Consider the following 60,948-nt stretch of genomic DNA (forward strand, 5'->3'; position numbering starts at 1 on the left):
GAGGTTAGCTACCTAGGGTAAATAACCCTAACATTTTTGCTACTTTGAATTTAACCAACAACATTTCTAGCATAGAATTAACGAAAGTTTTATTATTTCAACATGCGCGGGATTGATTCCTCGAAGACGAATTCTTGGTTTGTTTCTGATGTGGTTATTTTTTTTCCTTTTGGGTCTACAAGTCTAGAAATAAATACTGATAATGTTTATTTTGTAAGCGATATTTTATGTTCTACCAAGCCACCATAGAACCACGTGGCGAATAAGTTTCTTCTTAAAAAAGCAGGCCAATTATCATTATACACCTTTGTAAATTTAATGCATGTTCTAAAAAAATACACACTATTACAATATTTGCCATCAAAATAATAATTAAAAAAAAAGCCAATATCCCTGCAAACATTCTCTTAAGAATATTTTATTTAATCACATTTTTACTCGTACAAAAACATCGTATGAAAACCTGACGTGTCTCGAGAGACTGCCTGAAACATTTACGTCTGTCCATCCACAGTGGTGCAGCTGGAGGGATTAAGCTCCATTCCCTCCTTTATAGGACTTTTAACCAACAATGGAGCATGAATCATATATTATTATACAGACTTTCCAAGGAATCATGTGTCAGTAATTATATATAAAAAGCACTATTAACTATTTTCTCAATTGTGTTAAACTCGTATTGCTCTGGACAATTTAGTCAGATTCAGAATATAACGGACACAAGACAACAAAGCTCCATCGAACCACAATCACCGAAGTGAGCACAATTTAGCAGTTACGCAGTTCTCTCTCAATTACACTTCAGTCTCCCCTCTGCGGCGGCTCAAAGGCGATGCGATGCAAACAAATCAGCTCAATAAATAGAATGCCGCAACAATGCAATGTCAACACAAGATGCTATATAATAATGTTATTCCAACATTACCATAGCGACATATAACAGGGGTGTCCAATGTGTCGCAATCTTATTTACACCGAATGAGCAGCATAAAAATATACGACAGATAATAATATAGGATTTTTTTATTGTATAATTCAAAATATTCGATCATTAAATTTGTTATTCAACAAACATAAATAAATCAACATATTATTATCATCTTTATCTGTAATAAGTGATTGAAAAAATACAAAATAATAATATTCTGTATCGTTAATAATATAAACGCTAACTTACAACTTCGATGAAAATATTCCAAATACATATTTAATGTATACCTAATAGCCTATGTAAAAATATATTATTTATACCACCCACACGGACCCACATTAATCAATGTCTTGATTGTTATGATCGATTCGATATAACAAAAATGTCAGCGAAACAAAGCACATCAAAGCCTTACAAGACATTCGCAGTCGCGTGTAAATAGCCCTTAAGATCAGAACCCCAAAATCCAATCAGCTATTGAATTAACCCTGTCCGTGTGACAAGAATACAGATTTACTCTATCCTCACGTCAAATGTTTATCTTTCATCTGGGCGTTAGTATTAGTGTGAGTACAGCGTGTAATGGCAGGACTCGAATCGGAACGGCGGATCTGCTGAGGCCGCGTAATCAGGGATTAACGCCCACCCTTATTCCAATGCGGCGACAAATAATGTACCATACTACCACCTGGTATCGTTCGCCCCATATAGCTTATCTGAATAATTAATAAAATTATTTTTTAAGAGTTTGTCTAAAATGTAATTTTTTCACGATATTTAATCATGTCTTCAAATTAAGTGAACGCTAAACGTCGGGTTTTCAGAGTTAACAAAAATTTTTGATATGATATTCAAAAATGTTTAACAAAAATTTTCAATAAAATACATTAATGCTACCGTATTCTTTATACGAGAGATATTATGCTACTGTATTTTGCATCTAATATTGTAGCGTCTGTTTGAAACAAAACATGCATATTTTCCGGGGTTCGACTAAAGAGAGCGACCTACAGGCAATATTTTGTTCCACTACCGCGATATCGGTTTATTCAAATGCTCCATGTCCGACCCAAGCTCAAAGAATCATCCTGAATAACAATATATAATACATATTGAAATTCTTCCACCCCCTCTCCTATCTTTGGTTTATTATTCTATGAATAAGTTGATAGGATATACACGAGAAATTTAAGATATTGATCTACTTATAAAAAAATAAGATACTTTTTTTTCTAATCGAATATCGTAACATCGAATATAAATTATATTAAATTTTCTCCATTGTGTAATTACATAAGAATTTCCTTCAAGTAATGACTTGTTCAAAGAATCGACTTAGCAATTCAGCACGAAGTCGCTGCTAGCATTCTCGAGATCACTTCACTTGGCACGATTTGTGTGATTTAAATGAAAGAATATTAGAATAAGTTGTACCGTTATAAGTTAATTAAACACTTCATAATTCTCTTCGATTCTCATTTGTTATGATTTTCTTTAAGTATTCTATTTTTTCATTTCAAGCTTATTTCACTTCGAATTATCGCATTTAAAGTCGCTCATTTCAAAAAAAAATAATTTTAATCAATAGGAAAAAACATACGAAACAAATTAATAATACTCTCGAGCTGGTCTGATAATCAAGACTGATTGTGATCAAAGAAAAAATTAAATTACATAAAAGTCTTAAGCTCAGATTATTATTATTTAGTTAACTAAATACAGTAATGGATTTGTTAATCTATAAATCATAGAATTTGATTTAAGTTCAACTATAGTCTTTTGGAAACAAAATTTATATTTGCGATGATTGAGTCACTGTCATGCTGGCCTAACAAAAGCCATCCCGATTATAACACAGATGAGATCAAAGCCGACCGCCGCTGCTACTACTTCAAAGCAAAATTTTATTGGAAGCATTTACATTTTTATTGGCACGCTAGGACCACAGTCTGCCGGTTTCGTCCTGAAACGTAAGTGATTTTGAATTTTCTCATGTGTATTTTACTATCTGTTTTTATGTGTGTTCGATATCGATACTGATTACCGCTATAAAATATAACGATCATATTTTGTTTCAGAACAAAAATAAATTTTTTTAGTTATCAATTTTATTTTTTATTTTTGTTATATATACTTTTTAGTGATATTGTGTAATTAATACACATACTTTTTGTATGCATTTGTATGTAAAAGTTATAATAATAAATTTATTGAGATTATATAATGAAATATCTTTATGGAAAACTACGTAAAAGAAACTTTGTTTGTGCTGTCTGTGAGGCATATTTGGGTGGTTCGTGATTGATTTCACGATAATTTCCATACGCGTGCTCTATTCGTATTAACAACGTAGACTTTGACCAACGCAAGATGAGCTCTAACTTCAGTCAAACAGAGTCAGTTCAAGAAAGTCAAATAAAGTTCTTATGGGTCGTAGTAAATTAGTCGGCGCATCTAGGACCACCTACACAATAGTACGTCGAGGCGACCTCGCGGCGCCTGCCGAGTCACGCACATGTAGTTTTTCAAAACCTTAAAGTATAAGTATTACTGTGTTTCCATTACTATTTTATTTTATTTTCCATACCACAATTTTTTCCACGAATGGGACACTGCAATAATTTTATTTGTGAATTTTATTTTATTATCTTAATAAAAAAATAAAACCAATCGAAAAATATAAAGTGATTCAATGGAAATTTGTGTTTAGGCTTATCGTGACCTTATACAATGCAATCAAACGTTAATATGAAAGATAGGTGTAATTCATGGTGCAATGACATGACAGAATACCATAGCAATTGCACCGACATGAATTGGAAAACCCGCTGAATTGAACGAATGTTCACGGCATGAACAATGGCACAATGGGTTCAATTTAAATGTTATAATAAAAATTAAACATATACTCGTATATCAATTCAAAATATTATAACTTTGGGAAAAGAAACGCATGGAATAGGGAAAGATTGAAATTAATATTATGGTTTTTTTTTTAAATCTTACTTTATTTAAAATATATGTATAAATCTTATGTAATGTTACAAATTTTAAAAACCCAATAACTCATAAAGCTTCTTTTAATGTAGGTTCTTTAAGGTAGGTATCTTTTAAGGTAGGTTCTCTAGTCTGTTATTCGTTGAGTGTGACTCGTTTATTGTTTATTTATTATTTGTTTTTAATTTTTTTAAACAAACTCCATTAATAAATGCATATTTGCAAATTTACCTAATAAACACAAACAAAAGATTACTAAATATGAGTAATTTAACCGTATTTGAAATGTACATGTGTTATTTTGTTTTAGAATCTAAAATTTAGATGAAGGGTTGTTTAATAAATGTCTATTAATTCTATAAATATTATTTTTTGGAAAAAAATATATTTTTGGACCTAAAAAACAAACAAACGAACATGGAAGTAGAAAAAATTAATAATATCCGCTTAGTTCCCGCTTAGTTTGTAAATTAACAAATTACATTTGATTTTTTACAACACATACCTGTAAATACATACCTGTATTTTTGTTTTTTTTTATTGTTTGCTCACAAACGAAAAAAACACCGACTCAATTACATGGACAAATAATACAACATATTTAGACAAAAAAAATAGTCAAGTAAATACGCGTTATCAAAGATAACTCAAAAAGTAGTTATCAGACTTCTATTAAATTTAAATGGGCATCAAAAGCTTTTGATTAAAATAACAAAATCGATATACCTAGTGAAAAGTTATGCGGTATAATACAACGTAGGTCGACGAAAAAATAGTCAAGCAAATACGCATTATTAGATACTAGTTGTGCCCGCGACTTCATCCGCGTGGAATAGTAGAACTTTATATGTTCAACGTGATTCTTTAAATTGGGATAAATAACTCTTTTTATTTGTAAACCGATTGACATGAAACAAATACTAAATGTTAAGCTAAGCTTGCCACATACATATAGGTATTAGTTAAACCACATCTAAATCGGATAAGCCATTTCTTAGATTAGCGTGCACAAACACTCAGACAAACAGACAAAAATTGTCTCCTTGTCTGTGTGTCTTATCTGCGTTGATAAAGGTCTCAATAATATTTTTTTCTCATATATCTTAAATGTACAGACAGCGACCCGTTACATTTTTATTATATGTATTGATAACTCAAAAAATAGTAGTTAGATCTCAATTAAATTTAAATGGAATCACATGATACGTACTACCTTTCGATTAAAAAAATAATCATTGAAATCGGAAAACCCAGTAATAAGTTCTGAGGTAACATACATAAAAAAATAAGGTCGAATTGAGAACCTTCTCTTTTTTTGGAAGTCGGTTAAAAATAAGTTTTTTCCTTTGTAAATTACGTAGATAATTTTAACAGTTAGAAATTTTATGCATATATTTAATTGTATTTTTGTACATAAATGTTATAGTTATTTAGTAGTTTTTTTTTCTTCTGCCTAAATGAATACATCTTGCACTATTTGCTATACATATGAGACAATCGCACATGACCATGGGTTGACTAGATGAAATCTCTTTCAGAGATAAGTCCTCCTTTGGCATAAACCTAATTATTATGTTTCTGTATGTATTTTAAAGTACGACGAAGTACATATATATATGTACTTCGTCCTATATATATACAACTAGCTGACCCGGCAATCGTTGTCTTGCCGCTAAACGCTATTAAAAATAGGGGTTGATGGTAGAGGGTTGAAAATTTAGGGTTGTATGTATTTTTTAATGTTGTATCATAAAAAAATTGAAATTAAAAATTTTGTCTAAAAAATAAAAATTTAGGGGTGGACTACCCCTAACATTTAGGTGGATGAAAAATAGATATTGGCCGATTCTCATAGATACCGGATAAGCACAAAAAATTTCATCAAAATCGGTTAAGCCGTTTCGGAGGAGTATGGCAACGAAAACTGTGACGCGAGAATTTTATATATTAGATATATACAATTAGTTGTTTTTCACAAAGTATTTTCTTGATAAGCCAAGTTAATATTGTACAGTACAATCATAATAGCTCTCACGCTTAACGGGGGTTTTCACTTGCGTCTGAGTAGGTTAGAGCGGGAGTGATTGAGTGAGCGGGACTAACAGATTTTGTATTATGGTTTATATTTTCTATAAAAATAACTTTTATGTTTTATTTTTTTATTTATATTCCTTTAGTTATTCAGCTATGATATTACTAACCAAAACTAGCCCAGTAACTGATTACACGCATGATCACAAGCAGAGTCATCTATACAAATAAATAAAATTGGTGTGTCTGTTTGTAATATTAAAATAACCACCTTATACTAAATGCATATGGATGTACCACATATACATATGGTACATACGGTACATATGATACATATACCACATATCACACCACACAATAATATTTTTTACAATTTTTGTCTGTCTTTCTGTCTGTCTGTCTATTTGTTCCGGCTAATATCTGAAACGGCTGGACCGATTTTGACGGGACTTTCGCTGGCAGATAGCTGATATAGCAATGAGTAACTTAGGCTAGTTTTATTTTATAAATTTATTTATTTTATAACTCGGCGAGCTGAACAATAACTTTTTTGCTAAATTCAATCAATAAAAAAATAATTCGCTAATGCCTACCTTTTGTATCTGTGGCATATTAATATAACTGGGGTAGGTATTAACGTAAGAAGCAATTATTAACACACTAAAACTCTATCAAATATTTTAATAAAGTTTCAATAGTATTCAAGAAAATATATTATTGTTTTTAGAACTAAACAAATAGAGATTAGAAACAAAGATTTTCTGTGGATGGAATGGTGTTTCGACACAAGACACAATTTCATTACTTGTGAAATAAACAGTGTTTCCAACTCAACCAAGTTGTGAATCTCTTAAAAAAAAACATCCACTGGAAAGCAACCATGACAGTTCGAAGCTTCGACGGAAGCACTGTACCTATTCCACTGCAGCTCAGAGTGCTTACAAAGGGATATTATATCCCCGAAACTTTGTACCGCTGTACTGGAAGGCATCATAACATCAATGGTGAACATCTCACATACCTCCGATTTGCCGATGACATAGTAGGTAATCCTGGCCGAGACCTTGGAAGAACTCAGCAACATGCTAGGTGACCTCCATAGTGCCTCACTACGGGTGGGTCAAGGTTGACGAGCGACGAAAAAAGCTATGCTTAGTTTTTCTTTACTTGACACCAAAAAGAGCACAAGCCAAGCCAACACATCCTACTGACGACCTGAAGACATCGGGCAGCCGCTAAATTCAGAGGGCGCAGGACGAAGTGGCTGGCTGGAGAGAAAAGATTGTTGAAGGCCGATGGATGGATATTTTAATTTCAGAAAGAGATAAAAAAGAGTACTATACGAATTAAAATATCTAACATTATTTTATTTTTTGACTGTCTTGAGTAGTTTGAAAAAGTAGTAAAAAAGTTTTAAAACTTTCCTTGGTAAATAAAAGGTAAAGTTTAAGTAGAAGGTAAGGTTTAAATAAAAGGTCTATAGCTAGCCACTGTTACAGTTTGTTGTTGTATATTGTTAATAAATAGAACATATTTATAATCATAATTATAAACAGTAACAATATTTTATTAAACATTATACATATTTGCAATTCACAACTTAAGAACTAAATATTTACAGATAGTTTTGGTACAAATTATGTCCGCGGGGAATTGTGCCAAGAATGCTGGCAGCATTTCCCCGTTGAATCGCTATGCCGATTCTCTGTGCAAAAAATGCACCAGCCCTCTTGTCACCAGTGGAGGCAATAAGGCGAGGAGTTATCTCATTATGAACTATTTAATAATAAAGTAAAGAGGGTAGTAACTTGATCAGAAATGAAATAAAGTAATATTAATGTAGAATTTTAGAAAATTGATATCTCCATAAATTCCATATTTAATAAGAACTACAAATCTTTGAGTTAGTCATAATCTTATAAGAATTGAACACAAATTTATTCTCATACGAATTATTTAAAAAATAACCACTACTTTGTCGAAATATCAATAACCTTAGTAAGGTGTCAGAAAAGACAGATATTGTCGTCAATTTGTTTGGCTACTTGCAAGTCGACACTGCTTAGGATTCGGGCCGCGACCGAACCCAACTTATGAACCAACTACCAATAAGGACAACTAAGTTAAGATGTCAGCCGATTAGTGCTAACTCACGCTACCCTATCTTTATCAGCTTAATATATTTTCTTTATTTTACACTTTTTATAAAACCTAATTTAAATATTTGTCAACGGTAAGTAAGCAAATAACAATAACAAAGCTGAAGCGTTTTACATTTTTACTTAAACGAGACTAAGGGCGACATATATTTTGAAATTTCTATTGCTTATGTTACATATGTGCTGTGTGGTTACGGCAGTAAAGAATATAGCTACCCCCTGTCTTCCTGTGGGTGTCGTATGAAGCAAATAAGGGATAAAACAGTTCCACTATCACCTTAGAACTTATGAAGCCGATGGCGGGATAACATCCAACGGCTTTGAAATACATAGGCTGAAGACGGGCAGCAGGGTCTTCTGTGCGACAAAGCCAGCCCTGCGGTCGCCAACTCGCCTGCCCAGCGTGGTGACTATGGGCAACACACATCAGTTCACACAGTTCACGCCATTTTTTGGTGCGAACTTGAGGAGGCCTATGTCCAGCAGTGGACTGCGATAGGCTCAAGTGTGAGGTTATAGTCGTCATGGTAACGGGGATACTCTGATATATATTTGGTATTATTTAAAAGCTACATACCCAAAAGCCAATTCTATTATACATTTTTTTTATTGTATCGTAAAATATTAAATCAATCTATGAATTCTACAATTCGTGTGTTGTCTTCTTTACCGAACTACCGAAATATTTTTTTAAGCATTAATAACGTATAGAGGCATTAAGTATTCCACAGTTTACTTTAGGAACGGAGGGCGTAAGGCGAGGCGAGACGACAGCGGGGTAGTAAGCCTTATTTGAGCCGCGCGCGTGACGGGAAACTGGAAACGCGTCTTGTATGTCGCCGCCCGAATTCTCATCAAATGATTCCGCGACAATGTCGCTGCAAATCCCAACGCGGGATCAACAGCATTAAAGCCAAATTGAAGCTAAGAAAACTGGTACATATCTGACATAAATTACATATAAGAGACGAGACTTTTGACGAGCTAAATGTTCCAAGCACTCAATCAAAAAAATTATAGACTTTTTTTTATCAAAGGAGCAAATTTTTTCAATTAATATTATTAATTAAATTCGAACATATAAAAGAAACATAGATCAAGATTAATAACAGTTAATTTATACGGTTTTACAGAAAACCTTCGTTCGAATGATTAAATTAAGAAGTAATTTGTACGGACTGAGAGAAGCTTTTATTAAAGTAATACAAATAGTTGCACAAAGCCAAATAGATAGAAAAAAGTGAAAAGTAAACGAAACACCTGTAAAGTAATACTCTAATACGCTTGGCATTACCCCAATGAATAAAAAGTGACGGGATAACACAATGAGATTCTTCGGAAGCGCCGTCGTCTTCGCGAATCATTAATTTTAATTCGTACCCTGTGACGGCGGCTCTAATGAATTATTGGAAATCGCTGGAGTGTCTCCCTTCTCCGAAGTGTTCGCTCACTTTTTCTTTGAGACTTAACATAATTTTAAAAAAATGTTCTACAACTTCCCTGCATACTAATTACTTGTTGTGTATTCTTCGGTTACAGCGAATTCGCCGTCTAAACTTAGCCGACTTAAGACGAGATTGGCAACTTTTATTCAACATCGATTACTTAACGCCTATTGTCTGCGTAGAGTTTATAACTTTTTCTTCATAAAACTACGATCTTCCTCTGGAAATAATCAAAGGCAACCTTAAAATAGTCCGAAGTACTACTTACGGTATAAATGACTTGAACATGGCTGCTTGTTATGGACTAAATCTTTAGAAACTTAATGGAGTCTCATTTTTATTTCAAGTCAAGTAACAGAAAATGGGCTTGAATAATGAATAGGAAATAATTATCCCTATTTTCGGGTTCAAAAATATTCTGAATATTGCTATGAACATTCTATTTACCAAGTTAAAAACAAAAAAAAAATTGTAATCAAACACGCTTAATTTTTGTGATGTGAAAGTGATCTTTAGAATTGTTGGAAATTGAATCTCGATGAAACATCAATGCATCACGACGATGAAACAAACATATAAATGTATTGAGAAAATTAAACAATACATTATACAGTATTTTAAATTCGCGGTGAAAAAAATGTCTCGTAGGCTACTTTTTAAGTGACTTCAAAAAAGAAGAAGGCTATCAATGCGACTGTATTTTTATATACCTATGTTAGTTAGTTCAGATTTTTTACAGGGTAGACCGATTTTGATGATTTTTATTTTAATCCACTAAAATGTGAAAGTGCTTGTCATGTGGTCCCATTTAAATTTGATTTTGAGATTTGATTACTTTTTGCGTTATCTTTAATAACGCGTATTTATTTAACTACTTTTTGTCTATCTACGTTGTATTACTTGTCTATGTAATCGGTGTCGGTTTTTTTTCGTTTGGGAACAATGACAAGTATCAGAAGTTTCACTTTTGCCGTGTGCCAATCACACACACACTTTTGAAGTTATACTTCATTTAGCGCGTTAGTGAAAAATAATGAGAGTAAATTTATACGATGCGCGCGCACACCGTCACTAAGTCGTCAAGTAGTCAATGAAGAAAAAGTTAGCAACGTAAGTTAGATAGCCAATGAAGTATAGCTTCTTACGTGCATACATAAGTACACACACCTTTTTGTAAAAATTAATATACATACTTTTAGGGAATTAATTGACAAATCGAATAAAAGTATAATTTGTGTTCTCATAACTATTTTAGTTTTCACTAAAGTCTCCCTAAATTTTCTAACCAATTAATTTTAAAATAAGTTTAATAGATATAAATCGATAAGATGTGCAAACTCAAAGAAGCATATTCTATCACATTTACGTGTGAACGTCGCTGATGCGTGTTCGTAAGCTTGAGACAAGAAAACTTGTATTTTTAAAAACTTTTGCCTTCGTGTAAGCCGGCGGCACGAAAGTTACAATTGTATTCCCCCTTTACCTCTTTCAATATGTGACCTGTTTATTTATCGGAGACGCAACTGTTCAGACAATACATATGTCGCTCGATCTAATCTAACCTCTACTTAGAGTTCTACTGAAACAACACAAATAGGAAAAAGCCGTCTATTCAAGTACGAAACATTATACAAAAAGTATATTTTATAATATGAGGCTCTCCATAAATTACGTCACACCTTACCCTTTAAGGTTAGAGTCCACGAAATGTGTGACATTGTGTGACCAAGGTGTTGGGAAGGGTCCAAAATTTTGTGACATCACATTTCAAAATATAACATATCTAATTGTTAGTATCAAAATAATTTAATTTTTCATACCTATTTTGTAGAAACCTACCGATTTTGTAGAAAAACAATTAAAAGGAAATAAAAATAATATCGAAACTGGTATTTTAATTTAATACATAATAATTTATATGGTTAAAATTGCAAAATATGCTATGTCACACTAGTTAGGCTTTCATAAATTTATTTATTTATTTATTTATATAGGAAGCCAACGTAGTATATAGTGGTTTCTATCATTCGTACATAGTTAAACAAAATATCCTACACTATACACCACACTTAAAGGCTAACTCAGCATGCAATACACTTTAAACAGTTGTTTCGAAACTTATACTAACAATAAATATCTATCTTACGACAAATTAACTCATCAATAAAAGTATAAAACAAACTATAAAAAATAATGTAATACAATGTAAAATAAATGTGACCGATCTGAATCCGAATCTGTGACAAGGACGGAGAAGGGTCAAAGATATAGTAAAATTCGTGTGACTAACAAATGAAAAATAAATAAACTAAATTTCTACAGCTTAATTTTATTTCTTCATTGTTGAAATATATAGGACCCCTTTCTAATTATTAACCCGTTCAATTTTTGCATTGGTCTAACACACGTAACTCAGCAAAAACAGCCATAAAATCTTTACAGGAGTTCAACAAATAATATTGTAAAGAACAAAATTAAAAAAAAACAAACACTTTAACAGTTTATAGCTCGTATTTCACATTTGAAACCTAATAAGAGTTTTAATTTTATCAAAACGCTTTTGCAAGTAAAGGAAGTAGGGTATTTTTAAAGTAGATATTCACATCTAGAGCTACATACGTACAGGGCAGGGCAGCTTCTCAGTATTCAGAGCGCAGTCGTCATTAGCCGAGCCAGACGTTAGATTCCCTAGAAGCACTACGATTGTATCCACCCTATTCCAGCTGCATTACGATTAAATTGCATAGGACACAATTGATAGTCGTATTGTCACATAATATACATACATTCATAACTCTTAATATTCCCACTCAAGTTTACACAAGTGCACATATTACAAATCTAAAAAAGAGAAAGTTTGTCAACTTGCTTAAATGATAAAACTGAATATATCCCCACAAACCAAAACCTCTGATGCGTTTAAGTTTCAAGATTGCTGTACAGAATTCCGGAATTTAAATACAGAAACCATTTTGTGTTCAAATGAGTTTTCCTAATAGCCAATTAGTTGTTAGCGCCCGGCCGCCCTCGTTCGCTTTCATTAGGCTATATAGTTTCCTAAATATCTGGACCCCTCAAAGATATATCTTTTCTTTCTTTCCACTTTATTCTAGGTGCTCGTACAAATTGCGTTAACAAACGAGTTGTAAAATTTTATAGGTAGATGTTTTGTGGTTCTGAAACATAAACTTATACTTTTGTGTTACAGGAACCTGATATTTTTCGAAGTAAGTAGGCTCTATACATACGTATAAACATTAACTAAACCAACAACAATTAATAACCAAATTTTCCTTTCAATGTCATGCTTATCTATTTTTTTTTATGTTATCACTAATTATTGAGTTAATTTATTAAGAATCTATCTAATCCTGTACACAACACATCCATAACTGTATAAGTGTAATTAGTTAATTACTATTTATAACATTTATTTTAATTCGTATAACTAATGCACAAAATATTATTTACAATTTAATCAACAAACGGAAACTCTCACTAAAAAGTAAATAAGAAAGTCAATCAAAACGAACAGAATTAAAATATTTATCCCGAAGCGGAAAATGGGGAGCAACTCTTTGGAATGTGCAATTCCTTTCTTATTTCATAACGCAATCTTCCCGGCTTCTTATCTTACAACGAACATATCTCGCCCCCGCTCTCGAGGAAAATCATCCAATATAAAATCGGTTTAATTTGCGCTTTTCGCACTCAATGGGATGGAATAATATCAGGCAATTTGGTTACCGCGGGCATAAATATGGCGGGCCGCGCTGTAATTGTAACGCGAGCAATTCGCGCCTCGTAACGACCGAGGAGAGAAAACTTCTCCCGTTTGTAAGCAGGATGGCCGGGCCGAGGGCAAACGTTGTCCTCTCATTGCTTCATTGCTTCATTGCCTCTTTGCAAAGTCACGAGCTTTATCGACGCTGCAATGATTCTTTAAGTAATTCACCATCCGTCACAAAACTTACTTTGGAGGGACTATTTCGTATTCAGCTTTTTTGCACTCGACCGCAAAATATAATTTCTTGGCGTAAGTTAAATCAATATGAAACTGATAATATTAGTGTGTAATAATAATATTGCTTTCAAGTAGTGTTATGTTCCTGAGGTGAGTAAGTTGAACCGAGCTCCGGGAATGCGCTTGTGATGCTACTGCTGTTGCAGGCGTACTTCTAAGCTAGTAATCGCTTACCATCTGGTGAGCCGTAAGCGCCTTGTTTGCGACCTAGTTGTATAAAAAAAAGAAAACCTGTAAGGTCGTTACATAAATAATTTAACAAACAAACTAGTAGCAGTTTTTGTTCTGAGAAATTTTAAATGCCATGATTTATTTAAATGTGTAATTTAATTTATTTTTGTTAAAACTTGTTTAATATATTGATGTTTTTTATGGAATTAAATAAAGCTTTATTATTATTATTATTATTTAAATAATTAGTTAATAAGATTTTTTCATAACAGCTCAGCATTTATTAAGAACATAATATAGTTGTGCAGCGCGAATGAAACAATTACATGGTACCGGCCAAAACCCGATTTCAGGTCAAACTAGTTTGTCTTAGGACAAACCGCACGCAAGGATTTACTAATACATCATTTGAAGAAGTTTACAGAACAGGTTAATTAGTAATGAACTCTGGAAGCAATATTATACTTATGACTTTTAATGTTAAAACAGTTATTTTACATAGCATTTTGAACATAAAATTTGTAAATCTTTAATTATTAATAAAGCTGGTTAGAAAAAAGTTTTACAGACACAGAACATATATTCAAGATAAGTGGCCAATAATTAACAATCAGTTTGTAATAATGTAATATAAAGAAAATACTAATGTTTTTGAAGAAAACCCTCGACACTCGCACTAGACTCGCGATTGTCTGGCTTATTTCAGTTTCTGCTATTGTCACATTGTCAAATCCAGAATCTCAAGCGACAATTATGAAAATATTTTTTTTAAAACAATAACTTTTTTCAAAGCTTAATAGTATAATCAATACCTTATTCTATATATTATTGATTTTTTATATATAAAAGACATAACTTGATTGTCGTCATTCTATTTCAGAATTACAAACAAAAAGTATCAAATTATTATTTATTTAGCTCACGATGTCGTCTAGTTAGTTATGACCCATTTTTTTCCTAATTAATAACAAATATCACCAACTTTACAACGAACAATACCCGTATAAAAGTCTCATACAAATATAATACAACAGTTATAAGAATTTTTAATTCTTCTAAAAGTTAGTAATTATATTTTTAAACGAGCAAGTGCACGTGACGTTCGTTCGCTTGGACTTTAAACATTGTGATAAAGTTTTTATGCTTAGGGAATTCCCATTTATTTTCAACAAATGTAAGAATACGACAATTAGTCTTGAACCTTCATTATAACAGTTGAGTACTATAGGCCAAATATAGTCTAGCATAATAAGTAACATAACAAAACAATTCTTAAAATGTGGTTGTTTTATAGATTAGTTCATTTATTCTTTATATATTTTGTCTGTCTGTCTGTCTGTTTGTTTCGGCTAATCTCTGAAACGACTGGACCGACAGGACTCTGGCAGATAGCTGATGTAATAAGGACTAACTTAGGCTACTTTTATTTCAGAAATTTATTTATTTTATAACTCTGCGAACTGAACAATAACTTTTTTGTTAAACTCCACGCGGACGAAGTCGCGGGCACAGCTAGTCTGTAATAAATAAACAACGAAGAATATACATATACTAAGAGCAAATACGAGAATCAAAGCAATAATTTTCTTACACACATACCTACCTACATATTGTTATTAAATTTAATTGTTAGAACAATATTTTAAAACGGAATATAATCCAATTCATTATTTTTTATCTGTTAAGGGTTAATGTTGATATTTATCGACAAAAATAAACATAATGACACACATAACATACATATAAAAATATATTCTTTGCTTATGATAATACGCAAACAACTTGCTTCACAAGTTGGAGATAACACAACTCTACATTCAGAACGACTTAGTTAATAAAATACTACAACGTTGAATTTTCAGATTAGTTTTCAGTAAAATTCCAACGTGGCTACTCCTTAACTAGTTTGAGCCTTGTAGCCCTGCACGAACCACCGTTGTTGAATAGCTTCTTTAGACTCGCACAAAAGTAATTACGCGCAACTCTTCTCCACTCCTTTGCTCAACGTAATAGAATAACGAAATGTCATTTTCTTTTACCCTGACCCTTCTGCGGTTCATGCGGGGAATGTTAAATTCCTGAAATTAGAATGAATAAACCGTGTTGTAATTAAAACTGGGTGCCGCGCGAGCGCTGTCCGCCCATCTTTCTTGCCTGGCCTACGAATTAAACACCGAATTGCTTTGGTAATTCGAAATATATATTCCTGGAAGATCTCGGTTTAATGTAAATCACTTTTAGTGTCCCGATACTCTGTACTTAACTGTCTAATCTTATAAAAATGGTTTCATTCCTTAAAAGCTATTTAAACGTTTTACATTTTCTTTGATATAAACTAAATCAAAAGAATAAAGTTAAAAAGCCATTAAATAGCGCAGGGTTGTTTTGCTAAGCGAGAGACCACACATTGCATAACTCTTTAATTGGTTGTTAAACGCATGGAAGCCGGGTCGCGTCCGAGCTAAGCTCTGCTGGCGACAATCGGTGCAACAGTTAACTAACAGCCGGCCACTTCCTGAGCAAGCCTCCCAAACTCGAGCAAATACTCCACAATTGCGACGTAGGGATGTTTTCAGGAAATAATCAACAAGTACGTACAATGGTCACTCTTCGGTTTATTTCATCTGTCCCATATGTATTTAAATTTTGCAAGTACTGAAGACAATTGTCTTTTTTTATGCGTTTATTAAGAGCACAAATATAAAGCATAATAATAATTAAGAATAAAAACGCAAAATACTAGGTACATCTCAAATGTGATAAAACGTAAAAGTTGAATACATATGAATGAAAAAGTTATTTATGATAATGTTTGCTAGCAAACGAAAGAAACCGACTTCAATTACATCGACACGTAATACAAAGTAAGTAGACAAAAAAAATTAACAAACGCACTAGTTTCCACTACGATTTTCGAAGATTTCCCTTGATTTTTCTGGGATGCCATTATCAGATCCTAGTTTTCTTATCATGGTACCACCCTTGGAATATCGCCTTTCTAACAAAAAAATAATCTGCAAAATCGGTTTATAAATGACCAAGCTATCCGCGAACACGTGTGTGTGTGTGTGTGTGTGTGTGTGTGAGTGTGTTTTTGTGTGTGTGTGTGTGAGTGTGTGTTTTTGTGTGTGTGTGTGTGTGTGTGTTTGTGTGTGTGTATGTATGTGTGTGTGTGTGTGTGTGTGTAATATATATATATAAGTATTGAGAAACCTCCTTTTTCGAAAACGATTAAAAATAGTTCAATATAAAGCGGTTTATCTTAAACACTCTTAATTGGTTAATAAAGCACGTAGGCTGTGTATGCGAGCTTAGCTCTACCTGCGACAGTTAATGCAACAGTTAACTACCGGCCACTTCCGGAACTAGTGTCCAAAACTTGGGTAAATGGCGCAATATTGCTTTAGTGATGTTTTACTGCAGTATCGATAAACAATAACAATGATTACTAACGTAGGTTTTTATTACATTAACTAGCTGCTCGGACAGACTTCGTTCTGTCAAAAGTTAATAGTAAAAAATATTGTTTTTTTGTTATTTTTTATTTTAAATCTTCCGTGGGCCTTAAGGAAGATACAAAAAACTAAATTAGCCCAATTGGTCGAGCTATTCTTGAGTTATGCGCTTACTAACATTCATTTTTATTTATATAGAATATCATATTAAGCGTACATAACAATTTGTTGATGACTGTTTTTATTTTTCTGTATCTGATGATTCTACAATATTTTATGATGTTTATATGGTACTTTCTGACCGTGGCTTCGTCTGCGTGGATAACATAATTTTATCTGTTCCGTTTTCTTCCATTAATTTCTAGGTTATGTCGCACAGTTATAATGTAGCCATCTCTCCTCTATTCAGGCGTAGTTATACATACATCGACTGTCCAAACATAACAAATAATAACATATAAGAAAACTCACGTAATGCAAAATAAGTTACAAATTGAGTTGCCGAGAAACGGCTGCCGTGTGAACTACCGTCTAAACTACATTTCCCAACTTACTAACATGGGCAATCGAAAAATAGAAAGTTCGGTCTAGGATCGAGTCTAACTGTGTAACTGGCATTCTTTAAGAACTTTAGGTAAGAGCTGCGCCAGAAATTTATTTGCTTCATATGGTAACCCCAGTATATTTACTGCATACACTTCGCTGGTAAACTTATTTGCGACTGATTTAAATTTTTCACATTGTAATACATTTTAATTTTTGTATCATTCGTATAAATTTATATTTTATAATTTTTTTGACTTAATAATATAAAGTTATTATTTATATAATAACAAGTACCTGGGTGACTAAGCTTAGCTCGTTATTTTCAGTAAATCGTGTTTTTCGGAAATCATATTTAAATACTAGTTACATATTTATAAAATATGAATAAGATTTTTTTTTCCCGACAATAATAAAAAATATAAACTAACATAAAAAAATCAAAAATAAAAAAAAAATAATTTAAAAATATTAAAGACAAAATTTTTTGTGGTGTCATGGGACACCAGGTAGGAACGAAGTTCCTTCGGATAGTATAGAAGCAACACAATTTGAAAAAAAATCTTGAATTTTTTATATATTTTCTAGTTCTTGATTTTTTTTTTTTTTTTTTTAATATTGTTGATTGGTTTTTAATTAAGTACATAATAGTATTTAGGAAATTTAGTATTTTACAAAATAACAAATGCAGTAAAATAAAATAAATCAAAAAATAATAATAAGTAATAATAATAATTCAAACTATTAAGTGAAATAAAAAAACTTGTCTTTATTTATTTTTTTCGACAATGTAAAATTACATAATATAAAAAAAAGGTTACCAGTAATATTTTAGTTTTACAAACGTCACATTATACAATCGTGTGACTGATATTGCGTCACTTCCGTTATATATTTTTCTTACGGTCGCCCAGCCAAATGTCAAGCCTGCCGTAAGGAACTTCGTTCCAAAAATATGAATTAATGTTAAAAAAAAGAACTGGCTATTTAAATAAAAAATAATGAGTGCAATTTAAAGAAAAAGAAAAAAATATAATCGATCTGGATATTTTAGGATTTGAACCATAATCTTTTCCGTCGATCGCGACCAACTGATTTCCCACCGAGCTAATACAACTTTATTGACGACTGCGAAATTTACTTTCGTATGCTAATGATATCGTAGCCATTTTTTTATTGTCTAAAAACTAGGATAAAACATTTACTAAAAATGAATTCTAGCTAGATTTATTTATCTCCCCCGAAATTCCCCGCATACTAAATTCCATGAAAATCGTTGAATTAGCGCTTTTTTTATTGCCTGAAAACTATACAATGTACTTATTTCTAACGGCATGTGCACTAAGTACAGCTTGTATCGCAGATGCCAGGCATGCAATTACCAGACGAATAGTTCTTTAGACACAGCTCGAGCCAATATAAACTATTTTATATACAATTACTAAACAAAATAAATTAAAGTAAAATAGCAAAAATATAATCTTTGTTGCTTGGTATGGTATCTAAGTTGCACAGATATCCGGTAGATGGCGCTGTATTTTTATTTCTAGATTATAAATAGCGCATTTGAATATAGAATTTACATATATTTTAATAATTATAATTACTAAGCCACAGCAACACATGGCTGGGTCAGCTAGTTATATTATATGCTACACTCGTAAAATAGCATATACAAAATTGCTGACACAACAATCAGTTTGAATAATATAAGTCATATATTGTTTAGATAATTATATTATTAAAATATTGTTTATATATAATATTATAAATAAATAACTTAAATTTTAGTACTGTCATCCAGTAGGGTAGAACTGTGTTGCTCTCAACAAAGTTTTTAAAATAATCCACTTAGTAGGTATAAATCAGTTTGACTCACATACGTTAAAAGTTTACCACTCTAAATTTGTACGAAGACTATTATAATTTGCTGCTATTATAATTTGTAATTCGCTTGTAGTTTCCAGATTTAAATAATAATATTAGTTTTACTTATTCATAGTATAATGAAATATAATTAATATTTAGCATAAAATCTTTTTTTATCTTTCTTAAAAAATACTAGAGATTTTCTTAATTGAATATGTTATAAGCCTGTGTTCTGTACCACACTATTTAAGTTACACTTTCAGGTGTTGAACAATGAGAGTTAATTGCCTCCAACACTTCTTGTGACTTAAAATTCTCAACAGGTTGTTAGTTTGCGCTCGTGTCTTTTAAAGCCTACTCAGAAGTGGCTCTTAAAGGAGTAAAAAAAGGATAACCTTCCAGTAAACTTCCAACGCAAAGCAGTAAAATATCTCATTTATATTTTTATCCGTTTGCAAAACGATAAAAGAAGTTATTATACTAATACATATTAAATGCAATAACACGTGAGAAAAAGACGCGTAAATAAGAATGTGGAGAACGAAAGTCGTATAAAATTGCTAATCCGAGCGAAGTCGTTTCGTGAACTGCTAAAGATTATCCGCTGGACTGTAGGTCTTAACCGACGGTAAAGCAACGTAAACACGGAAATTCCATCCAGACGGTCTAAACGCCCGAGGTCATTCAAGTTTCATTACCAATAGCTCCAACCTCATAACTTATTCAGTTAGGGGCAGGTTACGCGTTTTCGCGTTTTAACATTCAATTTGCTACCTGAAGAAGCGTTAGCTTACTGTAAACGTCGCGACTACGAATACTCTAAAGATTTTCAATTAATATTAAAGGGTTTGTTTACACTCGACGACAATTAATTATTTACAAAGTTACTAAGAATTTAAGATTTACTAAAAATTATACAATTAAATCCATCGTTGAAGTATTAGGTTCTTGAACAATAACAATAAGGAAGAGACTGTCGCACTTCGTGACCCTATTCGAAACACATGCACATCGTAAGCTAGATTCATGCACTGTCAGCACTCCTCGGCGCTATATTAAATTATGTGTATGTTTAACACCTTCAAATAACACGGTAGTGACACCTATACGAACGCGTAACTTACTTGACGAGCTCTTCCCATTTCCCACCCACAGCACTTAGGTAATAAAACCAAGAAAGTAGTTTTAAGTAAACCCCGCGACAGCCATTGTGGCCCCTTATTACCCGCTACAAAACCCTCCTTATTACACGAGACAAACAAGTTATTCGTTTCAAATTGAAAACTTTCTACCCCACTAGCCATACTGGGGCTGTGGCCCATAAATTCCCGCCAATTTTGTTTTATTTCGCCATGCAGGCACGGTAATAAAAGTAAGCTGGACGTGAGACAAATCCTCTAGCTAGGATTACGCGGCCATCGCAATGGATCACTATAGCCTGTGATATGGAGTCTATATAACGGTATCTGACTAACTGAATTCGTAAGTAATATACAGAGGAACCGTAATTGTGGAGTTATGAATTTCTTAAAACAGATGTCACAGATCTACAGATCTGTCCAGAATACATTTTTTTTTCAGAGAGACGGCGTTACATACTTCTGTAGTAGAACATATGAAAAAAAAACACATCTCTTTTAGACATAAAAAAGCAATCTACTAAAACAAGTTTGTATACATAAGAAAGCATAAAACTTCAATAGCTACTATTTCATCATCTTTCTAGCGAGAAGGCCGCATGTGTGATCTTAGCTGCACACTCATTCTTCTAGTGTTTTCTATACGAAACGTGTTGTGTAAGCACAAGTGTAAGCTTCGTTCAAGTAAACAATGCTTTTCATTTATTCCACACACTGTCTTTGTTTTAGTGTTTGCCAATCAAGCATCGAGGTTATTTAAAAATGTTTAATGCGATTTCCTAAAAATATATTTTCAAAATGTCTTTGGTTACAAATTTTGCTTACTCACCTCTTATTCACAAGTAAAAAGAACCATAATGAAGTGTTTTTTCTCTAAGAAGTGCGAGATGAAAGCGAGTTCTTTTTACGACGCATAGAATAAAATCGCTACGCGTGAGTGAGGTATCTCTTTGCGTGCATTACTTGAAATTTCACAAAAACAAACTTTATTTTTGTCAAATAGAGTATATAATAGAAGAAGACATTTTAAGACCGAAACAATGCCAGGTTTACGGGCGGGATTGCAAACATTTGCTGTGTCCGACGGTTATGATCCGTCGTTTGAACATCACGCCAAATTTGGCACACTCATAAAAATAAGAAGGAAACAGACTGTTACAAAACACACCACTGAGTGTACGTTAAATAATATGTGAAACAAACTACACTGCCTTTTTTTCTTTATGGTTATAAATATTTATATTACTGCCAGATTTATTTATATTACTGCAAGATTTATTTTTAAACTAGTGGTTATCTTAATCAAAAAGTATTTCGGATAAAACATAAGTAAATAAACGCCTTAAACATAACGGGCCATAAGATTCACTCCTATGTCGAGGATCCGGAAGCACGCATAATACAGAAGCAGAAACTTTTTAACAACAACAAACCTCTGTATGGCCTATACAAATGTTTGTATCAGAGATTATACCTGCGAACGCGCAGCGCAACAGTCGGTGGTGTGACCATTGCTCAACTCCCATTGCTCACCTTGTCAAGCAACAAACCCATTATTCCACTTCTATATTTTTGTTAAAAAACTCAAACATAAACATAATCACATCATCACAATGTCAATTCACCAGTTAAAACGTACACTAAACAATTGATTCAACGTTTATCAACCCCCAAATCACGGCCAATAAAAGATAATAAAGGTCATAAAAGACGTAATTAAATCGTGTCGTCACCTTTTATACGCCTCTATCACAACAGCAAATGGATAGGTAAGTCCAAAACAATAAACCACGAAACGTAATGTGCGACAAGAAAGAGCGTAGAAGCCAATTAATTTTTGCTGAGACTACGGTTTATGTTTTCCCGGATAAATAAGGAGATTTAGCAACGGCGCCCGGGGCCGCGTCGTAAAATGGCTAGCTCGTAACCGGGTCTGACCGAAATACTTACTAACGTTTCACGATGTTAAAAACTCGAAAACAAATTTTGGCACGATCAGGATAATTAAAAAACTTTGTTTATATTCTAGATTATTCTCAACGATTAATAAAGTAAATTAATATTCGCTTCTTTAAAACATGCGACAATAGATAAGTACAAAAGTAATCAGGCTAAATATTATTTTTTTATAACATCAGGACATAAGCTATTTTATAATAATTAGTTAAGTTTAATTTAATTTTCCGATTTAACTGGTAAACTCATTTTATAATAAAATTCTTAAAAATAAAAACTTCATTTCGTTGTTATTAACAATGGCTGTGAAGTAAACTTTCTTAACATTAAAATAAATTTTTATTTTACGTTAAGCATCAAGTACAAAGTTGCATAATACTGCAGAGTAAGTGTAAGAGTCAATGAATTGCATTTTATTTTCGCAGTGAAGGCGAAGCGACCGGGCGATGACTAAATAATGACCGGGATAACGCAGTTTTATTGCCGCCTCCGTGTTGCGAATATATAAATGAACCCTCAAGGGAGTGTTAAAGACGCCGCCAAAGATCTCCTGTCGAAACAAGTCGGGCTCAGAGAAACGGCGCCATAAAGCTTCTCATCGGACGAGACGTTATTTTTTAGGTTTTCAACAAACTGAATAGCAAATATTTATTAATTTGTAACAAAAATTCTACTTATTACATTATATGTTAGCGATCAAAGTTTATAATAAATTCTGAGCCCTCCCCAAAATTTTACTATATTTAAATCAAACAATTAGCTAAAAATCTGATAGAGTTATATAAAAGTAACATAATAAAGTTAAAAAAAAATCTGTTTCACGTGTTTTATAATGCTACAAATTTGAAACTAGTGAAATGGATACTTTATACAATTTGTTATTAAAGTGACATCCTTCCATTCAATTGCATTTAACTAAATATGCTATTTAGGTTTGCAACTTACTTGCCCTAACTCTTTAATAAAACTAATTATTCAATAATTATTATTTATAAATTTCCTTATTTTTTATCTGTTATTTATAGCCAATTTCTTATAGTCTTTATTAATTATCTTCTCAACATTTTTTTTCAAGTTTGTCGATTTTAAAGTTAAGTACTAATGAGCTATACTTACTACTGCTTAATTTTTTTGACGTATTATTTCAGCTATGGTACGCCTTCATGTACCTCTTTCTATATGGGCCTAAACGGAAGGACGTCAGATTAAACACACGTTATATAAATAAGAAAGAGCTAAGAATCACTGAAATTGATGAATTCTAAAGTTATATAATATATATACTTAATACATCCAAATTTTTTATTATTTTTTTAGTCGCTATGTTGAAAATGTTAACATCAGTAATGTTTTTGTATTGTAAATGCTAACAAATTTTACATTCTTGTATATCTCTGAAAATGATATATTCCAAGATTACATGTACACTTGTATGTACGTTTGTGATTGTGTATGTTTATTACTGACCGTGAATAAAGTTATTTACTAATACGAGTATTACTGAACCAATTTTAGTAAATGAGCCATCTTACATTGTTTTACCTCTGTCCACCACGAAATAGGATCGTTTTAGGCCTAAATTCCCCATGGGCAAGATAATGTGAAATTATTAATACTGGCAGTGATGGCATTGCTTTATACAACGATTCCGCTATGACATTATTTAGAGGTAATTTTAATATTATGATAAAAATTGACATTTATTTTGATAAATGAAAATAATACATTCTTACAGTTTTTAATCGCTTCTTTATCCTTCTTTAATATAAGTTGAATAAAAAATATACCTTTTTCTGCCTCCAAAAAAAAAAATTTTTTTCTGACTATCTTAGGTTACATTTTAAGGAATAAATAATTAACTTTTTACTGGGGGTCATAATAAAATAACTAATACTCAAACTCTCGATAAAAGTAACTAACGCCATCTAGTAGTGAGCGCTGTAACTAATCCGTAGATGGCGCCAACGATTTTTAAAAGTACTCATGTTAATTTTAAAAACTACAGATATTTAATTTGTATTAATAAGTACTATAGTTGAATTTGTATAAATAGTAGTATCCTCTAGTAGGATTTTCTCCTGTGTCGGGTGTCCAGAAACACAAAACACTAGAACAAACGCTCACACGGATAACCATGTGTGTGACATATCGACGGGATCGAAACCGCGACCCCAAGCGCAACGGCCAGCGCTGCGCAAACGGGTCATCATCTATACATTAAATTAAGAAATTATTTTTAGTTTTTTCCATACATACTAGTTCTTAGGTGGCATAATAATTAAAATATACAGAACTGTTTATCTCTGACACATATTTACACTCTTGTATGTACAGTTTAAATAAATAATAAAGTAAAATGTTTACAAATTGACTTTAAAAATACTCCCAATTCCTAAACAAACACAACAAAAATCTTTTAGTTAATGATAACATAAGTGATTATAACAGAAATTTTCTCAATATGCCTAAATTGCCTTCACTTGTTCTCGCTTCTGAAATTACAATGTTCCTTTTCGTGTTTATATTATTAAAATTTTAATTGTATCTCTGCGTTCCACTCCACAACCGTAAAGAGACCGACGCGTTCCTTTGATACACTATTAATGCAATTGTTCGAAAACAACGCGAGGCAATAAAATTTAGCCTTCAGGTAGAATATTCCGCTCCACTTCGCTCCCTCAGCTATAATTTTTCGCATTGCGGATTTTAACAAACGTGTTTCGTTACTTCGTTTTATTTCTTTAACAACAAATGAACGGGTTCTAAGCAGGCATTAATTTAAAGTTTAATACACATTTTACGTTACAATATTGTACGGCACTTTTACGTGTTTTTGGGCAAGGTCCTGCTTAAACAAGTCTAGGAAAATGTCCTACAAAAATGTAAAACTTTATTCAAATGCTTTCGACAGGTGAAACGTGAGATTTCAGCAGCTGAGCCTAAAATACAAATGGCAAAAGCTCTCGAGCGTCATCGCTTGCAATCGAAGAACAAATTCTTTTATTGCATTTAGGAGGAAAAAAAATACTTCGTAAAATTTAACAGAAATTGGAAAACTTTGAAGAACACCACTTGAAGTTTTGAATTAAAATTGGAAAAATTGAAAATACTCTCATAGATAAATAAAATTCACTACATCAATTTTAGAGATAAAATATTTATTTTATATAAACTGTTTAGGTATAATTAAATTATTTATAATTAAAAATACATATTTATATAAAATAATATATAATTAAGTAAGTTAAGCACTAATAATAGTTATTTACAAAACTTCAATAATAACTTTATAACAATATAATCCATAAAATAATGACTGAAATTATTCTAATAACATAAAATGGAATACCTATTTCATATTTTATCACATTCCTCGAAATATCGTAAAGTTCCTACAGTGACACTTTAGACATGTTTCAAGTCTTATTCTACTTAGAATTTGTTAAAATAATTATTTATTTTAATATTTTAGTAATTAAATATTTTCTTTGGATTTATGTTAACGTTGATACTAAGGGGCTATTTTCCTCCTGTATCACGTTTAACCGTCAACTCCGCTCTCCCAAAGCTACTAATAAACAAATATATTTGTGAAATATTACAGCCTACGCATTTTTGGTAGTAACAAAGCCGTTATCTTTTAAGAGCTTGATTTAAAAAGTGAAAATCGATTATCTTCATTCACATCTGTCAAAATACCTCACGTTAACGGTTAAAAAAAATGATTTAACCATTCATTAAGTGTGGATATAACATCGAAATATTTTTCAATAAATTAGTCTCTGCTTTCGCTTAATTGTAAGTATTGCTTGACCCAAATAAAACAGGGTTTATGACGTCATTCGCAGTACCACGTCGTCCGCCTAAATATCTTTTCTCCCGAACGCCGAACTTCACCTGGGACACCTCTGAGTGAATTGTCTGAAATGAAAATAAAATTATTTTGAATAAAGTTTATTAAAGTTAACCGTTCAATGAGAAAAAACAGTTAGAGGGGGAAAAACAATCATACCATTAAATATAAATATGTAAAATTGATTTTACATACATAATTTATAATATAAATAAAACAACATTTAAAGAATTTAAATATATAATACTCAAAAAACTTGAAGATATATCTTTTGTCGTCTTTAATAAATACGTAAATATAGATATATAAATTAAATCCTAAAATAATATATTAAAGAGAAAGCGCAAATTTCGTTTTATGGCATTTGATATATGTGTGTTGATAATGTATCTAACATTATTTCCAGATTTAGGTAATATATTTTCTAAATAAACAATTATTATGCATTTAATTAAAATTTTCATTTGTGAACTTTAACTATTATATAAAACTATTAGACTAGATAGTCATTTTACAAGTCCGAAGCCAGGGCGTTTATTATTATTTTTTACATACTGAATATAATTTCTTACAAAACGAAAATTTTACATATTTGTATAAATTCAATACTCTTAGTATTTAATAAATATATTGTATTTATTTGCGAAAACCGTACAGTATAAAGGACCCTAAAAAGGTTGTGTTTCTATTTTTTTTTAAGTTGGTCTGAAGACATTATTTATATTAATTTTAATTTATCCGATCATACACATAAACGGCTGGACACAAACTTATCGCTAACCTAGTAGCAAATTTCGACCAATTTTAATAAGTCTTTTGCTTATTTCTGTTACTGGGAAAAAAATTTATAACTATAAGAATGGAGATTGTGTTAAACTTCTTCTTTGCCTGTTTAACAAAAACATAGACATTATAGAGGTTATTGGGACTGGCCATTACAAAACTATTTCCATATTTGTATAAAACATCGGTTTATACGAGCCCTTTTGTATCTTCAGACCTAGACTTAGTAAGAGAATTGAGAAAGATGTAAAGTATTTAAAATTGTTTTAGTATACCCATAATGCTGAGGACAACAAATGAACACGAAGTAGCAAAAAGATACCATAGTAACCCAGAAGTCAAAAAATGCAATATTTAATACCCAAAGATATTAACAAATTTGGAAGCGTGCCTAAAAGTACTGACCTAGAAAGGAACTCATGGATGAGACTTGACGTAAACGAAACCATCTAATATACCTGGAGGAAAGATTTGTATGTTATTTTACTTAATGAGAAAATTCAGACCTTTGCGATAAAGATATCTACAGGCGTGATAAGGTTTCAAAGATACAATCTTAACGATATTGTAACATGATTCTTACATTTGTCGTCGTTTCTCTCAGTTCCCGTCGACTCTTGGCTGTCCATTGACGTCATCGATATCCTCTTTTTGCGTTGTTGCAGAAGTAATTCTGAAATAATTGTTAACAATGTTACTTAAGCATGATTTTTGTATTACATTACGATTTACGATAAAATATAACATATTAAGAACATATAACGACATTGACACATCAAATCGTTACTCATAATGAACTTTATCTTATCCCACGATGTATTTCGATTCATTGGTTTTTTATTAGCAAAGCCAATAAACTGATAAAATTAGCTAGTAAATGGATAAGATACTTTCAAAACACTCCGTCACTAAACACTCAATAATACGAAAAGTTCAGAAACTTTAATGCAATGTTGGACAACTCAAAACAACCTTCTCGTAAAACATTTCATTATGAATTTAAGGAATATAAAGTAATTATTTTTCTAGTCTTAGATATTTTTATTTCCATAAAAGATGCAATCTATCTGTGTCACGGTTCAGATACTACTATCGCTATCCATCCATTGTTATGTTATTTATAAACTCTCCTTGTAAATTGGAAAATTATATTATTTCAAATTATCGAGGGCCTCACACCTAAGTAGGAATAACTGATAAAACAAGCGATAAGCCGATACGACACTCAAGAAAACAGGGAAAGATAGATTTCTTTTGTTTTTGTAATTTTATCGCAAAACAGAAATGAAAGAAAAAGAACTTAGACGCTATTTTTAAACAATAAATACCGATAACTAGCAAATAAAACCACGTTTATTCTTCCTGATATACTATCAGATAACACTGATATACTTTTAGGAAACTTAAAATAGTTTTCTTTAATCTACCCTCGTGCTGCTGTCTAATGCTAAAGGAATTTTTCAAATCGTTTATGATAAATCCTAAGATAAGCGCGTTGAAATTTAAAAACTCATTAGCAGTATTATATTTGTATAAAGATGTCAAGACAATACTTACAAAATTTCGACTACAATGGATTTAGTTATGGTGACAAGACGGATGGAAATTCGATTGTTATTAAACGGTATTACAATAGAGCTAGCCAAAGGCCGACCACTAAAACGGTACTAAGTTAATGTATACTTGTAGTGGATTATCCAGTCACCAGACCTAACAGAAACTAATGAAACTTTAGCCTGCAATGCTTTCGCTCCAGCTGAGTTGGAACTGTTTGTACTGTATTATTGTAATTGCTAAATTATTACAGAAATACTGAATGCTATCTCTTTTAAAATTAATTACGTCCTGTTAATTTATTGGTTCATGGGTGTCTAATAGAACGTTGTTAATATGATCAAAAACCTATTATGATGAAACAAACTCTTATTTACATATTCATCAACATGATTTCATGTTATAACAACCGAAACATAATTACGATGTTTAATTTATATTTAAGATAATAACAGAACAATGACGGGTTTTGTTATGAATCGGGAATATTAACCACAATACGTGAATCATACATCAACGGTAATATATTACTACGTACATATTTTGCTTTAGACAAAAGGCCATTGTATACTCGGAAATAGCAATTGTCGCTTAGAATCGTATGCAGTAACAAAGAAATGCAAAATGCTTGCACCGGTTTACGTTTATCGATAGAATCTGTTTGAAAAGCGCCATTCTGTGACAAGAACAAATATATATATATATATACACATATATATATATATATATATATATATATATATATATATATATATATATATATACACACGTAATCGTGTATATTTTCTTTACGCTATTTATAAAACCGTTAAACTTTTTATAAACTATTTATAATCTGTAATTTTTTTAATTTTTTACACAATACACACACGATCGTCTGTTGCTAAAGTAAGCAACTTAATGCTCGTGTTATAGGTAACAGCCGACTGGTAAAGCTACATATTTAATAGGCACAATGTATAAATTAAACGAAATAATTGATCTATATATTAGTATATATTAACTTTCACTAATATTTAATAACTCAATGACTAAAGATAAATAAGAATGAATGAATTATGATCGTATTCCGGCCACAACGCGACCACCACCATATAGGCATGATATAATTTTACGCGTCCATATTTGTACACAATAAAACAAATAGCTTTATTTAATTCGCAACTGCGTTGAATAAAAAACGAAAGCGAGAGTGATTGATGGGAGTAAAAAAATCAACTTCCTGGCGTTCCCACAGCAGACGCGATGCACATGCAAGTCAACCCAATAAAAAAGCAGTCATCGACCCTGCGTGCGTCATTCGTGACAAAGAGTCGCGCATTTCTTCTGTCACGTATAGACGCCGGGAGCAGATGACGGTCAATTAAAAAGTTAGATCGTATTAATGCTATGCGGGAGCTACTCACGACAAGACCGCCAGATGGACTTAACAAGTTCCTTTATGAGAAACTAGCTCGAATCAATAACATTCATTCACATAGATAATGACGGACGTGTTGTAAAGACAAACATGTTTGTACTCTATTAATTTGTAAATCGAAGTCTACTTATGTAATACGAGGCATATATAACATTCCATTGTTTGTTTACGATCATATCGAACCTGCGGCAACTCCGTTGGTCCGTGAAATGAACTTTAATTGCTTATAATTATTGAACAAATGAATCATGCGTTGCGGTTTGCGAATTCAAACAGGAAATGCTATCCAGACAAACGTGGACTCTGATTTCAAAAGTGACATAATTCCAAATGAAACATGACACTTGCCGCACGTTCTATTCGTTTCCTCGCTAAGATAATTAATTAATGTAACCAATGTATCTATCGCTATTAGGATAAGTACTTTCCTTTAGAATTATTGTAAATTACTTTGAAATTATTTAACATATTGTCTTTGAATATAAAATTATTTAAAACTGTATATATTTTATGTACATTTGTTTAAAGTTAATGCAAAGATAACTTAATTATTTAGTCATTAATTATAACTATTTCTGATTAGTAAATACGGATATCTCAAATTATTTTAATGGTAAGATCAAAAAAGTATAAAATAAACATTCACGCTGGTCGTTTTAATTACGTTTCGTTTATACAACTTAATTCATTCAACTAATTGACATATTAATTATCCTTCTTATTGCACACTCTTATAACACAATACATTAAAGTAGCTACAATAAGAAGTAAGCAACATACATAACGAGATAAAGATAATTTTAATGAAAGGAAATTAAGTATTAAAAACTTTACATATCATTAAATCAAATCCAATATTTAAGTCTTAAGCTTGTCAATCTAAAATCGTAGGACTCCTTCTAATTTTACACTTTGTTTCCTCTAATCAAACAAAATTTAGAAATAATTTAAATAAAAGAAAATAATTTAGAGAGAGTTTTACCTTTCTTCTGCATAGCTTGTTCCCATAGTAAAGATGTGATTTCTTCAACCCACACGTTCCTAATCGCAGGATCCCTTGTCTCAAGTTTATATGACTTAAGGTTTCTCTTTTTGTACCATATGCTGAATTTGTATTGATCATGTTCCTTCGCAGTTATACCGAGATCGTCAACCGGGATGTGATCTTTATATATAAAGAACTCAACCGTCAATTGCTGGAAAAATAATAATTACGATTAATATAACGTTCACCATATTTTACAAATAAAGTCTGACACTTTAATGGTCTGTTTTGTATATTACGTGTATTTTTTTCCACCTTTCAATTTAGAACAGAATTAATGCTTTAGAAATATAAATATTAAACAATTACTAGCACATAAAATCATCAAACCTTCCCTGTTATAATAATGTTTGTAACCAAAACTTTTTACATTTTACATTTAATTATGACAATTACTTTGGCTTTAATCGATACTTGCTAACAGAATTATGTATTCGCACATTATGATATCAGAGGCTTACGTAAAAATAATTGGTAATTTGCGATAATTCGAACGTGAATTTATTCTACATAATGAATAAATTTTAATTTTAAAACTTTAAAATGGCGTCCTAAATGAGACCATTAAAACTTATTTAAATTAATCATAATACTGAACAAACAATAAAGTTTTTGGCAATTAATCTCAGGTTTCACACGCTCGATTAAAAAAATTGTTTTGCATGAGGCGAAGACGTAAAAACATCAATTTAATAAATATTAAATCTGAACTGACTTCTACAACATTTTTGAATATCATATCAAAAATTGACCGCTCCAGCGGGGTTCGAACCCGCGTCTCCGACTTACCGTGTCGGCGCTCTAGCCAATTAAGCTATGGAACGATGCACCCGCTCGAGCGAAATTTTCGACATGACTTCTACAACTTTATATCAATCAATATATCATTTTATTAATTATTATTAAAGTGGGATTCAAAGGCACTTCGTCAAAAATCATCATTTTGCAAAGTATAAATATCAGTTTATTATTTATTTCTAGTTATTAATTTAACAACAGTGTATTATTATTTATTTATTTATAGTTTATATGAATCTACCACAGATTAAAATACTAGATTCTGCGGAGAAGAATCCACAAAAAACTTAAACACATCTATATAAAAAAAATGGCAGTTATAAAGAACAAAAATATTAGAACTTTTAGTATTAAAATTTAAAATTTATAATGTATGAATTTAAACTATCAACATCTTACTTTTCGGACCTTTTACTAAATTTATTCAATTTCACCTATAAGATATACACAACAATAATATTGCACAATACATAAGCTATGTACTAACTATAGCTGGTAAGTATAGATACAGATATACTACTATAAGCATGTCGGTGACGCGTACTGTTATGCCTAGGTTTAATTCGCGGATAGTGCTGACGCCGTTATTTTAATTACTTTAAATATTTCATTTTCCATACGGTCGAGTCAGTTGCCGTTTACCATCCAGCGCGTCACTATATATATTTTTTATACAGAAAAGGAAAGTGAGGTGTTTCTAGGGACAGTTACTGTAAGTGTTTGGACTATTAAATAAACTTTATCAATATTTAACCAGTTGTGTGTCTATTCTAAAAGACTACCGGGAGGTGCCGCGTAACAATTGGTGTCAGAAGCGGGATGTCGTAAGTGGTTTTCTGTGTAAAACCCTGACATCCGAACCCTGGCACCCAGGTACGTCATTAGACATTACACAAGGTCACAGGCCCCACGTTGCCGTGCCTACATCAGATATACGTCTCAGGCCCCACGAGCCGAGGCAGGTCCACCAAACACACGGAACTTCTAGCAGATCTACAGCCCCACGCTGCTGAGACTGTGTCCCAGCAGAAGAACCCTCACCAGGCAACCACACCATCATCTAAATTTTTACATACACGTCGCTATATTGCAACGTGACGCGTTAGCTGCAATACGACTCGCAGAGCCACCACGTGTCCGAGTTCCGGCCCCGCAACGTCATCAACACGTGTCACGCTTCCCAGCAGATATGATCGCGCTTGCTGTTTCATTGTGAGTTTTCTATTTTACTAAAAGCCTAAAAGTGAATAAGTGCTAGTGATCAGTGATTCTTTCCCAGAAGATTAATATATCTTAACCTTTTTTTTTTTTAATAAACCTTAAATTCAGTAACAAGCTTAGTATATTTATAGAGTCACGTATATACAACTTCTACAAAAATCTATTTACATTTTTACTAAAATTACTGTTATTTTTAATTGAATGCCTCCTAAAAAGGAAAAGACTGTAATTGAAGAAGCTCGCTCTGATTCCGACAGCAATTATTCAGATCCATCTTTAAAGTTCTCAAAACCGAAAATGGCTGAGAAGATAACTCTATCTGTTCTTACCAAATTTATAAAACCTTATAATGGTGATCGCGAATCTTTGCCAGCTTTTCTCACAAACTGCGAAAATGCTATTTCTCTCGCAACCGCTGACCAACAGAATGTGCTTTGTAAATACATTATATCCCAGCTTGAAGGCAAGGCACAAATGGCTTGCTGTCTTAAAACATTTAATAAATGGTCCGAAATAAAATCATTTTTAAAAGTCACGTTTGGTGAGAAAAAGCATTCCACGCATCTTTTAATTGATCTACAGAATTGTAAGCAAAATTCAACAGAAGATGTCACGCAATATTCATTAAGAATTGAGTCTTGTATAACACGATTACTATCTGATATACATTACAGCTGCGAAAACTCAAATGAGTTAATAGGAAGGTTAGCTGCTATAGAGGATTTGGCATTGAATACCTTTTTATTAGGGATTAATTCAAATTTATCGCAAATTGTACGCTGTCGCAATCCCAAGACGCTATCTGAGGCTATCACACTTGCTATTGAGGAGGAAAAGCTTTTAAACCTAACCAAAATTTCTCAACAACCTTCTAAATATTGTTCAATTTGCCACAGATCAGGTCATACCACCTCTGTATGTTTTAAAAACCAAAAACCTAATTTTACTAAATCTAACAATTTTCAAAAAACATTTCATCTACAAAATCCTCCAATTTTAAGTCGACCTTATAAACTTAATTCTAATTATAATAATAAATATTGTGTTTATTGTAAAAACAGGGGTCATGTTATAAACGAATGTCGCAAACGCGAATATAACAATAGCCGCCGCATACTGCAACCCGATTCTTCTCAGATTGCACAATGCGACGAAACGGGTTCACGTGCACCGAATAACGATTCACTCGTGCACCATTGTGATAATATTGATCGATGTAATAATTGTTTTAACGAAAACGATTTAAACAAAATCCGATTTCGGCCTCGTGCCAGTCGAAATCGTCGGCTATAAACGGCATAAACTCCATTTTCGATTCTCTATCATCTCAGCCTCCCCGCGAGGTAGGCCTGAGTCATATCATTTCGAATACTATTCCTATTCTTATAAATTAAATGCATCTCAGTCCTAGCCGCTGAGTCTCATTGAATCTCATAAATTAAATGCATCTCAGTCCCAGCCGCTGAGTCTCACTGAATCTCATAAATTAAATGCATCTCAGTCCTAGCCGCTGAGTCTCATTGAATCTCATAAATTAAATGCATCTCAGTCCCAGCCGCTGAGTCTCACTGAATCTCATAAATTAAATGCATCTCAGTCCTAGCCGCTGAGTCTCACTGAATCTCATAAATTAAATGCATCTCAGTCCTAGCCGCTGAGTCTCACTGAATCTCATAAATTAAATGCATCTCAGTCCTAGCCGCTGAGTCTCACTGAATCTCATAAATTAAATGCTTCTCAGTCCTAGCCGCTGAGTCTCACTGAATCTCATAAATTAAATGCATCTCAGTCCTAGCCGCTGAGTCTCACTGAATCTCATAAATTAAATGCATCTCAGTCCCAGCCGCTGAGTCTCACTGAATCTTATAATAATAAGTCTCTTAAATCTCATAAAAAAATCTCAATCATTCTATACCAATGCACGCAATCACGCATTCTAACATAAATAAAGCCAGCACAATCGTAAAGTCAAGCTTAAATACTTTTAATTCTACTATTCGAAGACTAAACTAAAACGAAATTAAATTAAATTCCCATATAACTATACTAAATGATATTCTTTCTCAAGTTACAAAGCAAAATGATAACTTATACTACGTAACGCGAATAAATAGTCTTATCAATCTAATTGAAAGCTCCCTGATAACAATTTCTAATTCCTTAGACGTAATCCTTAATTCCATTTTATTTTCAAAAGCAAATATTTTACACCCTTCAGTTTTGAGCCCTTTTTACTTGTATAATGAATTAAAGATTCATAGTAATTTTATTGATAAGCGTACAGTTTTTCCTGTAGCTCTATCACTTGAAAACATTAACACAATAATCGATGTATCAAAGCTAACATGTTTCTATTATAACAAAAAGATTATTTTTATATTAGAAATACCATTAATATACCCAGAGAAATACATTGTTTACAAAAATATTCCTTTACCGATTCCACATGATAAAAATGCTAACACGTTTTCTTTAATGCAACCGACTAAAGCTTATATTGCAGTAACAGATGATAAGCTCAGTTACGTCTTGTTAGATAACTTAAACAATTGTAAGTTGATAAACGATGAGTATTCTATATGCCCTATGCTCAGCATTTATTCGAGTATAAATAATCCTTGTTGTGAAAGTAAATTGTTAACAGAAGTAGTCCTATCAATGTCACCTGAATGTAATCATAAACTTTTGTTTAGTAATGTCGATATTTGGCAAACGCTTAGTAATAATAAGTGGATCTTTGTTCAATCTAAACCATGCAAATTAACTGTTAAATGTAATGAAACTCTCAAATCGTAATGTATCCAATTTCTAAATAAATGTTTTTTATACTAATTCTAAATATTAAACTAATGTCTTAAGATTATCAATGTACTATCTCTTACACTATTCATTATACTAACTATTATACTAACTATTATACTCATTCTTATAATAAATAATAATCTTAACTCTAAGATAAACACACTTAGATACTTATAAAAGTTTGTTATGATTTTTTATTTATGAATTTTGGCAATTTTTGACAATTTTATAAATTTTATGATTTTTGTGAATTTTATTAAATTTATATTTTCTTTGAGAATTGTTTGTGTTTAGAATAGACTAACATTAGTCATATAAGTTAAATTGTTACTAACACATATGGATGAATTTTCTAAATCAAACTTATTATTATAATTATCTTATTATTATAATTTTATGATAAAATGTCAAATTCTTAATTATTGATGATAATATTAACATTGTTAAATTTTAGCTAAGCAGCTCTCTTATTGTTTAATGATAAATTTTATTTTTTTTAATTCCAATTAATATTTTGGTAAAAATTGTAAAACGCTCATTTTCCTTTCCGACCTTTTCGGTTTTAGTCGCGTCTCAATTCCGCTTCATCTTTAAAGATAAAGCTCCATCAAAAGGGGGGAGATGTTATGCCTAGGTTTAATTCGCGGATAGTGCTGACGCCGTTATTTTAATTACTTTAAATATTTCATTTTCCATACGGTCGAGTCAGTTGCCGTTTACCATCCAGCGCGTCACTATATATATTTTTTATACAGAAAAGGAAAGTGAGGTGTTTCTAGGGACAGTTACTGTAAGTGTTTGGACTATTAAATAAACTTTATCAATATTTAACCAGTTGTGTGTCTATTCTAAAAGACTACCGGGAGGTGCCGCGTAATAGTACGCACGAGATTTCACCCATCCAAAAAGCCTCTAACGCGCACAGCACACGGCCGCTGCGCATACGCTAGTCACGAGCTTGTCGGTGGCGCGAACCTATAAGATTTTCCCCTATCAAAAACCGCCCAACGCGACTAAAAAAGTTTTCACTTCAAAAAATACCTAAACGTATTGTTAAACTTCAGAAAGACTGTACCAATAACACCCTTTTTTTAAAGTCATCTAACATTTTTTTAAAGAATTTTTAAGAAAAATTTTAGAACATAAAACGATTATTTGAACTTTTCGTGTTTGACAATTTGAAAGACAGGAACTACGTATATTGGATCAACTAGTTAATACTCGAGTTAGAAACTGTATAGCACCTTAAATAACAATATTGTTTTAAACAATAAGGTGATATTGATAGAATGAGTAAAGATTAAACAATATGTTTTTATATAGATAACGATTGGTTGAACGGGTTACGTATTTCCTGTGTCGTCGATCGTCTGAAATCAACCACGCGTGGTCAATTAGCCGTTCCGCGGTATTGGCAAGGACAAACATTACTCTTTTACACACAAAAAACTACATACACAACTAAAACTAGATAAAATGGGTCTTTTAAACCACAGATGATTAAAACCATAGTAATTAATTATTAATTTATTTGTAAACATAGTATAAAAGGAAAGTATAAAGTATTATGATATATTAAAAAAGGAGAGGATTTATTTTTTAGCCGAACGAAATATCGGTATAAAAAAGGGAATATTTCATATGGAATAAGTAGATCGGACTTATTGTTGGACTACATAGTACATAGACATTACATACGGAATTTAGAAAAGCTACGTAATTTCTCCGTCTACGAAATCAGCTTCCGACGCCAGTGAGGCGCGTCCGCGTAATAAACTATTTTTGTAATATCTGCCCAGTGTCTTATTATACGCTACGTTACATGGAAGAGCTTTCATAATATAAAAAATGTTACTTACAAATAACTCACTGAAATTTTTTGATTTATCTCATAAAAACCCGTACTACTCTTAAAATATAGATATTATAAAATTAATCTGATCGTAATTACTTATTCAATGTAATTTGACTTACAGTAACAATTTCATGAATCACTATTAGAAGTAAATATTTCTATATAATCCAGGTATCGTACAATCAGTGTACCTACATCCTTGTACGATAAAATAAATACACAGTCTTATCAAAATATTTACGAAATAGCTTATCGAGAAAATAATATAAAATTTCAACAAAACAAATTAACGTTTTTTATTTTATTTCGCTTTATAAGCATTATCTTACTAGCGTCGGATTTACTGTACAGCCTAGTCTTTTGTAAACAGCTTAGTAAACAAGCGAGCTTTTCGCTGAAAATGTATAATAATTTTGATCTTACTTTCAATTAATCCTAAAAGCTTATTCTATGCGCGACACGACAGTACTGATATTACCTAGGAGATAACATAGGTCCCAGGGGGTAACGTAACGTAATAAACGTAACCCTAACAAAGACTCATGGGTCCAGACTGAAACAAGCACATGAGAACTAACTGAATGTATATTATTATACCTTAATGTCGTCGTATTACACCAACATGCTATTAATATACAATAAAATTAACTTTTTTTTTGACTAACTTAACAGTATCATACAAAAAAAAATACTTCATTTAGAATTACTTAAAAAAAAAATTAAAACCACAGAGCAACAGAAAATGTAAAATGATATAAATTAGATATGTTTGTATACAGTAGCGTTGTTTTATTCATCCTGTTATCTACTGTCAGTACCGCTGTGGGCGACGTTACAGTGACCACAATTTTATGTTAATTTTTTATTGCAATTTGATAAAAATGATTCATTATGGAGTGATTCATAACAATAATCTTTTGTTTTTGTAATAAAAATATTAATAATATCAACAATTTCATATAAACTTTATTTCAAAAGTAATACGATTGTTATTTAAAAAAATAATTTAAGTCAACATATATTTATTATGTCTGGGAATTCCCATTTAGAAAAACTACTAAAATTTATACAAAACTACTTTACTACTATTAATAAGGTTACTTTTACTAGTAATAAGTACGAAATAAACAAACAATAGAACTCTGATCTACTTTTCTGACCTATCAACAAAATCAATTAAATCAATCGCTATTAATTATTTACTAAATTCCCAAAACAGGTCGCAGAAGACTTGGCTTTATCATATTATCGTTCAAATTGACAGTTGTCGGTTCAGTCTACTAAAGACGTCAAAGACATTATCATGCTTCGAGCATAAATCACATTATCGTTTCCTACAACAATTTATAAACTCGTTTAATTGTTTAAAAACTTTTAACTAATTTATTTTAGAGATTTGATCATTTTAAAAGCTTTATTTTTAATTAATTCCTAACTTTCCAATTAAATTCAACTTAGATAACGCCGATATTAAAAATATTATATTTTATCATAGATTAACAAAACGTTTAGATTATTTCAAATACGATTAACACAGTGTAAATAAACTTCATTGATAAAGATTACTATATAATTATTAATTAAGGTTTATTAGAAATATAATCACATGTTTTTAATTAATAATTAAGGTCAGGGTTAATGCGTATATCAAATATAACCAAGTTTGAAACATTTTGATTTAAATAAATTTTATAGAATCGTTTCTTGGTTGACAAAATAAAAACACCGATATTATATAAAATTACTTCTTATGTTTAACTGATTCGCAATTTTATTTGCGGTTGAATATATCTCTATCTAATGTCACATCAATTAACCTTTTGTTTGCCATTTCGGACACCACAAAATTAATGTGTTTGAACCGACCCATTAAATCACATTTCGATTAGTTGATCTTTTTACAATAAGTTCTATTATATTATATACCAAACCATTTTTAAGAATATACAGCACAAAAGGTTCTAAAGTTAAAGTATGTACGAATTTATCTATTTGCCAATAAATTTTAACCTTATTAATCTGACATAAACACACCAAAAAATACAAACAAAGTGAGATTATAACGTAGCCTATAAATACGCTCACAAAGCTATCATACTCAAAATAATGACTATTAACGATGCATGTCACCAAATAAGGCTTTATCTTTATTACTAAGTTGAAATTTATTTAACGTAATTTTGGTATCACTGAGAATATTATAAAATAGTGTTATTGTAATTAGCGCACATGTAATTGTATTTGCAATTTGAAAATGACATGTAATATATGTTATTAAAATTAGCGCCACATATCGAAGCAGGACTGACCTTTCGATAAACCGCTGTGATGAGGACCAACTTATCAAATAGGAATATCCTCATCAACTGCCGGCGCCGGCGCGCGTTGTCCATAGCGTAGAACTCATTTTGACGCAATAAACGACCCTGATTGAGAAGGTTCAGATGGGGCTGCAAAGGAACGTTGAACTTAATAAAGCTGATTATTATTTTATAAGTATTACTATAAATATTTTTAATAAATATACAAGTATATATTTCATTTGCGTATTTTGTGAAATTAACAAATAATGTGCAGTCGAAGCAGCATAAATATGAGAGCTTCAGTATAAATATGAGACTCTATAGTCTCACGATCACGATTCAGCCAGAAACAAATATTTGTACAAATACAAATATCCATCTGGAGCGGGAATCGAACCTGTTAACCACCGGTGTTTAGGCGCCTTGACGGCACACACATCGCTACACCAGAGTGGTTATTTACAAGTTAGTTTCTGCTATAAGTTTGGCATTAACATTAAAAATTTCAAGTAGATGAACCATTTTTGTTTGAATAATAAAATACTGACTACATAGAAATTCTTAGCATGTATATGTTTTGAAAAACTGTCAAGATGTTTGAGTTTCATTCATTTGATCGACGTGTAATTATTAGTATAATGTAGTAGTACATTTTGTAATGACTTATTATTTTATTAATGTATATATTATTTATTAATATATATATATTATTTATTAATATATATATATTATTTATTAATATATATATATATATATATACAGACTTTTGCAAGGCTTTCGACAAGGTTCTACATTGCGTATTGCTAAAATAGTTGTTATTGTACGGTTTCTCAGGCTCGTTGTTAAACTGGTTAACATCTTATTTAACAAATTGATATTTTTATGTTGTGCTCATGAGTTTAAATCAGATAAATTCATTATAACTTTTGGTTTACCAAAGGGTATACTTAGGGTCTAATCCTGTTCAGTCTGTTTTTAAATAACGTAAGTCGACGCTTTAAAAGTACCTCTGCTCTTTGCTATATATATAGAATCTGAATATCGGAAACGGCTCCAACGATTTTCATGAAATATATCATAGTATGCACAATTTCGGGGACAATAAATCTATATAGCTAAGATTCATTTTTAAAAAATGTCGTTTTATCCCTGTTTTTAGGCAATGAAAAAATGGCTACAATATCATTAGAACACGAAGATAAATTTCGCGATGTCTACTGAGTTTTAATAGCTTAGGTAGGAAATCGGTCGGTCGGGACCAACTGAGAAGACCCTGGTTCAAACCCTCATGTCTAGATCGATTTTTTCCCTTTTTTTCTAATGGCACTCGTGATTTTTTATTTAAATTACCAGTCCATATATTTTTATTATTATGTCGGTAAGATCGAAAAATATTATTCATATTTTATCAATATATAGTTCGTATTTAAATATAATTTTCAAAAAAAAAAAAACAATTTACTAAAAATACCGAGATAAGCTCTGACCGAGGTACTGTATAAGTTAATTAATGCTCGAATATTTCGATCTACACGTTATGGGGGAGCGCTTAGTAAATAAAATTAAAAAGCAAGTTTACAGCAGCTTTCTAACAGAACATATATATGTATATATTGTTTTTTATATGTATATATTTTATGTGACAGCTTAACAACTTTAATTTTGTCGTAAAAATCTGTTTACGATTTTATATAAATATTTTTACGAACAAAAGTTGTAACAGAAAATAAGAAATAATATTAATAAACAAAATAATTAATATTTTTGTAAAAAAGGTAACATTGTACCAGAAAATAAATAGTTAAACGAAGTTAAAAATGAATTGCTCTAATTGACCGTGTCTAAAAAAACCATCACTTAGTTTTACTTACCGGACAATCAGTTATATTTTCTAACGCCATTATTCCATCAACGGCTGTTAAGACACACTCAATCATAGTTTTTGCTAGTTTTAAACTTTCCAAAGGCGTTTCGTCAGCATCAGATGACTCTCCATTACTTCCACCCGTTTCATCACTGTCCACACTTAACTTAGAAATTCTTGAGTCTGACTCGCACCTTTCGTTTTCATAATTTGTATATGTCTTCACGAGATCGTCCAGAAACAACTTATACCTCGGTATCCTTTGAACTGGTTCTAATAAATAACTAGAAAGGTCTAACCTATCGCCTAATTCTAATTGTCGTTCCTGCAAAACAAATAAAACAATAAACATAACTTTAGTTACGTAAGTCCCGCCGGCGTTATCAGGATTCTACGTTCTACATATTCAGGAATTTGTGTTAACTCATGTAGTACAAATATGTTGTAATGTTAAAAGATAAAGAATTTAAAAGAATTTTTCAATTGCATAACAAATTTGGATTCATTTAAATTAAAAAATTATGCCTTATTTACGTACAAACAAAAGTAAGGGTATCGATATTGATTTGTACTAAACATAAATTGCCTTTCACCGGCTTTAGTGGAAATTGGGGTCGAATGATATGTGATCGCGATCGAGTGAGATAATTGGAGCAGAATTTTATCCGAATAACTAGACTGAGAAGTTTGTTAGAATGGAAATGGCGCAAAACAACATATTAACTTTCACTTGATTACTTATATTTTTTATGAATCTAATTTAAAATGATTAAAACTTACGAAAAACAATACACGCTTTGGACTCGAGTGACCGTTCAATAGAAATTGCCATTCCATATACCGTAACTACAGAAATGCGAAAATAATAGCGATCACGCTTCATCGTGATATAAGCATAATTACGGGATATTGGTAATATCGGTAATATCATCGACCTTTATTTTCGCTTAACTTTCTTAACTAAGCTTTGTCACATTTTGGTCCACTATGATTTCAATAACCAAATTATACTAGATAATCTTAGTATATTTTACAATAAGCGTGTAAAGATAATATACTAGAAAATGTGTGTTTTCCCAAGACGAATGTACAATTAAATAATACTGATATAAAAGTGGAACACTTACCTGGAAGAACATTTTATTTTCATATACCAGTCTCGTTGCTCTCTTATTATTTCTAGAGTACATGACGTACATATTAAACCTTTGTTCCTAGGAAAAAAGGATAACGTTAAAAATATATACATAAAACACTATACAAAAAATAATCAATTTATGATACGAAACGTTTATATGATATAAAGAATTTAGTGACGTAGGTATACTAAATATTTCTTTACTTTCTCAAACAGTGTGACATTATTTTATATAACTTTGTAAAATCGTGAATCACAAACCAGCTTCTGAAGATCTCCTACTTCACTTTAAAAACTATCTTCGTAACAAAAATACGATGTAAGAAAGGTATCTTTTCAATTGGACGGTAAACAAAGCATGGAATCACGCACCACACCAGACCGTGACACCGTTTTAAGCGATTGTTTTAATTGATTATCCGCTTACTGGAATTTCTCGTTATAAATATAAAATCGCCGTTTCGAAAACCGTAACAAAATTTATGTTTAAGTTAAAAATACTTACATATCTCCGAAAACACTGGCCAAGTTTTCTGAGATCATTTTCGCAGTCTCTTAATGCCGGTAGGAACTCTTCGCCGTGGAAGCGACATATTCGTTCGATATTGGCAAATATGTCCGATTTCATGCCTTTCAGCGTAGGTGGTATGTCTTCCCTCATCAGTTCTGGAATGTAATCTTCTACAACATGTCTCAATCGTTCCACGTAAACGTTTTCTGTATGCAGTAACTCGTTAACGCGTTCCGTCAAACGTCTGTAAATAAAAACCAAAAATAGTTTACCGACTGATATATCGTGTCGTATTACTAATAATATAAAGATGAAAGATTTGATTGCTTGTTTGTTTGTTTGCATTGAATAGGCTCTTAAACTACTGAACCGATTTGAAAAATTCTTTCACTGTTGGAAAGCTACAATGTCCGCGGGTAACATAGGCTATATTACATTTTCAAAAAAAAAATATGGAAAAAAAGTAATAAAAATATTTTTAAACTCTTGTTAAATACCCGTGCGAAGCTGGGGCGGAATGCTAGTATAATATAACCTCGAAGAATTTTCTCATATCCAAATAAAGCAATGTTTAAAATACTTCTTAGGGCGTACAAAAGAGTATTTACTAATGAATGAACTAAGCATCTAAATATACAAACTATTCGTAAACACGAAGCAACCTTGAAGTGTAAGACGCCTGCAAGTCTATTTAAAATAAACCCAACGACCTCAGTAAAAATAGTTGCGCGGAAGCTTTGACAGTCACATTATTATCACGTCATAAATTTGTTATTGAATTTCCACATTTGATTTAAAATGTTAAAAAACATGAATAGCATTCGACATTTTGTAATATCCTGGCAGCTATCGTTCTCGGGCTTTCGAAATATGGATAATAGTAATTCCCCTATAACTCGTGAGCCATTTCCTTTTGATGAAAACAACTGTACACGTTTAATAACGATTTTCGAACAGCTTTCAATTAAACGGAAATTCGCTGACATATTAAAGTGCTTAGCAATATTTAGTGAATTTTAGATAGTGATTGTGTCACGTACATGATAACTACCTACTTGTATTGTGTTTAGTGATATATGGATCTAGGTACGTCTCGTTATTTAATATTTCAATGAGTAATTGAATGAAATATATTTACATAAACTCGATAATATTTTAGTCACCTATGATTCATATGCTTAGCTTCTATCTTCATTATCTTCAATAATTTTTATAGATTTAGATGAGCGATAATTTTGATGGATTATTGATATTTGAAATATTTAATCGATTGTAGGAAGCTTATGACTCTATCCACCAAACGCATACATGACACTTAAAATGCTTAAACACTTGCCAAAACAGTATTACAAATCGTGAAGCATGACATCAAGACAATGACACAAGCAGTCAAAATATAAACACGTATCCACAATGCTTTCTTCTTTTGTTTGAATTTGTTTTACGATTCATTTACTAGTACATTAGGGTTTTATAACAATAAATTTATAATTTTCTAGAGATATATGGATACTGTTCAGTTTCTATTAAACTAATTACAAAAAATAAATTAAAATTGAATATACATATATACAAAGACTTTATCAGTCACAAACAAACACACTCCATCTTTATCTCTATATTTATATTCAACTAGTTCAGTCGTCTGTTCCTAAGCCACCTAATGCTTATGTTATAGGTAACAGCCGGCTAATATAATTAATTTTTTTTTTAGATAAATATATATAAATAATAGTTATATATAAATAATTACATATCACACACCCAGACTGAAGGCGGGAATCGAGCTCACAGCCCGCGGAGCAGAAAGCAGTCACTGAAAATTGCGTCAATGGGCTAGTCAAAATCTCTCACAATCTCTAGAAAATCATGATTTATTATTGCCAAATAATTTATATAGTCTATATTTTATTTCTTAAAATAGGTATGTTATGTATGATTAATTGACATTCTAACACATAATTATATATCAATTAAACAACGTTTTATTTTTTACGTTTCCTTTAAAAAAACATCATAATACGCTCAAGTTTTTTTTAACAAATTACATTTGCAGTAAATATTCAGTTCATTATAAATATAGAAATTACGTTTTAAGATACAAAGAAATATTACATTACCAATTCTAATAGTAGATATATGCAATTAAGGTAATAAACAGAATAATGAAATGGACAACGTACACTTCTAAATAAATAAACATATAATGTACTTGTAAAAAATAGAATAAAAGTTATTTAAATCTTTAAAATGCATAATATTTACTCTAATTGCTTTGTACGCTAGCGTTACTGCGTAAAAAGTGGACAGACATAGAATACCTTTTTTAATATTACAATGTAGTAATGTACTAGTACAAATATTGTATCCATAAGTACCAAGTTGCAAGTGCACAGCAATCGACTGCAAATAAACCAATTATAAAACACGTGACTGGATTTACAACTTAATTCTATTCTCGTCTACTTTAGCTGTTGGCTTTACCGTGTCGTCCTTTGTACTCGCAATTTAATAATTTTGCTATCTAATATAATTAATACACATTGTCACAATATTAATACTTACATTTTTTTAAAGGCTATATAAGTGTATTGAGTATGGTGTACATGACATACGATTTGTCATATTTTTCCATTGTGTATGTTTTTGCGTAATTTTTTTTCGCGCAACTTTTACTTATTTAAGCAAACCGAGACTTATAAATGATAATTGCATATGTTAAGAAATAGTGTAAGTAATCAATCAAAAAACTGGCAGTCTTTACGGAATATTATTATACTTATAAGTCATAATTCGTCTAACAGACTTATTACGTACACCTGAAAAAGATAACCCTCTTATAGCCGTATTAAATGTATTGTATACTTATTGACAAATTAAATTTTTGGACACTATACTATAAATAAGAGCTATTATAACAAATTTTATTTGGTTGAAAATCTGGCAATATATGTTGTTTTGCTTTACTAAAATAAAATAAGAGAACTGAGAAAACATTACTTACTACGTACACAACTGTTACAAATTAGTGTAAAGTTAAAATTTAGTGTAAAGTTACATACTTTAATAAACCACATTTAGGTACTAGTCACATCAACTTAACCTATGAAAATAGAAATAATTAATTGTTAATATAAACATTTAAATTAAAACGGACAATAACCAAACGACGAGTATACAAAAATTATATTCAATTACCATACCCAAAACTCAGTTTGATTTTCGACCACTTTTAGCTAGATGAATTAAAAATACTCATGTACCTGTATATATACCTATATGTTATACGTACAGTTATATGTTATACTAGCCGACCCGTGCCCACTTCGTTGGGCGTTAATTATTATTATATTAATCATATAACATACTTTAAAGAACAAATTTTATAGAACTTAAATAAATAATATGTTGCTCCCGTGTATTTATTATTTTAAATTACAGAACCAAATAACATCCTTTAAAGAACAAATTTTATAGCACTTAAATAAATAATATGTAGCTCCAACGCCATCTATCAAAAATCAAGAAACCGTCGTCGATAGACTAAAATAAGACTAAATTAATAACGTCGAAAGACTAATAAATTGTTTTCTAATAGCGATAGATGGCGCTAGTTTATTTACTATTTTGACATTTATATTTTAATCTTCTTCTTATTTACTGAATTTTTTTGTTCAATTACAATAAAATATAGCCTATGTCACTCCTGAATAGTGTAACTTTCTGTTAGTGAAAAATTTTCATGATCGGATCAGTATTTGCGAAGATTACCCCCTACATACAAACAAAGTTATAAACTTTACCTCTTTATAATATTAGTATAGATGTTGCGACTGAAACTGAGACTTAAGCCAAATATTCGGTTTCACTGGCATAAACCCTGTTTAATTTGGCAGCATATATACATACATACTTACGTATATCAATTAGGTACATCACACTTAATGTGCTATAAGTTTTCACATGTTTTTTTATACATATTGTTCCCCTGTGCTTATATATATTACAATATATAATTAAAATGATATGTAACCTAACAGTTAACATAAGGCTAGAAGTAATGCAAATGTGGTAAGGCAATCTGTAGTTTTAAGAATGCAGACTGAAATGTTTTACTATCTATTTACTAAGGATTGTGATATCTATTAATGCAATTAGAATGTTTTGTTTCATTTCAGTTTACTACGTACCCAGTTCTAACTTCTTTTAAACATTTTTTATAATACTCATGCATGCTTTAATAATAGTGTATAAATTTTCTTGTATTTTTTCAACAATTCGCATTTATAGTGTATGTATTCATACAATCAAGTAAATTGTTACGTATGTACATAAGTTAACAAAAAATACCACGGTATATTTCATAATGTTTTCGTATTATTGCTGTTATTAAATGTTCTAACATTAGCTCGTTTTTAAACATTTTTTTCATATTTGTTAGTGCTACTTTTTTATTTTGCCTTATTTTAGTGTACCGTTTATTGTATTATTTTAATAATATGACATGTTTTAATTAATAATCATATAATTAAACTGTTTTCGCTATACCGAATTTTTAATTCACACAAAAAATATTTTTACATGATCACCAAATTTTTGGTCTTTTACAGTGGGTAAAACGAGCTGATCCTCCGGAACTTGGGTGTCACGCTTGTACATCGACGTTTTGAGGTTGTGCTATAAAATTGCTTTTATAGCTGCCCCACCGATCAACTGATGAAACTTCCGATTGTTTCGTCACCACCGTCGAAGTAGCAATAACGTTTTGTGTCTAGTTTAGATATATTGATTCCAAAGCGTGCGTGACACTAATCCTCCGTCTAGGTCAAACACAAGATACTCGTTAAGCAGTTACTATTTAAATGCCAGTGAAATTATCCATGCCGAAGATTTTAAAGACACAGTTTAATAATAACTGATTTATAAATCTTCTGAACACAAATGTTCTCAGCATGCAAGACATGCAACATCATATGTGTGTAGTTCATTAGTTCGGTCGGTGGTATTTTAACTTTAATAGTTTTTCTGATTTAACAAAAATCTTTTAATTTTTGTCCACGATAAAGACAACTTTACCTATTCCCTTATCACACTATTAGGTAATATGGTCTGTAAGTGATTTGTCAGCATTTCGTCGATATTTTACTACCAGCCCTCAAGTTTTAATTCGTTGATCAATATGGATGCCATAGTAAACCTTTCACTTTGTATTTATGCAAAAGCGTTTTCCATCTAGTGACTTTGACAATGGTTGTTGCACCACTTATCTGTCATCAAAGTACCTAAACACTTGTTTCAGCTACCACTAACAAGCTGATCAAACTTAAGTTATTTGGATTTGATTACTACTGGACTTCTACGGGAGTTAATTTTTTGCAGACCTCTACTTCGAACAGACTCACAAATTGTTTTGTGGCTTCATTAGTAGCCATAATTATACCATCGCTGTGTTTGCATTTAGGATTGAACATTTTATGCCAATCTATTACACTTTAAAATGTAAAAACCATCAATAAAGTTAACTGAATATATATATGTATGTAATATTTTAACTTGCATAAAAAGTAATATTAACAATGAAAATATTTCAATAATTAAAAATAATTTGTGTATCAGGAAGTTACAGTACGTATTTTAACGAATCGCTTGCTGCTTGCACTAACAAAATTCAACACAACTAAATTACTTTTGAGAATAACGATATCATGTCATATACAAACACTGATAACGATTTTGGTGTGGTTAAGATTGCAATATTAATCATTGAACTTTTATTTAAAACAAACTATCTACTTATTTATATGTCTATATAAAATTATGATCGCAAACGATACTCTATAGAGAAATATTCGAGATGCAAAACGAATCTAACTATAAAAAATTTGCATATTAAAATTTCATGCGAAAAAAACAATTTAAAACGGAGGGTATCGCGTAAAGACTAATAGCATGGGTTCAAAAAATATACGTCAAATAAGTAACCGACAAAAATATACAATATGTGACACTATTCACAATTACATTAAACACGGTGTCAAGTACTGCCTGCGCTCGCTGAAATATTTAACCAATGACATGCAAATGGAATTCGAGTAATTATGTGAAGCAGAATAGATCTGTGTGTAGTGTTTTCAAATAAATTGTGACAATAATTTACCATTTTTAAGGTCCACTAAAATTAACCATATTATAACCAAAATACTAACTGATTTCTAATAATCTATCCTTTATTTTTCCATACCCAATTGATGTCGACGGAAATAGAAGGGTCTCTGAAAGTCAATCTGTGAGTACTTCTATGATATCGTAATCAAGAGATATTGGAAATTATCACAGACTATAGTGATATCATTACAGCCTATTCAGTCCACTGCTGGACATAGGCCTCCACAAGTTTACGCCAAAAATAACGTGAACTTATGTGTTTTGCCCATAGTCACCACGCTGGGCAGGCGGGTTGGTGACCGCAGTACTGGCTTTGTCGCACCGAAGACGCTGCTGCCCGTCTTCGGCCTGTGTATTTCAAAGCCAGCAGTTGGATGGTTATCCCGCCATCGGTCGGCTTCTTAAGTTCCAAGGTGGTTGTGGAACCTTGTTATCCCTTAGTCGCCTCTTACGACACCCACGGGAAGAGAGGGGGTGGCTAAATTCTTTAGTGCCGTAGCCACACAGCACATATACTACACTATAGCACTATAGTGATATATATGACCGTTATAGCGACAAAAACTTAAAAATATAGTAACACAATTTTTTTTTTGGCCCAGTTAAATTGTAAGGTTACAGTACATTTGGATGTAGTCGTGTTTTTTGATAACTTAATAGTAACATAATTATGAATAGTGAACTTAAGCAGCTTTTCAATCGAAATAAAATATGATTATCCCGAACAGCTACCGAACGTGCAATAATATGCAATAATTAATGTCATAAGTTTCAATGCTATAATGAATTGTCAAAATAATTGATGTATGTTATGCTTGGTCATTATAACGGGAAAGTAGGTTTTTATTTTTTACCCATCACTGATTGAGATTTTTAAATCAAATTCCCATTTTATCATACAATTAAGGAACTTTTTTATTTTAATTGATATACAAGCAAAAATTGTTTTTGTAACGAGTAGTACTTTTTTCCGAAATATTACCGTAAGTAAAATTAATATATACTGTAAAGTAAAATTAATAGAATGCTGTGTCAGCATTAAAAGGTAAATTTTGAGTAAAAAGTCACAATGATTGACCTAAAGGACTAAATAGACTCGCTTAGTTCGTCAAAATTAGACCCAATTGATAAAACAATTTTTAAATTTGACTTTTTTTAAAGCTATTCCAAACACGTTTCATATATTAGGTATATTGTTAAATTTAGACTTCAAAATGTGCGTATTTATAAAAAAAGTACACTTTATTAACTGAGTTTACTCGTTATTTTTAGATAATAAAAAGATACCAAAGCCTTGGAATGCATTTTGCTTAGCTAAAAATATATAGGAGTATGTACATCAAAATTGCAACTTGTTTGTTTGTTTGTTTCAATTATTAAATATTTCGATCTGATTTTTCAAATATTTTCAGCTTCTGAATCACGCTGTAGACTACACTATTTTGATAAGTTATTACAAATACTACAACTAACAGATTGAAACAGTGATCTATTAATTACATAACACCAACAACCCATAGGAAATTTACAATATCCAAATGTACACAATAATCTTGAACAAAAGCCTGAAAATAGTCATAACATGACTATCACGATAATATTTATAAACAAAACAGTCTTGTTAGTATATTATCTATGGCTCGTAGTATTATTCGTGGGATTACATCACGCAATTAAGTGTTATATAGATGGAAGTACATATTTCTTATCGACGGGATCTACTATAATTATGTTTTGTCGGACAAAAATTAGATATTGTCACCGTTAATATACTTTTTAACCGACTTCCAAAAAAGGAGGACTGATTTCGACAAAACTTGTTTTAATCGAAAGATGGTGTGTGTCGATTGGTCCCATTTAAATTTATTTGAGATCTAACAACTACTTTTCATAGAACAAGCCCGTAATGCTTTCTTTCGGCTTAAACCACTTCTATGCAATAAGAAGCTGAACATCGAGCTACGAGTACGATTAGCACGCTGTTACGTTTTCTCCATTCTCTTGTATGGTGTTGAAGCATGGACCCTCACCGAATTGACCTGTAAGAAGGTTGAAGCTTTCGAAATGTGGGTATACAGGAGAATGTTAAGGATATCCTGGAGAGATAAAATAAAGAACGTAACTGTGCTAAGTCGTGTGAAGAAGAAAGCGGAAGTTGTGTACGCGGTTAAGAAGAGAAAGCTTGAATACTTCAGCCACATCATGAGAAACTCTAAGTACCAGCTGCTTCGACTTATTATCCAGGGCAAGATCCAGGGCAAGCGCAGTGTGGGTCGTAGAAGAACATCTTGGCTAAAAAATCTACGCCAATGGTTTGGGAAAAGCACCCGTTCGTTATTCAGGGCTGCGGTATCAAGGATCCAAGTTGCCAAAATGATCGCCGAACTTTGTAAGAAGATGGCACTTTAAGAAGAAGAAGAACTACTTTTCGAGTTATATCTAATAATGCGTTTTTACTTGACGCTTTTTTCGTCGACCTACGTTGTATTATACATAACCACATAACTTTTTACTAGATGCACCGATTTTGATAATTTTATTTTTCGTTGGAAAGTAGATATCCCTAGTTTGGTACCATAATAAGAAAACCAGGATCTGATGATGGAATCCCACAGGAATTAAGGGAAACTGTCGAAAATCCGCAATAACTTTTTACTGGGTGTACCGATTTTGATAATTCTTTTTTTGTTGGAAAGAAGGTATCCCTAGCTTAGTACCATAATAAGGAAACCAGGATCTGATGATGGGATCCCAGAGAAATCAAGGGAACTTCTTGAAAATCCGCAATAACATTTACTGGGTGTACCGATTTTGATAATTTTTAATTTAATCGAAAGCTGATGTTTATCATGTGGTCACATATAAATTTTATCGAGATCTGAGAACTAGTTTTTGAGTAATCTTTGATAACGCGTAGTTACTTGACTATTTTTTCGTCGATCTACGTTGTATTACTACGATGTAATTGAAGTCGGTTTATTTTCGTTTGCGAGCAAACACAATTATTTTTTTAAATATATATTTTAATATTATCTATAAGTAAAAATGAATGTTGCTAAGCGTATAACTCGAGAATGGCTCAACCAATTCGGCTAATTTATTTTTTTGTGTACCTTAAAGCCCACGGAAGGTTTTAATACTAAAAAAAAAACAAAAAAAAAAAACATTTTTACTATTAACTTTTGACAGAATGTAGTCTGTCCGGGCAGCTAGTTGTTAATAAATACTTATCAATGAAAGCTTTATTATAATCTAAAGTTAAAACAATAAACAAACAAATAAAATATTAATTTTGTTTTATAAAAGAATAAGATAATAATTCCTGTTTATTTTATTACACTATTAATAAATTTAGTTAAATTCCTAATAGCTAGGCCTTAGATTAAGAACCGTCATTTTGAAGTTAGATAGGTTAGGGTTATTTTTTTTTTCTTGTAACGAAATTATGCCGATAAACGGCCAAATTTTGAGCTTAGATAATTCGACGGTTCTTAATCTAAAGCCTTACCTTCTTAATTTATACTTGCATTATCATCTAAGCTCTTCTTTTTAAACACCATTATTAACCTAATGTTAAATCTGCTACTAGTCTAAAGATTAACTTTATTGGTCACATTTTTTATATTTTTTCAACCGACTTCAAAAAGGAGGAGGTTTTTTTAATTCGACCGTGTATATATATATATATATATATATATATATATATATATAGACACCGAAAAGTAAAAAAAACGACTCTTAAAAAACTGACTTCAAAAGCTAAAAAACCAAAAAATAACTTTAAAGAGAATTAGAAATACGTATTTTTATGCAAACCTTATACTACCTTAAAAAAACTATTATTTGTATGTGCTATCTACTGACGACGCGTTGGCGCAACGGTCACAGCACTGATTTATGGCTGTTGCGCTGGCGGATTCGATCCCCACACATGACCAACATTTGTATTGGCCATACAGATGTTTGCCGTGGTCAGGGTGTTTGTGCAGTCCTTGTGGGTCTCCCAACCGTGCCACGGAGAGCACGTTAAGCCGTCGATCCCGGTTATTATCATGTACAACTGATAGCGATCGTTACTCATAGTAGGGAATATATCCGCAAACCCGCATTGAAGCAGCGTAGTGGATTAAGCTCTGATCCTTCTCCTACATGAGGAAAGAGGCGTATGCCCAGCAGTGGGATATCACAAGCTAAAGCGCAAAAACGCTATCTACTGATAGGCTTGCCAAGCCAAATGTAACACTTCACGTGACTTTGTCTAAATCAAAACAACCCAAGCGTTGTTACAATTTAATAACAGTAATTTAATAGTATTCTTTTAAGCTGTTTATAATATTACTAGCTGACCCCGCAAACGTTGTTTTGACATATATTTTCTTATCCTTCTCAATACCCCCTATAACTTAGGGGAATGAAAAATAGATGTTGGCCGATTCTCAAACCTACCCGATATGCACACAAAATTTCATGAGAATCGGTCAAGCCGTTTCGGAGGAGTTTAACTACAAATACCGCGACTTTAGTAGTAGTTACCGAAGTTTTATTTTGCTTAGGGCCTGGCACAGACTTCAAACCTATCAATAGCCAGTAATTAGCACACTATTACGTTTTGATAGATATGCTAGCGAGACAACACTTTTTACGTCATTTTTACATTTCGCTAAAATCACTTTTTTATCGTTAACCTTGTTTATATTTGAACTTTAAAGATCTTTCTGCAAGTGATATTAAAACGTTTGATAAATATGTGTATTGACATTACACTAACCAATCGTTTGTAACAAATAGCACTAATAATAATGATGATATTATAATAATTACCTAAAAAAACGTTGTTATCAATTAAATCAAATTATTGTAATGTGAAAATATATTGTACATTTTTTATCGCAATTGAACAAAGAGTACTTACAACTTCTACAAATTAAATAAAATAATTATGTAGTGAATTTTTTGTACAAAATGTTAAGTAATACATTTTAGCTAGGTTGCAAATTGTAATCCATTTTTATCTAGTAGTTTGAAATAAATATGTGGCAAATACAGCCATGCTAAGTACACGTACTTGCCTCGTACCATATGAATAAACATCAAGGTGAAACCTCTTCGTACGTAGTGAATACGACAGCTGAGCGTGTATGTGTGCTATAATCACCTGTTAACCATTTTATGTGTATTGTGAATCATTTCGATTAAGAATTGCATAATTGCGCTAAATAGCGGCAATTAAAATATAGCAACAACAAACAATATTGTAACATTAAATGGCATTGACATATTTACTAAAAAATAACTCTCATTCAATTAGATCTTGCTGTGATTTTCTGACTTCACATACTTACTGACTTATACTCGTTAAATAATTTAGGTACGAAGTGGAAAAAGGACACACTAAAAAATACCACGCATATATTCAACCTCCAATGGTAGAGCGATAATTTATCAGATATCGGAGTATGACAAAGCGTCGGTATCGCAAATATTACTTATGATATTATCAAGAAAAAAGTCAAATGACCTTACCTTCTATATTTTTCCTTTTTCGATTCAACCGGCATCAATACCGGTTCCATGGACTTTGAAACACACCACTCATTCACTGCACTCACAGTGAGAAATTCAGTATCTGGCGCATGGCACACCTCGGAGCCAAACTCGTCTGATGACACCGTAATGCTGTCATATTTCTGATACGGAACCATGTCAAATGATGAAATGGATTTTATGCTAACATTGTCAAAGTTAGATTGTTCTTCAGAAGCACTAGATAAATTATCCCCTTCATCACTTACGTAGTCATTGATCAAAGTATCGGTAGAATGATCAGTAGATAATGTATCCGTTCTACCTTCGTCATGATTAACAATATACTCCTGGCCTTCTTCTTGTTTATCACTATCCGAAGAATCATCACTGCTACTGCTTTCGTCTGACAGTGTTTCGATGGCTACGCTTGTTTTTGTTTGCTTTTCTTCCTCGTTGTCCGATGGTTCTGATAATTTCAACCTGAGTAATTTTTCTAAGTCACTTTGCTTAACGCCGTAGGACCAATGCGATTCACCTGCACGTGTTTGACCTCCCATCGAGGATTTCCTCCGAATGACAGGTGGCTGTCTTGACCGTCTTAATACAATAGGTGAAGAAGAGGGTGTCATAAATGAAAACCTCTTTTCAGTATAATCTGTATCCTCTGAGACGGGTGACTTACTACCTACGGAGCAATTGTCATTAACTGGCACCGGTAACGGTGGTGGTGGAGCAGGTCTATGAGGTTTTAAAGATGTCGATTTCCTATCTGAAACAAAACCCGAAGAACTTGATTCACAACTAATTTCAGAAACGTTCGATAAAATAGAATTCACTGACACGTTTGAATTTCTATCTTGAGATCTAGGCGCTGGGTATAGATGTTGAAAATGAGCATGTAAAGGATTGACAACACTTGTTAAACTTCCCATGATAGGGTCCTTTGATCGCTCGAGAGACTCACTAGAACCTCCGAAATAGAGATTATGTTTTTCGAATCGAAGAATCATATCTTTAACAGTCCGTTTATCTTGTCTAAATTCTATTTCGTCGTCATCAGAGACGTGCCCGGATGAGGACTCATAAATGGGGCGGTTTCTAAGGTCTTCTTGAGACATGGTAACGTGCGGGCACTTAGGTATCGCACAAACACCGGGAAAAATATGAAAACGTACACATATCAACACTATTTAACTGCGCACAGCCAACGCGCGTTCACTTTGACAACTAAATGCGACTGACGTCGTGACGGCGCCCGCGCCCCTGCGCGCTGCCCGCCACTCGCGACTACGTCATAACATCATACTTAGCTTAGGTGCTGCTTCGTAACGACTTTACCCAAATAATAAGAATTGTGATAGCGATAAAGTGAAATATTTCAGCGTATGTAAAAATACTTGGTTACCTTGATGATAAATATAAGACGATTAGACGAGTACAATTTATATTTATCAGCGATAAAGGTACAATGTTTTATTGTGTTATAGGTATGTATAATAAATACATTTTTATATTTGTATCTAAGTTTAAGTACTGTTCTTATATACATTTATGTATATAAGAAATTAGATTATTAAATTATTAAATTATTCTTAATCATAGTAGATATTCCTTTAGTACTAAAGGAATATCTACTATGATTAAGAATACGTAGAAAATCAGAAATGGCATTTAAACTATTTATTTTAATCGGTCTCCTCGCAATGTTTAGAGCAACAAAGTTAATATTTTGGTATGGTATTTAATTGCAAATCAAAAAATTTTCATATTGTACTAAGAACAAATACCAATGCCGGGTAAGTAAAAATACCAATTGGATAGAAAAATAATTAATTACAGCAAAATATTATTATTTTAGCAACAAATTATGTTCGTAGCTAATCGCTATTTATTTCAATGTACAGCTATTTTATGACCGCTCATCTAATAAAGACTAACGCACAGTAAACTTATTGCATATTTTTTTTTTATAAAAGAAGGGCTCAGATTAATAAACATTTGTTTATTAATCTGAGAAGAAGGGTTGTAATTTTTATCACATACTGCAATTTATCTAAGTGGAACGCCATTTTATTTGAAAAAAATAATCTTAATAGTAACTAGTTATCACAATTAATTATATAATTGTGTTTGCTGGCAAACGAAAAAAACCGATTTCAATTACATCGACAAGTAATACAACGTAGATAGACGAAAAAATAGTCAAGTAAATACGCATTATCAAAGATTACTCCAAAAGTTGTAATCAGATCTCAATGAAATTTAAATGTGACCACATATAAACATCGGCTTTCGATAAAATAAAAATCATCAAAATCGGTATACCCAGTAAAAAGTTATGCGGATTTTTAAGGGTTTCCTTCGATTTCCTCGATCCTGGTTTCCTTATCATGGTACCACACTTAGGATATTTCCTTCCTAACAAAAAAAGAATTATCGAAATCGGTTGATAAACGACGAAGTTATCCCCGAACATACATAATATATATACCGTATATATATAGGTCTAATTGACTAACCTCCTCCTTTTTTGAATTCGGTTAAAAAATTGGATACGAACAGTGAGAAACTTCTTCTTTTCTGTAATATTATTGAATTCTAAGAGCAGGTTTTGCTTTAATTGAACGTCCACGCTTTATTTTTGCATACATAGTTCTTGAAGAATTGGGAGCAGATACGTTTGCCATTCATCAGGCGCTTATTACTGCTTTTAGTTTAAACCCCAACCTAACCCCTGCGGGCCTTTAGCCGCTTTAATTGGAGGGTTCCGGATCTGCAGGCTACAGGATCCCTCCAGTGACTGGCTGGCCTCGGCGAAAAGGCCAGACTTCTCCTCCATGGGAGAAGAAATAATGCTATACAAAATTAATTAAATTAGCTTATGCCGTGTGGTGTCGGCATGCCTTGTGGTGTCGGACGAGTAGAATAGCACCACCCTCTTTCTTCCCGTGGGGTCGTAAAAGGCGACCGAGGGATAAACCTGGCTCAAAATCATCAGGGTCCTGGAGAAGAAAAACTTCATTTGAAACCCGGAATGGGGTCTTCGTCAAGCATTCGTGACATAGCTCTAAAATGCGAAAAACTCCTGCAGCCAATCTGGCTCCACACGTATCGAGTCGTCGTTCCTGTGGGCCTAACAGTCGAGAGGGTGGCGCAGAGCTTAGGCAACTCGGCGTTTTCCTGAAGACTGTTGACACAGTGTCTGTCTGACTCTGTCTAAATCTTCTGCAATAGACGGACTAAGGCCAATGAATGTCATTTGAAATTTTAAAAAATTTATGTCCAACAAGTTTTGATATGCTAATAGGAAACATGCTGCAAGAATAGTCAAATTGCTGTTCAATCAGTATATTTGATATGAAACCAGTTTATACACGTATCAAACAATTTTTTTGTCTACCATTTGAGCAAAAAATACAAGGAACTTAATGTAGTTTAAATAGTTTATTAAACATTATACATATTTACAACTCACAACATAAGAACTAAATATTTACAGATAGTTTTGGTATAAACTTAATTGAACTAATTATTAACTATTTACTTATAGGAACTTAATTGATGTTATTTTTCAAAATATTTGTACTTAATGTTATTTTTGATGGTTAATTAGTTTACTTGCTGAGAAATAAATATATTTGATGTGAAAATGATTTAATTGATGGACATATAATTGTTGGGCGATAAGTTTTTTGATGTGCTATCAAAAATATCTCTTTTGGTAATACCATATTAAGGCTTGATTTCACATTATCAACACATTATTTCTTAATTTATTGATATTTTCCACGTACTTTAGTAAAATGTTTTATAGAATATGCTAAGTGCCTTTAACATAATGCAGATGAAACAAATATTTAAAACTAGACACTTCTCTTTTGATCTATGTCTAAGATCCAGCCGTAAGCGACCTGAGTGTTGTTAAAGAAATGTTCAAAATCGTTTCTATAGCTGCGAAGATTAGTGCATTCAAACTAACAAAAAACTCGCTGGTTTTATTAAAATTTTAGATATACATAAATAAAACAACAATAACTGTTTTCAGAACACATTTTTATTAACTATTTAATTAAAAAGTGCATGTTACGGGCATTACATATATTTCGCTCACAGTCCTATATCACAATGTAAACGAAACAAAAAGCCTGTTTTATTTCATTAAACGCAGCATTCTTCGTGTCTTATTTTAGCATGATATTCTATTTAATCAACTTGTAATTTGCGGAAAGAACCATCAACACCGAGGAGACTGGAGCTCGTATTGGGTTTATCAGGCCTCAGGGATTCATCTGAACACGCTAGCTCCTCGCGAGATAGACTCATTGTAGCTCTCAACTTTCCTTCAGTAGCCGAAGCCGAACAAACAAAATGTTACAAGTAAACGTTTACACTACCTATAAATCATACTATTTAAGTGAAAGTAAAATTTACTGAACGTAAGCAAAAACGTTTCGCAGTAAAAAATAATAATCGAAAAGTGCGTTTATGCCCAATGTTGCTCTATGTTTACGCCTAACAAAATATTTAAATTAATATTTAAGAAAAATATTTTATATTTTTTACAATAAATATTTATTTCAGTATTATCCCAATCTGCATAAGTTTTACATTTTAACTCGATTAATTTCAAACCTTGAAACAAAAAAAATTAAAGTCATATCGGAATCGACACATAAATTTTGGATAGTTTTTTATCTAAATCTGGTTGGTATCCGCTTTCCTTAAAAATATATTTTTGAATTTTTTGTTAAATTGCAGGAAGAACACTATACATACAAATACACTATTTATAACTTTTATGCTAAATCATTCTTGTTAAAAGAACTGTGAATTTTCCACCGGTCACAACACATAATTCACAACATTTCACGTTAGTTAATTATAATAATTATAACGGTTTACTGCATTAACGCTAGTTCCTGCACTGAACCGAGCTCGCCGCATTATCTTTCGGTACTATTTCAAACGGAATAAAAATCGTATTTAATCAAAATTGTTGTTATAAACGTGAAACTGTATCAGAACATATAGTTGCATAATTACTATCATCAGGTTATATTGTCAGCTAAATGAAACTGAGATTACTAGATTACGAAGCTCTTACATCACTTATAAATATTTATTAATAGTGAAGCTCGCACATTGCACATGTTACACTGTCTTTGAAGCTACTAATAAAATGAAATGACTACATGGACTACACCTTAATTTGTTATTGTTTTATAAGTACGCTAACTGTGCCGCGACTTCGTCCGCGTGGAATTTAACAAAAAAGTTATTGTTCAGTTCTCAGAGTTATAAAAGAAAATTTTAAAATAAAAGTAACCTAAGTTACTCCTCACTACGTCAGCTATCTGCCAGTGAAAGTCCGTCAAAATCGGTCCAGCCAT

General features: G+C 31.7%; 1 protein-coding gene across 1 annotated transcript; it reads right to left on the reverse strand.

Moving 5' to 3' along the window:
* Window positions 1-26,357: 26,357 nt before the first annotated feature.
* Window positions 26,358-56,791, reverse strand: LOC123669369 (FYVE, RhoGEF and PH domain-containing protein 4-like). Its single transcript, XM_045602976.1, has 8 exons — window positions 55,556-56,791; window positions 43,862-44,111; window positions 43,346-43,432; window positions 42,226-42,543; window positions 40,361-40,501; window positions 31,313-31,526; window positions 27,940-28,029; window positions 26,358-26,641 (listed from the first exon to the last, which is right to left on the reverse strand). Exons 1-8 carry the CDS (start codon window positions 56,674-56,676, stop codon window positions 26,559-26,561), a joined length of 2,304 nt encoding a protein of 767 aa, XP_045458932.1. The 5' UTR covers window positions 56,677-56,791; the 3' UTR covers window positions 26,358-26,558.
* Between the last annotated feature and the right edge of the window lie 4,157 nt (window positions 56,792-60,948).

This window comes from Melitaea cinxia, chromosome 3, assembly GCF_905220565.1.
Source record: "Melitaea cinxia chromosome 3, ilMelCinx1.1, whole genome shotgun sequence".
Lineage (NCBI taxonomy): Eukaryota > Metazoa > Arthropoda > Insecta > Lepidoptera > Nymphalidae > Melitaea > Melitaea cinxia.

Bases quoted from the DNA above. Each gene is read 5' to 3' on its own strand.
- LOC123669369 (XM_045602976.1), bottom strand. From the start codon at position 56,676: ATGTCTCAAGAAGACCTTAGAAACCGCCCCATTTATGAGTCCTCATCC. The intron at 44,112-55,555 runs GTAAGGTCATTT...TTTTATTTACAG, and splicing joins AAAAAGGAAAAATATAGAAG to ACGTTTGACGGAACGCGTTA. The intron at 31,527-40,360 runs GTCAGTCCTGCT...TTATTTTTCCAG, and splicing joins TCACAGCGGTTTATCGAAAG to CAATTGACGGTTGAGTTCTT.